The sequence below is a fragment of the Mobula birostris genome, chromosome 15 (assembly GCF_030028105.1).
Source record: "Mobula birostris isolate sMobBir1 chromosome 15, sMobBir1.hap1, whole genome shotgun sequence".
Taxonomy (NCBI): Eukaryota; Metazoa; Chordata; class Chondrichthyes; order Myliobatiformes; family Myliobatidae; genus Mobula; species Mobula birostris.
In genome coordinates this window covers 4,041,384-4,113,472 of record NC_092384.1, presented here as the reverse complement: position 1 = coordinate 4,113,472, position 72,089 = coordinate 4,041,384, and the positions used below count along the sequence as shown (strand labels likewise).

Here is a 72,089-nt window from a genome sequence, read left to right as displayed (position 1 = left end):
TGTGAACATATGAACAGACTCAATAACAAGGGCAGCAGGAAAGACCATTCCACAGATGTTGTACACGGTTAGGATTCTTAAACAAACCCTGAGTGAGTTTGATTGTGAAGCTGGATAGCTGCAGGAAAGCAGCTTTGGAGATGCTGTGTAGTCCTGGTGGTGATGGACTTGAAACACCTCCCTGATGGCAATTTGGTGACTAGACAATTGCTGGGGTGGGAGGAATCAGTAGTAATTTTTTCAGCTCTTTTCTTCACTTTGGCGATAAACGGGTTTCTCGATGTCGGTAGCTGACAGTCAATGATCTTCTCCACCGAGTGGACCACCTGGACTAGGGGAGGGAGGAGACAGCGGAAAACCAAACAGTGATAGGGGTGGTCACAACACTCTCAATGATGGTTCAGTACAAACTTATCAGGATATGCCTGAGATCTTAAGTTTCCTGAGTGGCGTAGGAAGAACGATTTCTTCTGAGCTTTCCTGGTGATGAGGGTTGTTGGTGGAAGTATCAGTTCCACTGTTTTGATAGTATTAACCTCCAAGTTGTTACAAGCACACCATGGTGCAAGATGGGCTACCTCTCTCTGATAGCAGGTCAATGAGACAAACTACAGTCGTGTCATCACTAACTTTGAGATTTTAATAGTTTGTCTGTGGAGGTACAGTCATTCGAATAATGTGAGAACAGGCGGTGTGCAGGAACACAGCCCTGGAGAGTGCCTGTGCTTCTAGACATTGGACCACACAAGTAGGAGCCCAGCCTTGTATACTGCTTCTTCCTATCAGGAAGGATATAATCCACTGACAGAGTATGACTAGCTGGATTAGCTCACTGTGGAAACAGAACAACTCCAGAACAATAGTGTTGAAGGTGGATCTAAAATCCACAAACAAGATTCTCACATTTGTGTTGGGGAGTGCAAATCTGAAGAATACAACTGAGGCAGAAGTTAACTGCATCCTCAATTGCATCCTGAACTGCATCCTTAGACAGGTATATGGAGGAATTTAAGGGGGGGGCTTATATGGGAGGCAGGGTTTGAGGGTTGGCACAACATTGTGGGCTGAGGGGCCTGTAATGTGCTGTACTATTCTATGTTCTATGTTCCACTGAACAATTTGCTCTATAAGCAAACTGTAGTAGGTCAAGAAGAGGATCAGAAATGGACATAACATAGAAACATAGAAAATAGGTGCAGGAGTAGGCCATTCGGCCCTTCGAATAAGGTGGACTAGATGTTCAAAGGATCACTTCCCTAAGCTAACCCTCAGGTTGATTAATATCCTAAAATCTGTTCTGAGTACTTGAGTAGTGACTGAACTTCCACAGCCCTCTGATATTGGAAATCCTAAAGATCCACTCCCCACGAGGTGAAGAAAGTTCTTCTTATTCCTATCCTTCTCTCAAGACGATGACTCTTAGTTCTGGAGACAGCAACCAAAGCAAACACCTCATCACCCTGCTAAGTCCCATAAACACAAGGAATTCTGCAGATGCTGGAAATTCAAGCAACACACATCAAAGTTGCTGGTGAACGCAGCAGGCCAGGCAGCATCTCTAGGAAGAGGTACAGTCGACGTTTCGGGTCAAGACCCTTCGTCAGGACTAACTGAAAGAAGAGCTAGTAAGATATTTGAAAGTGGGAGGGGGAGGGGGAGATCCAAAATGATAGGAGAAGACAGGAGGGGGATGGATGGAGCCAAGAGCTGGACAGTGATTGGCAAAAGGGATATGAGAGGATCATGGGACAGGAGGCCCAGGGAGAAGGAAAAGGGGGATGCGGGGAGAAATCCAGAGGATGGGCAAGGGGTATAGTGAGAGGGACAGAGGGAGAAAAAGGAGAGAGAGAGAATGAATGTCTGTATGTAAATAAATAATGGATGGGGTATGAGGGGGAGGTGGGGCATTAGCAGAAGTTTGAGAGGTCAATGTTCATGTCATCAGGTTGGAGGCTACCCAGATGGAATATAGGGTGTTGTTCCTCCAACCTGAGTGTGGCCTCATCTTTACAGTAGAGGAGGCCGTGGATAGACATATCAGAATGGGAATGGGATGTGGAATTAAAATGTGTGTCTACTGGGAGATCCACACATAAACCTTGTACATGTTTCACCTTTGAAATACAAGGGACTACAGAGCCAGTTTAATTTATCCTCACAGGATGAACAAGGCCGTCCTAGAAATCAACATTGGTTTCATTTCTTCTATCAGAATTGTCTGATCCTTTTAGTAGGAAGAACAGAGCAACATGTACACTATATTCCAGACAGTCTCACTATAATTGTAGCACCACATCTTTCCTTTTGCTTTGAAATTATTTTGCAATCTATATCGGACATATCATCACCCCCCTGGTGAACTTGCTCTAACTGCAGGTTAATTTCTATTAAATCACATACATTCTTTTATCTATGTTCGTTCAAAAGGCATGGGGGGCACTTGCTGAGCCAGCATTTAATTGCCTGTTTCTAGATGCTCTTGATTAGGTCGTAATGAGCTGCCTCTTGAACCACCTCAGCCCTTGGGGTATAGATGTACCCACAGTGCTGCTAGGGAGGGAGTTCCAGGGTTTTGACACAGTGATGCTGGTGAAAGAACGGTGATAAATTTCGAAGTTAGGATGGGGTGTGACTTGGAGGACAACTTCCAGCTGGTGGTGTTGCCAGTGGTTTTGCTGCCCTTGTCCTTCCAGCTGGTAGAAGTGATCATTTTGGGGTGATAGTGAGTTGCTGCCGTGCATCCTGTAGATGGTACACATTGCTGCCACCGTGTGTCGGTGGTGGAGTGAGTGAGTGGTTGTGAATGGGTTATCTGTCAAATGGGCTGCAATGTCCTGGATGGCATTGAGCTTCTTGAGTGGTGAAGCTGTGCTCATCCAGGCTAGTAGAGAGTGTTCCGTAACTCTTGTCTGGAACCTTGTTGGGAGTCAACTGGTTTTGATTTGGGAGTTAGAAGGTCATACTCAAAGTTGACTCTATATGCACAAATACGTTTATGTAGAGGTGTAATGAAAATTTACCTGCACCATCATTATAGGCAAACAGCAACATATAAGCAGAAGCAAGAGAAAATCTGCAGACACTGGAAATGCAAGCAACAGCATAGAAGTGGCATTCACAAGAAAAACAAACATATATAAAGCATAAATTATACACAATTTTTGCAAGAAAGAACACAATAAGAACAGAACAAAGTCCATTTTAGTGCAAACTGATCAAAGTGGTCATAGTTTTGCTAAGCTATAATGATTCGGGTTTTGCCTGTTGGTGCACAAAACAAAATGATTGAAGAGAAATTGTTGTTTTTGAAGCTGGTGATGTGGGACTTCAGGCTTCTGTACCTCCTAGCTGGAGGTAGTTGTAGAAGACTGCATGGCTCAGATAGTAGGGATCTTGGATGACAGACATTGCCTTTTTGAGGTATCACCTCCTGTAGATACCACCAGCGGTGGGGAGGGATGTTTGTGAAGGATTGGGCAGAGTTCAACACTCTCTGCACCTTTCATAAATTCCTGTGCATTCGAATTGCCATACCAGACCAGTGCAACAAGTGAGGATGCTTTCAGGAATACATCCGTAATGTTTGGTGAGAAGATGCATCTCCTTTATCTCATAAGAAAGCAAAGCTGTGTGCTGCAGGATTCCTAGTTTCTGACTTGATCTTGTCATCATTTGAGTATATTGTTCTGCTTCGAGAGTGATAGGGTCATAGAGTCACAGAGTACTACAGCATAGAAGCAGGTCCCTCAGCCCATCTGGTCCATGCTCCCATCAATCCACACTCCCATCACTCACACCTGGGCCATAGCCTTCTTTACCATTCCCATCCATGTACATTCAAATTTCTTTTAAATGTGGTGATTGAACTGGTATCTACTGCCTCTGCTGACAGCTTGTTCCTCACTCTCACCACCCTCTGAGTAAAGAAGTTCCCCATCAGGTTCTCCTTAAATATTCTGCTTTAAATGTTTATTTGTCTTTAACCCTAGCTTTCACAGTACGGTGTGCTGTACAACAGCTTTGATATCTGGTTCAAGTTGTGACAGCAAAAGCCTTAAGTGCCCACACGGAGCAATGTCCAAGCAGTTTCTGGTCTATGTGAGTCTGTGGTTCACTGCACTGAAGCCTCTTTCAGCAAGGTAGGAGGATGGAAATGCAATGAAGAGCAGTCTGGCTCTTCTCCAAAGATCAGGAAAATTCATATGACACCTACCACAAAAGTTGACATTTTTGAAAAGCATTTTTGCTGGTTAGTCATTCTGAATTTTGATAATTTCTCTCATGTTATTCACGTTTATTGGGTATTACATGAGGTGTGGATCAGGAATATTAAAATGACGCCATACCTAATGCTAAAATAGGTGAACATTTAGATTATGAGAACACTTAGTCCTCGTTTATTGTCATTTAGAAATGCATGCATGCATTAAGAAATCATACAATGTTCCTCCAGAGTGATATCACAGAAAAACAGTACAAACCAAAGACTAACACTGACAGAACCACATAATTATAACATATAGTCACAGCAGTGCAAAACAATACCATAATTTGATAAAGAACAGACCATGGGCACGGTAAAATAAAAAGCCTCGAAGTCCCGATCGACTCCTGAGTCCCCGATAGCAGGCGACAAAAGGGAGAAACTCTCTGCCATAAACCTCCAGGCACCGACAGCTGCCGATGCATTGGAAGCACCCGACCACAGCTGACACTGAGTCCGTCCGTCTGAAAACTTTGAGCATCCGACCAGCCCCTCCGATACAGCTTCCCGGGAACAGACATTACAGGTTAAGACTATATATCTCGCATCACTGTGAGTTACCAGCATGGAACTTACTGTGCAAGTACCTTGCCAGTTATAATCCATATCATAAGAGATTCTGCAAATGCCTTCAGTAGGAACAGTTCCACCGAGCTTAGTAGCTAAGCCATACATGAAGGCTAGGAGCTGGACTTGGTTGTCAGAATGTACTTCAGGCAGATGCCATGGAGCATTAAATAGTTAGTGGGAGTTCATCCCCACTACCAACCCTGGCTATAACAACCTTAAAGATCCAACCCCAATTAACCCAAACCTAATCACAAGACAATTTACAATGACCAATTAGCCTACTTGGTATGTTGCCATTCATTTCAAGAGGAATAATGTATAAGAGTAAGGAGGTGTTGATGAGGCTCTATGGGACACTGGTGAGACCTCATTTGGAATACTGTGTGCAGTTTTGGGCCCCCTATCTTAGAAGGGATATACTAATGTTGGAGAGAGTTCAGAGTAGATTTACGGGGATGATTCCTGTCATGCAGGGGCTACCATATGAGGAGCATTTGTTGGCTCTTGGACTGTATTCATTGGAGTATAGAAGAATGAGAGGGGATCTCATAGAAACATTTCGAATGTTGAAAGGGTTGGACAGAGTAGATGTGGAAAGGCTGTTTCCCTTGGTGGGTGAGTCCAGGACAAGAGGCCACAGTCTTCGAATTAGAGGGTACCCATTTAAAACAGAGATGAGGAGAAAGTTTTTTAGCCAGAGGGTCATGGATCTATGGAATTTGTTGCCACATACAGCTGTGGAGGCCCAGTCATTGAGGGTATTTAAGGAGGAGATTGACAGGTATCTAATTAGTCAGGGGATCAAGGGACATGGGGAAAAAGCCGGAAATTGGAATTAGATGGGAGCAGACCCGATGGGCCGAATGGCCTACTTCTCCTCTTTTGTCTTGTGATCTTGTGAAACCGGAGCACCCAGAGGAAGCCCATACACTCCACAGGGAGGACATGCAGAGAATCCTTACAGAACAGTGCTAGAATTGAATTCCAAACTCTGGAATGCCCCATGCTGTAATTGCATTGTACTAACTGCCATGCTACTGTAGTGCCCTTGTCTTGAGCAACTTTCACAAAATACCGGAGGAGCTCATAGACGAACAGCGTCTCCGCCCGAATTCTTTCATGCTGCCCGTTGAACTTCTTCAGGTTTTATGAGTATCCCTGCTACCTCCAGCTTATAATGCATGTTTTTAGATCACCAGACAGTACAAGCCCTGTAATCTTATGCACTCCGAATAGTTGCAGCACATTTCAGTGGCAGGTCTGAATGAACATTGGAGCTGCAGTGTGTTTTTCATTGAGGAAATAACAGATTTCCTGACCTCTAACCTCTTTTGAGGAGGAGATCTTCACAGTGTCGTAAATCACTGGAGAGCAAGCACTTACAGTGGGGGGGGGGATGCTTAACGGAGATATGGAAGGCATGTGTTTCTCACATGGAATGCTGGTGCCTGGAATACACTGTCAGTGGTGGTAGTGGAGGCAGATGTGACAGTGGCATTTAAGGGATGATGGATGGACACTGAAAATAATTAATTTATTTAAACATCATACTTGAGCAAACTCCGTGGGTTGAGTACGGGAGTTGGGAAGTTTGAATGATGGCGATGAGGCCGAATTTGGAATATTATGTGCAGATCTGGTCACCTACCTACAGGAAAGATTGAAACAGTACAGGGAATATTAACGAGGTTTGACTGGGATGTCAGGATCTGAGTTACAGGGAAAGGTTGAGTAGGTTGGGACAGTGATTCCCAAAGGGCTGCACTGCCCTCCAAGGGGACAGTTACATGTCCTGAGGGAGCATTAGTGGAAAAAGAAGTCATCGGGGGGCATTTAAGATTCTTTGGGGGGGGACAGTAAGTGACATCCTACCTTGAGACAATTTAGTAGAGCAGGCACTTCCAAAAACAAACGTTGAGACACCGGAACACAGGAAGATCCACAGCTCCGCAGGTGGTGAGCACTCACCATCACGATGTGTCTGAAAGCGGCAACTTTGTGCAACCTTATTGACCAAACAGACGTTATTGGGGATACATAAGTTAGCAACCACGGTGCCCAACAGTTCCTCTTGTCTCACGGCACGAAACAAACTCATGCAATTTAACATTTGGTATGTCAAGTACACCCTCTCAACTTTATCTACAGATCTACGGAAAAGAGGTCGTATAATGATACAGTGCTGGCTGGAACCAAACGGTGAAATAGAGCCAATCATTGAACCCGAGGATTGCTCTTGAGGTGGTCAAAGCGACCTTGGCTTCATATGTGCGGTCAAAAACCATCTTTGGAAATTATAAGACTTTATGTGACTGATCAATTGCACTAACTGAAATAGTATAAAGGTAGCTTACTGAACGCCAGCTTTATCCTGACTAACATATTCTAAACAGGATCTTAGTCAACATAATTTCCACTGTTGTGATCATCTTCATCTTCGCCTTGCGGTTCCTTTGCGCGCTGCGACCATCGTTCCATCCATCAACTTGCTTCTGTCATCAATATCTGATAGGCATTCCCAGTTTGTGTTATTTTTTTATTTTAATTTAGCCCAGTTAATGATGGATAAATACGTAGAGCGTGATCTCTGAGTCCGAAGGTAATGAAGCCTTGAATTTTAATCCTGCTAAGAAACAGAAACTATAGAAAGTGCATCAATACAATGTTACATACATGGAGTATGGTTTTATTCCATTCTCATCAGATCAGCGGCACCCCTTGTGTCTTATTTGTAGTACTGTACTGTCCAATGAAGCCATGAAAAACATCAGGATTGCAGGAACACCTGTCAAAGACACCCTGAAAAGGCTACTTACAGTATTACTCAGCTCCAGATGATGGAAGGAGCTTTTGAAAGGTGTTGCATACTTGGGACATTTGCCAAGAAAACTAAAAGTGACCTTGATAGTCGTCCCATTACTTCTTATAAGATTTCCAAAATGATAGCAAAGTGTGGAAAATCTCAAATACGTGGTGAAAGATTAATAATGCCTGCTATGTCGGAAGTGCTCACCACTGTCCTCAAAATGGATACCAGTATTTAAAAAACAATTCCTCTAGTAATTACTCTGGAGCTTGTCTTATTGATGAAATGAGTGAAGACATTCACTGGAGAGGATTGTCTGCAATAAGATATGTGCTGTACATCTGGAAAGATGGGCGTCTATTAGAGGTAGTCAGCATGGCTTTGTGCCTGGGGAATGACATCATATAAACTTCACTGAGAATTTCAGAGAGCTAATGAAGAAAGTTGACGAGGGCGGGACAACAGGAATGATATATATCAACTTCAATAATGCCTTTGATAAGTTGCCACATGATAGGCTGCCCTGGAAGGAGGGCTAGATAATTCTATACACAATTGGATTAATGGTAGAAAGCACAGGGTAATGGTGGAAGACTGTTTCTCAGAACTAGGCTTGTGAACAGTGGTGTGCCTCAGGTTGGTGCTGGGCCCGCTATTGTCATCTATAACAACAATTTGGATAAGAATATACAAGCTATGGTTGGTAACTTCTTAGATGACACTAGAATAGATGGTATGATGGATAATGAAGAAAATAAAAGTTACACAGGCATCTTGATCAGGTGAGTAAGTGGGCTGTGGAGTGGTAAAATGAATTTATTTTGCTTTTAAGTGCAATTCGCTACATTTTGTAAAGTCAAATCCGGGTAGGAGAGTCACAATGAATGTCAGGACCTGGAGATTTTTGTGGAACAGAGGGAGCTTGGAGTACAAGTACATTATTTACTGAAATTGGAATCATAGATGTACAGCGATGGTGATGAAAAAGGCATTTGGCTCACTGGCTTTCAAGTATAAAAGTTGATACATCATGATATGTTGTACAGGACACTGTTCAAAGTTCAAATATTTGAAGTAACTTTATATATCACCATATATTACCCTGAAATTCATTTCATTGTGGACATTCAGAATCAATAGAAAGAAACACAATAGAATCAATGAAAAACTGAACACAACAAGGACAAACGACCAGTGTACAAAAGACAGCAAACTGCAAATGCAAAAAAGGAAAAAAAAACAAAACAAAATAACATCAATAAATAAGTAAGCAAAAAATATTGAGAACATGAGTTGTAGAGTCCTTGAAAGTGAGTCCATAGATTGTGAATCAATTCAGTGTTGGAGTGAGTGAGGTTGAGTGTTGTTACCCCCTCTAATTCAAGAGCCTGATGGTTGAGACGTAATAACTGTTCCTGAACCTCGTGGCTTGGGACCTGAGGCTCCTGTACCTTCTTCCCAATTACAGCAGCAAGAAGAAAGCATGATCTGGGTGGTAGGGTCCTTGATGACGAATGTTGCTTTCCTGTAACAGCACTCATTATAGCTGTGCTGAATGTGGGGAGGGCTTTACCCATGATGAACAGCTGTATCCACTGCTTTTTGTAGACTTTTCCCTTCAAGGGTATTGGTGTTTCCATAGCAGGCCATACTGCAGCCAGTCAATATACTCTCCACTGCACATTTATAGAAGTATGTCAAAGGTTTAGATGATATACCAAGCCTTCACAAGCTTCTAAGAAATTGCAGCCACTGCCATGCTTTATTTGTAATGGCAGTTATCTGCTGGTCCCATGTGTCACAATCAACAGTGGTCATCTTTTTAAAAAAAGACTTTTTTTTTGCATGGGTATGCAGTGTTTCTTGGAATATTTACTTTTAATGTCTCTGGACGAGCTCTGGCATTTCACTTTGTTTACCAGGTGTCTCATTTTGTATCCTGCGGATTGTTCTGCTCCCCACGATGGTCACTGGCCAACTCAAATGCAGGAATAACAGAGACTTGTGCAATTGAAATAAAACTAAAGATTGATTGTCGAAATTAACCAGAGACGCTAACAAGAGCTCAGGTAAACTATCACTTTTATTCAATTTGGGGCATTTTAATTCGCATGATATTTTCAATGCCTTATATTGTAGTTGTTGACTTCATTACTTTGTCTGGGCACTTATGTTGTTTGATTGGTCCTGACTTTCTTCGTGCTCCAAAGTGTGTTTCGGGGGGGGCACACCAACCCCTCTTAGTTTGGTCATTGTGGTTCCTTGCCTGGTGAGACTCAGACTGAGATCTTCTGTGCATTGTGAGTGATTTCAGTTTATCTAGATTCTGTATAGTTTGCTTGCGCTCTATTGTTTCTGCTGGTTAATTTCTGTAATAAATCTTTAGTTTTGTTCGAATTCCCCAAGTCTGTGTGATTTCTGCATTTGAGTTTGCTCATGTTTGCTGGTGACCTGCACACCAGGATAGATGCCCTGAAATGATAAAAATGAGGAATTTGAAGTTGCTGACACTTTCCACCTCTGACCTTCTGATGAGGACTGGCTCATGGACCTCTGCTTACCTCCTCCTGTAGTCAATAATCAGCTCTTTGCTTTTGCTGACATTGAATGAGATGTTGTGGCACCACTCAGCCAGATTGAAAACGTTGGTTCTTCACCACTTCTGATTATGTCAGCAGTGGTGGTGTTGTCAAGAAACCTAAGTACAGCATTAAAGTTGTATTTAGCCTCACAGTCATAAGGTGGTTCAGCACATAGCTTTGTGGTACACCTGTGCTGATGGTGATTGCAGAGGAGATGCTGTTCCCAATCTGAACTGACTGGGGTCTGATAGTGAATAAATTAAGGGTCCATTTGTAGAAGGAGATACAGTATTGAGGACAAAATCTTGGAGCTACATTGATTAATTTTGAGATGGTGACAGTATTGAATGCAGAACTGTGGTCAATAAAGAGCATCTTGATATACATCTTCACTGTCTAGGTATTCCAGGGTTGAGTGAAGGGTCAATGAAATGACATCTGCTGTCCATTTGTTGAGCCTGCACTGAGTATTGTGTTCAGTTTTGTTCATCCTGCTACAGGAAAGATGTTTTTAAACTGCAAAAAATGCAGAAAAGCTTTGCAAGGATGCTGTTAGGACTTAAGAGACTGAGTTACAGTGACAAGTTAAATGGACTAGGACTTCATTCTTTTAGAGTGTAGGCAAGTGCGAGTTGATCTAACAGAGGTGTATAAAATCATTATGGCATAGATACAGTAAATGCACTCAGTCTTTTTCCCCCAGGATTATATCAAGAGCTAGAGGGCATAGGTTTAAAGTGAGAGGGAAAGATTTAAGATGAACTTGAGAGACAGTGTTTTCCCACAAGAGTAGTATTGATGTGGAATCAGCTGCTGGAGGAAGTAGTTGAGACAGGTACAATAATAACTTATAAAAATCAGTTGAAAAGTACATGGTTAGGAGAAGTTTAGGTGGTTGTGGGCCAATGGGACTAGCATGGTGTGAGAACCCTGATTGGCATTGTCCAGTTGGGCTGATGCATCTTGTTCTGTACTGCATGACTCTATGACTCTATTTATTTTGACAGGTCTGTGCTTAACTATTCCAGGATAGCATACAAGAAACGGGTGTCAGTCTCAAGAGTCCTCTGCTTCTAACAAATACCAGCCATTCTTCTCTTAGTTTCCCATCAAACAGATATTTTTCCCACTGTTATCCTAGAAATCTATAATTAATTCTAACTGTTAACCTATCTTTCTGGCACTGAACATTTCAGAGTGTACAGGGCAACTTGTCGGTGACATTTTAAGATTCAAGAATCAAGAATTATAATTGTTTAACGTCATTTCCATTACACGAGTGTAAAGGAGAATGAAATAATTGTTACTCCGCTCTCCAGTGAAATGATATTGTATCTGTTAAATAGGGGCCGTGGACAATTCTGATTTGATGGAGACAGACGTGCAAGCACAAAGGAATATCTGGAGAAATTCCTGAAATTCCGGTTCGCTGCCGCTGTTACTGCGCGATCGAGAATCTTCTGGAGGGAAGGCCCCAAAATCCCCAGCTTTGCTTGCTGCTGGCGACCGAGGCTGAGGTCAAAGCGTTCGGATAGAGATGCTGCTCGGTACTCGGTGTCGGAGGGCTGATCGGAGGCTCGAAGTTTTTGGACGACTCAGAGTCGGACTGTGGTCAGGCATGGCAGGAAGAGTTTTCTTCCTTCTCCCGTCTGCGTGAGACATGGGACATTCAATAGACTTTGAACTTTTTTACTGTGCTATGGCCTGTTCTTCATCAAGTTATGGTATTGTTGCACTGTTGTAACTATATGTTAATAATTATGTGGTTTTTGTTAGTTTTTCAGTCTTGGTCTGTCCTGTGTTTCTGTGACATCACACCGGAGGAATATTGTATCATTTCTTAATGTATGCATTACTAAATGACAATAAAAGAGGATTGTGTGTCCTCATAATCTATAATCTATTTCCGAAGCATATCTCAGTTTTTCCTCCCTTTTCTCCTCATTACATTGGAATTTTGTAAAGTAATCACTCACAGATCCGGTGTAGGGTTTGTTTTAAATGTTGATTGGTTTCTTTTTTAAATATCACAACACATATCCCCATATTCTGTTAAATCACACAACATTGAGGGCCAAATGGCCTGTACTGTGTTCTAATGTTCTATACTCTATGCTCTAAGTTTTATCATGTGATCATAGTTTTCCAGCATGTTAATTTTTAGTTTGACAACTGTGGCATTTTCTTATTCTCCTACCTTGGAATTTTCTCCTCCTTACTATTGCTGCTGTTTGTTTTCCAGCTGTTGCCACAGCCTTCTCTTCATCTACTGTATTAATTCTCCAAACACCTTCTTACCTAGAATCCACATCAATCACAATTCACTATTTTATGAACTATATCAGTGTGCTGCCCTATTTGCACGTGGACCCTTCCCTCACCAGCTGACAGCATGAGCAAACATACCCATACTGGGAGTTATAGGTGAAACCGCAGATATGTTCTGACCGTGACAACAGCACATGGGCCTTGTGATGAAAGCAATTTTGTAGGATTCTATCATTACAAAATCATTTTTAAAGAAAGGTATAAATACCAATCAAGCATCATAGGTTCATGTTGTGCCATTTATTTGTCAAAGATATACAGGCAATCTCTCTGTTTTGGTGCTGTTACTTGTCCAGCCACCAGGAGGTAGCAGAGATCATTGATAGGATAAACTTTAGTCTCACTATCTCTCTCTCTCTCTCTCTCTCTCTCACTTCCTCTTTTCTCTTCTCTCCTTTTCTTTTCCTTCACCATCTCTCCTCACTCTTTCCCCCACTCTCCTTTTCTTTTTCTGTCTCTTTTACCTCTCCTTTCTTTCTCCACTTTCTCTTTATCCACTTTCTTTTTCTTTATCTTTACTCCCCTTTCCCTTCCTCTGCCTCACTCTGTCTCTCTCTCTCTGTCATTCTCTGGTGAGTGTGCTGTTCTTATTTCCATTTGAATTGGGATGTTGTCTGTTATGTCTTAACCTGCAAGGAAGCTGAAGGCTGAGCGTCATTGCCGAAGAGATTTCATTTATCTTTTCTAGCCTGCAAACACAGACCTTACTGCACACACTGAACTGGTATCTTCCAAAGATCAAAACAGGATCAATCCCTGGATGGAATGTCTGTGAATTTGATACATTTAATTTTTATATGTCACCATGCAAATTCTACACTTTGGATCTGGAATAGGTCCAACATTCCCTCTACTGTTTTTACAACATTGTGAACCAGCAATTGCTCTAAGCAGGGAATTTTACATGGTCTGAAAATTGTGCTGTGCTTACTTCAATAAAAAAAAAATCAGAATCAGGTATATTATCACTGTATCTGTTGTGAAATTTGTTATCTTAACATCAACAGTACAATGCAACACATGATAATATAAAACATATAAGTAAAACAATTACAGTAAGTATATATACATATGGCATACCTACATTTAAAATTATGTAAAAACACAAATCATATCTAAAAAACAATGAGGAAATGTTTATGGATTCAATGTCCATTTAGGAATCGGATGGCAGAGGGGAAGAAGCTGTTCCTGAATCGCTGAGTGTGTGCCTTCAGGCTTCTGTACCTCCTTCCTGATGGTAACAGTGAGAAAAGGGCAAGTCCTGGGTGATGGAGATCTTTAATAATGGACACTGCCTTTCTGAGGCACTGCTGCTTGAAGATGCCTTTGATACTACGGAGGCTGGTACCCAAGATGGAGCTGACTAATTTTACAACCTTCTGCGGCTTCTTTCAATCCTGTGCAGACTACCAGACAGTGATGCAGCCTGTCAGAATGTTCTCCATGATACAACTGTAGGAATCTTTGGCTGTCTTATGTGACGAACCACACCTCCTATTGAAATATAGCCACTGTCTTGCCTTCTTTATAGCTGCATCGATATGTTGGGACCAGGTTAGATCCTCAGAGATCCTGATAGCCAGGAACTTAAAATTGCTCCCTCTCCCCATTTCTGATCCTTCGATGAGGATTGGTGCCTGTTCCCTCATTTTACCCCTCCTGAAGTTCACAATCAGCCCTTTCGTCTTACCGCCGTTGAGTGGAAATTTGCTGCAGTGACGCCAGTCAATTGCAGCTGCGTGGGAACACGTCGATGCACATCCATGCAGCTCAGAGGGAACAGTGTAAAGGATTTGGTTTAATATTGCCACATACACTAATGTAGTGTGAAAAGTTTGTGCAGCATACCATTCATACAGATCAAATCACTACACAGTGAGGTGAGGTAGAATAAGATAAAGTATTAACAGAATACAGAATAAAGTACAACAGCTCCAGAAAAAGTTCAGTTCAGATAGGCAACAAGGAGCAAGATCATATCAACGTAGATTTTGGGGTCAAAAGTCCATCTTCACACTGTTTTCATTCTGCGAGAGAATGCCTATGAGATGGCTGTTTGGAGCAGCTTGTGGTTGAGCCCACTAGAGGAAAGGCAATTCTGGATTAAGTGGTGTGTAATGAATCAGATTTAATTAGGGAACTGAAGACAAAGGAAACCTTAGGTGGCAGTGATCAGAATATGTAAAAATTCACCTTGCAGTTTGAGATGAAGAAGATGATGTATCAATATTGCAATGGGATAAAGGGAACTACAGAGGCATGAGTGGGAAGTTGGCCAAAGATGATTGAAAGGGAACACTGGGGGACAAAGAAATGGTGGGTGTAGTCAGTAAGTATTTTGTTTGCCTATTTCTGCTCCAATGTCTTATGGTCTTATTGGTAGAACTGGACCAATAGGGGATGTGGTCTTCATATGATTTATGTGTGCAGCCAGAAATGACATGTGGTTTTAGTTGGATGGACTAAACACCTGGCTGAATGAGACTCTGACCAAAGGTGGCTTACAGTTTCCCTGGAAGTCTGACTTATTAGGGGAAATAGAGTGAAAATATTCCCAAACTCATGCTAACGGAGGTGAGCGAAGCAATATGCTTGTCTTGTCTTAGCAGGAAGCCTTGCACAAATTATGGTCAATGACTACTCTGCTACCAGCCCTGTCTCACTGAGAACTGAGACATTTCCACTCCTGCTACTGTCATATGCCCAAAACAGACTCCTTCACCCTTCGGCCCTGCAGCAGCAGAGTGAGAGAGGCCATGTGATGGTGATGCAGTGAGTGAAGTGGCACCATGAATATCCCCGCTCTCCCGCTCTCTCATACACGCACTGCTTGCACCATGCAATCTCACATACAACCACATACACACACCCTCACCTGCGCACATGTACATACCTGTATGCACGCACACATACAGTGCTTGCACTATGCTCTCTTATGTACACACATGTAGACACGTGTACATACATACATACACACACAGACACACACCAGTGCTTACACACATGTACACATGTGTATGCATGCACACATATACTGCTTGCACTATACACTCTCATGTACACATACACGTACAAGCATCCATGCATACACACATGTACAGACGTAAACACACAAATGCACCAGCCACATTGATGTCAGTCTCCCATGAGTGTTCTAGCTTATATGGCCATGCTCTTTTTCTTCTGAATGAGAACATCAAGATTACATTTCAGACTTGCCAGAAACATTGCGTTCAATAGCTTCCCCGGCTCCTGCATTCTATGTAGCTTTCTTTCTTTATTAGTCTTTTTATTGATTTAAAAGAAACATAAATACAAACAAGAGGAGAATTATCTCAAATATATATATATATATATATATATATATACCGAGATTAAGATAGACATAATCAAAATCACACATATTGTTAAGCTAGTATAAAATATATAATAAAAATAAAGAAACCAGCGATTCTCCTTTTATCAGTTCATGAAAAGGAAAGAAAACAGATTGAATTTTAAATGAAGAGAAAAACCACTACACTATATAAAAAAAAAGAAACACACAAAAAAAAGGACTGGGCTCCATTTTGAGGATACGACCAAAAGAAAAGGAAGACTTTCTGATCAAATCTAAAACTTTGAAAAAAAAAAATTGGAAGAGTAATAAATCAATTTAAATGAAAATATTGGATAAAAGGTCACTAGATTTGCTCAAGTTTAAAGGATGTATCAAATGTCCGACTTCTTATTGTCTCTAAACTTAAACAGAACATAATGGAGGAGTGCCAATAAAAGACCATAGGTGGATTAGGATCTTTCCACTTCAATAAAATGGCTTTCCTAGCCAGTAAAGTCAAAAAGGCTATCATACGTTGAGTGGAAACAGGATTATTTCCTGCTTCTGATGGCATAATCCCAAAAATTGCCGTAAGCAAATTAGGTTGTAGATCCAGATCCAAGACTTTTGTTAGCATTTTAAAAACATCTGTCCAAAAGTTATCTAGCTTTATACAAGTCTAAGACACATGAGTTAAAGTGGCCACCTCAATATTACATCTATCACAAATAGGATTGATATTGGAAAAAATACGGGCTAGCTCTACCTTGAACTGTATCAAGGAATAACGTGTACAAATAAGTGAGTTATTAGCCAAATGAAAAATTTTACTTCATTGATTATCTGAAAACGACTCTTGAAATTCTAATTCCCAAGCACGTTTAATTTTATCATTAGGCATCATTCGTGATCTCAATAACCTTTTATAAATTACAGCTATCAACCCTCTTTGAAATGGTTTAAACTGAAAGAAAGCATCTGTCATATTAGGTGGATAAGCAGAAGGTAATTTGGCAACAAACCATGTAAAAAATTCCTAATTTGTAAATATCTAAAAAAGTGTACATTAGGTAAATCATATTTATCCACGAACTGAGAAAAGACATTAAACAGTCCCCTAAAAACAAATCTGAAAATGTTATCATTCCCTTAGTTTTCCAAGTTAAAAAGGCCTTATCCAAAATTGATGGTTTAAGAAAAATTGAGATGGATATTACTAGAAAAATAAAATTATTTAACTCAAAAAATCTACGAAATTGAAACCAAATTCTTAAAGTATGTTTAATAATGGGATTAAAATTTGTTAGTTTATATTTCAGATCCTAGGAAATCGACTCCTTCTATGTTATTTATATTTTCTGAATTTAGTAGTTTTTCTGGGTATAAATTAAATTTACATAAAAGTGAGTTATTTCCTATTAATAATTACTTGGATCCAAATCATCAAGTACCTTTTAGTATTGCTAAAAATTACTTTACCTACCTTGGTATTAAAATTATTAAACATTTTAAGGATCTCTAAAAATATAATTTTTTCCATTAATTGACTACACCGAACAAATGCTTTTTAAATGGTCACCTATGACAATATCATTAATAGGTTGAATTAATGCTTTTAAAATGATAGTTCTACCGAAATTCTTATATATATTTCGGGCAGTTCCTTCTTTTGTTCCTAAAAAGTTCTTTGACAGAATAGATTCTATAACCTTATCTTATATTTGGAACAATAAAAATCTAAAATTTTTATTATTGAGGAACCGTTATTGCGGAAATTAAAAAAAAAGGATGGTGGCATGGCTTTGCCTAATTTTAGAATGTACTATCGGGCAATTAATATTCAGTATATTACTTTTTGGATTCACTATTCAGGTATACATGAATGTCCTTCATGTTTGGAATTGGAGGAAAACTCGGTGAAAGGATTCTCTTTGGCCTCCTTACTGGGAGCTCCCCTTCCCTTTTTGTTTTCTAAGATTAGTGGCCAAGTTTCTATGTACCTTTCTACACCAGACGGAAATGTTCGGTACAGAATATAATTATCAAGTCAGTACTTTGAGATTTACAAAGTACACATCATATAATGTATGTGAAAGGCAAAAAATGGGGACATGAAATGCTCTGGCAAACAGAATTAGAAAGCATTAAAAAACTTCAATACATATTTTAGAAGCAAAAAGATAGATAAGGGAAGAGTAGGTCCAGTCAGGGACAAAAAGGGAAGTCTTTGAGTAGAAGCAGGGCATAATGTGTCATGTCCTGAGTGAATACTTTCTATCAGTATACACCAGCAAGAAGGATGAGGAGGATAGGGAGTTAGGGAGGTGTACACTGATAGTCTGCAACATGTGTGTCAGCAACAAAGAGATGTGAAAGTTATTGACGCATATTAAGCTAGACAAATCCCCATGATGTGATGAAATCTATCTCAGGATGTTGTGGAGGGCAAGGAAGGAGTTTGCTTCGGCTCAAAGTGAGGTTTTTGTCTCACATTTAGTCATTGATTTGGTACTGGAAGGCTGGAGGATATCGAACCTAGTCAAGAGGACATTAGGATTAGGTAAGAAAATTGCAGGCAGGTGAACGTTACATAAGCCAGAGAGAAACTACTGAAAAAAAAATCACTGGAATAAAATTTATGATCACTTGGAATGCCAGGGATGGATCAAGGGGTCAACATGATTTTATGCATGAGAAATCCCGCTAATTTAATTGAGCTTTTACAGGAAGTTGTGAAGAAATTTGATGCAGGCAAGGCTGTCTACATGTCTATGTGGGTCTTAGCAAGGCTTTAGACAGGGCCAGAAAATTTGCACACATACAATCCAGGGTATTTTCGGCAAATTGGATCCAAAACTCGCTAGGTGACAGCATGCAAATTGTAGTGAGGTTTGAGTTCCTGAAAGAACATCTGCAACCTGCAGTGTAGTGCAGGGATTGATAACAGGGCCTCTGTTGCTTGCAGTACACATAAATGACTTGAATAAGGATGACTCTAATCTTATAAGTAAATTTATTCATGTCTAGAAGATCGCTGGAATTGTACATGGTAAAAAATGGTTACCAAGGGAGGTAGAGAGACTATCAGCTGAAAAGTTGGGCAGAGCAGTGGCAGGTGGAAAAGTGTGAAATAACTTATTTTGGATCACATAGTACTGGGTGAATGTACACACTACTGACAGTGAGATTAGAAGCTTTGATTTACAGAGAGACCAGCACTGAACATAATCATATCCTCAGTTCTAATCAATAGGCTCCAAAACCAGGGTCTCTGTACCTCTCTCTGCAAATGGATCCTTGACTTTCTCACTGGGAAATCCACAGTCCATGTGGATCAGAACTAACATCTGTTCCTCACTGACAATCAACACGGACACACGTCAAGGATTTCTGCCTAGCCCACTGCTCTACTCTATCTTCATCAGCAGCCTCCCCTCCATGGGCTCTGTCAATACTTCTCACCATCGTGGTAAAGCAGTATCAAAGACCCCAACCACCCTGGACATTTTCTCCCCTCTCCTCTTCTATTGCACAGAAGATATAAAACCTTGAAACATGTACCAGCAGCCTCAAGGACCGTTGCTATCCTGCATTTTAAAAACAATTGAATAGGTCCCTATACAATGACATGAGGATCAACGATCATAGAAACCATAGAAAAACTACAGCACAGAAACAGGCCTTTTGGCCCTTCTTGGCTGTGCCGAACCATTTTCTGCCTAGTCCCACTGACCTGCACACGGACCATATCCCTCCATACACCTCCCAACCATATATCTGTCCAATTTATTCTTAAACGTTAAAAATGAACCCGCATTTACCATCTCGTCTGGCAGCTCATTCTACACTCCCACCACTCTATGTGAAGAAGCTACTCCCCTAATGTTCCCTTTAAACTTTTCCCGCTTCACCCTTAACCCATGTCCTCTGGTTTTTTTCTCCCCTTGCCTCAGTGGAAAAAGCCTGCTTGCATTCACTCTATCTATACCCATCATAATTTTATATACCTCTATCAAATCTCCCCTCATTCTTCTATGCTCCAGGGAATAAAGTCCTAACCTATTCAACCTTTCTCTGTAACTGAGTTTTTCATGTCCCAGCAACATCCTTGTAAACCTTCTCTGCACTCTTTCAAACTTATTAATATCCTTCCTGTAATTTGGTGACCAAAACTGAACACAATACTCCAGATTCAGCCTCAGCAATGCCTTATACAACCACATCATAACATTCCAGCTCTTATACTCAATACTTTGATTAATAAAGGCCAATGTACCAAAAGCTCTCTTTACGACCCTATCTACCTGTGACGCCACTTTTAGGGAATTTTGTATCTGTATTCCCAGATTCCTCTGTTCTACTGCACTTCTCAGTGCCTTACCATTTACCCTGTATGTTCTACCTTGGTTTGTCCTTCCAAAGTGCAATACCTCACACTTGTCTGTATAAACTCCATCTGCCATTTTTCAGCCCATTTTTCCAGCTGGTTCAAATCCCTCTGCAAGCTTTGAGAACTTCCCTCACTGTCCACTACACCTCCAATCTTTGAATCATCAGCAAATTTGCTGATCCAATTTACCACATTATCATCCAGATCATGATATAGATGACAAATAACAATGGACCCAGCACTGATCCTTGTGGCACACCATTAGTCACAGGCCTCCACTCTGAGAAGCAATCCTCTGCTACCACTCTTTGGCTTCTTCCATTGAGCCAATGTCTAGTCCAATTTACCACCTCTCCATGTATACCTAGCGACTGAATTTTCCTAACTAACCTCCCATGCGGGACCTTGTCAAAGGCTTTACTGAAGTCCATTTAGACAACATCCACTGCCTTCCCTTCATCCACTTTCCTGGTAACCTCCTCGAAAAACTCCAATAGATTGGTCAAACATGACCTACCACGCACAAAGCCATGTTGACTCTCCCTAATAAGTCCCTGTTTATCCAAATGCTTTTAAATTCTGTCTCTTAGTACTCCCTCCAATAACTTCCCACTACCAACGTCAAACTTACCGCCCTATAATTTCCCAGATTACTTTTCGATCCTTTTTTAAACAATGGAACAACATGAGCCATTCACCAATCCTCAGGCACCTCACCCGTAGACACCGACATTTTAAATATATCTGCCAGGGCCCTTGCAATTTCACACTAGTCTCCTTCAAGGTCCGAGGGAATGCCCTGTCAGGTCCTGGGGATTCATGCACTTTAATTTGCTTCAAGATAGCAAGCACCTCCTCCTTTTCAATCTGTACTGTTTCCATGATCTCACTAGTTGTTTCCCTTAAATCCATAGACTTGATGCCAGTTTCCTTAGTAAATACAGATGCAAAAAAAAAAAACATTTAAGATCTCCCCCATTTCTTTTGGTTCCACACACAGCTGACCACTCTGATCTTCAAGAGGTCCAATTTTATCCCTCACAGTCCTTTTGCTCTTAATATACCTGTAAAAGCTCTTTGGATTATCCTTCACTTTGACTGCCAAGGCAACCTCATGTCTTCTTTTAGCCCTCCTGATTGCCTTCTTAAGTATTTTCTTGCACTTTTTATACTCCTCATGCAGCTTATTTACTCCCTGTTTCTTATACATGACATACAACTCTCTCTTCTTCTTTATTTCTTTACTTTATTTTCTTTATTTCCTGTATTCATTTTCAAAATTGGTCCTCTGGATGATAAGGGTGGTTATTCAGTGTGTGAGCCAAAAGAAATGGGCGAGATCTCAAATGGATTTGATGTTAAATTGTACATCATGGAGTCAGGCTGTTTAGGGGCAAGGGGTGATGCTTCAAAAAGTACATTAATACCATTTGTCCCCATTCTATACCTCAGCAATTCAAGTACTTATTGACATGTTTTTTAAATGTTCTTTGCATTCCTTTATTTCATTTAATTGCCTTCAATTTCCTAACAGTTGAACAACTTTCATTAAGATGTCTATTTGAAACATCTTGTAACGTTATGATCCTAACATGACAGCCGATAGCTGCACCAACTTCCTATATTAAGTTGGTACTGTCTGTTTCACTGGTACTGTTCAAAAACCCAGACATCATGATTTTCCCGTTGTTTGGAACAAAGTTCCAAAGATGGAGTAAAGGTGGTTCCCCTGAAAGGAAAGTTTAACACATGAGGAGTGTTTCATATGTCTGTGAGCATTCTTGATGGAGGTTAGAAGGAAGTGAAGGGAGTTCAATGAAACCTGTTGGATTTGGATAAGCCTGGATAGACTGGATGTATGGAAAATGTTTCCATAAGAGGTAACGTTCGTAAGGGAAGGATGGGACCAGAAGATAGATGTCAGGATAAGTAATGAAAGGCAAAATTGAAATAACAGGTATAATTGGAAGTGAAAGAGAGGATGGAGATGAACAAATAATCACGGACAATATTACAGCTGCACTCAGTGGAGACATAATGGAAGGGTCAGAAACTGAGTCTATTTGTGTGGAACTCGGGAATAGGAAGGGTGCAATTACACTGATGGGACCCCCTAATAATCACCGGAAATTTGAGGAACAGATATGTAATCAGATTAAGGAAATGGGTAAACATAATCAGGCTGTTGTCATGGGGAATTTCAATTTCTCTAATATAAATCTCTAAGAGATTTAGATAGGCTGAGTTTGTTAAGTCATCCAGGAAGGTTTCTTCAGTCCAACAAGAGAAAGTGCCTTACTGGAACTTATGTTGGGTAACGAACCTAATCAGGTGACTGACCTTTCAGTGGGTGAACAGTTAGGGAATAGTGATCAGAACTCCGTAACTTTCAGGATAGCTATAGATAAAGTTGCCCTTCATATTCTCACGGCTGCGTGAACTCAGATCCAGCCCCTCTCCGCCTTTCAACATACGGAGAACAGAGGCAGTGGCCCGGAACCCGGAGCCCGGAGCACGCTGCTGACACCCGTAGTCTGCGCTCCTGATTCTTGTGGGCAGCTTTGTGTTCCCGGTTTCGGTGGGAGGGCGCGCACAAATTGTTCATCGCACGAAGGTGCATGCGGAAGTGGAGGAAACGTGTCTGCTGAAAGGTAAAGCCGAAAGTTGTTAAGGGATAGAAGCTTGACTTTAGACGACCTATCAATAGAAATCACAGTTTTAAAGAGGGTGAAGTAGCAGCGGTTACATATTCGTACTCGTTGAAAGCAGAGTGTGGTTAAAATATACGAAGTTCAAGGCTTCATAGACAGCAATGCAGAGTGCAAGAACAATAAAAAGATACTGCATGGCTTTCTAACCTCCCTTATTTGTGGCATCCAGAACTGTGGCCACCTTAAATGTGGTAGAGTCACTTTGATATAAAGCCATGCACTGTCTTTTTCACTCGGCATCGCTACCTATGAGCCCTTGAACTTCTTGTATTTTAACCACACTTTATTTTCAATGAACTATGCAAATACAGCCACTGTTGTCTTCCGTGCTCCTGACCACAATTTACATACCACCAGTGGCCGACTATAATGCAGCGCTTTCGATACGGCATGATGCCGTCTCCAAACAAGAAACACTTCATCCCGACGCATTTCAAACCATAGTCCAACACTTCAACCAGACATTTGAAGAAAATCCTGCCCAATTACTATCAGCATATCAATTTTAGCAACCGAGGTCCCAGCATACTTAACCACTGTTATACGAAGATAGGGGATGCCTACCGTCCCATGCCAGAACGGCACTTCGAGACATCTAATCACATGGCTGTCATTGTCCTACCTGCATACCGACAGAGGCTAAAGAGTAAAGCCTCAGAGATGGGGAAAACACATCTCTGGAGGCAGAGCCGTTCGCGGGAGGCAAAGGAGCGGCTGCGGAATTGCTTCGAGTTAGTGGACTGGGCCATATTCAAGGACTCATCTAGAGATCTGAATGAATACACCAATGGTTGTAACAGACTTTATTAGTGGCAGTCTTGAATACTATCATCTCTTATAAAGCTGAATCACGCGACCTAGGAGAGAGCCGGGCTTCACTTCCGGATCAGCTCAATGCGTTGTATGCTCGCTTTGACCATCAGAACCTGGAAGAAACATCACGGACTTCAACATTCCCGGATGATGCTATTATTTCAGTCTCTGAAGCCGATGTGTGAGCAGCCTTCGGGAAGGCGAACCCACGGAAAATATTCGGCCCACGTGCTGTACCTGGCCAAGTACTAAAGACGCCTGTTGTGATAGGCAGCTGGGGGAGGGGGCAGATTGACATAGGGATAGGGGAAGGGAGGTTCAACAGGGACAGAGTTCCCCTTGTCCTCACCTACCACCCCACCAGCCTCCGGATCCAGCACATTATCCTCTGCAACTTCCACCACCTTCAACAGGACCCCACAACTAAGCACATCTTTCCTTCTCCACCCCTCTCCGCTTTCCGCAGGGATCGGTCCCTCCGCGACTCCCTGGTCCACCTGTCCCTCCCCACGGATCTCCCACCTGGCACTTATTCCTGTAAGCCTAAGTGCTACACCGGTCCCTCCACCTCCTCTCCTGCCGCTATTCAGGGCCCTAAACAGTCCTTCCAAGTGAGGCAACACTTCACTCCTGAGTCTGATGGGGTCATCTATCGCATCCGGTGCTCCCGATGCGGCCTCCTCTATATCGGTGAAACCCGACGCAGATGGGGGGACCGCTTCGTCGAACACCTCCGCTCCGTCTGCCACAACAGACAGGATCTCCCGGTTGCCACCCACTTCCACTCTGCTTCACATTCCCATTTCGATATGTCCATACATGGCCTCCTCTACTGCCATGATGAGGCTAAACTCAGGTTGGAGGAGCAACACTCATATACCGTCTAGGTAGTCTCCAGCCCCTTGGTATGAACATAGAATTCTCCAACTTCCAGTAATTCCCTCCCCCTCCCTTCTCCTATCCCTATGTCACTCTGCCCCCTCCCCCAGCTGCCTATCACCTCCCTCATGGTCCTGCCTCCTTCTACTACCCATTGTGTTTTCCCCTACTCTTTCTTCACCTTTCCTGCCTATCACCTCCCTGCCTCCCCTCCCCCACCCCTTTGTCTTTCCCTTCACTGGTTTTTCAACTGGAACCTACCAGCCTTCTCCTTCCCACCCTCCCCCCACCATGTTTATAGGGCCTCTGTCCCTTCTCTCTACAGTGCTGACGAAGGGTTCCCGCCCGAAACGTCGACCGATCTTTTCCACGGATGCTGCCTGACCTGCTGAGTTCGATCAACTGGCTGGGGGGTTTATTGAGATCTGTAACCTCTCGCTTCAGCAGTGTGTGGTACAGCCCCACCCCCACGCTTCAAGCAGGCTTAAATTATACCGGTGCCGAAGAAGAGCGTGGTGACCGACCCCAATGACTGTCGCCCGGTAGCACTTACATCCACAGTGATGAGGTGTTTTGAGAGGTTGGTGATGAAATACAGCAACTCTTGCCTGAAAAGAGCCTTAGGTGGGCTTCAATATGTTTACCGGAGCAATAGTTCCAAAGCAGATGCCATCTCATTGGCTTTTCACTCAACCCTGGAACATTCGGACAGCAAAGACGCATAAATCAGGATGCTCTCTATTGAGTATTGCTCAGCATTTAATGCTATAATCCCCCCAAACCAATCAATTAGCTCCAAGACTTTGGCCTCAATACTTCCTTGTGCAATTAGGTCCTGAATTTCCTCACTTGTAGACCCCAGTCAGTTCGAATTAACAACAACATTTCCTGCACAATCCCCATCAGCACAGGTGCACCACAAGGCTGTGTGCTTAGTCCCCTGCTGGACTCGCTTTACTCTGATATCTGTGTGGCTAAGTACAGCTCCAGTGACGTATTCAAGTTTGCTGATGGCGCCACTGCTGTAGGACGAATCCAAGGTAGAAGATTGAACGTCTGGCTGAGTGGTGTCTTAACATCAACCTCCCATTCAATGTCAGCAGGATCAAGGAGCTGAGTATAGACCTCGGGAGAAGGAAACCAGAGTCCATGAGCCTGCCCTCATCGGTGGATCAGAGGCGGAGAGAGTCAGCAACTTTAAATTCCTAGATATTTTTATTTCTGAGGACCTGTCCTGGGTCCCGCATGTAGGTGCACTTACGACAAAAGCATGATAACGCCTCTGCTTCTTTGGAGACTGCGGAGATTCGGCCTAATATCTGGAACTCTGAGACACTTCTATAAATGTGTAGTGATGACTATACTGACTGGCTGCATCACAGCCTGGTATGGAAGCACCAATGCCCTTGAGTGAACAATCCTAGAAAAAGAAATGGATACGGCTCAGCCCTTCCAACCATTCAGCACATCTACAGGAAACAATGTCGCAGGAAGGCCCAGCCACCATCAGCGACCCCCACAACCCAGGACATGCTCTCTTCTCGCTGCCATCATTAGGAAGAAGGTACAAAAGCCTCGCATTATCAGGATAAGAAACAATTACTGTTCCTCAACCATCGGGTGGTGAACCAAAGGGGATAAGTTCACTTGCCTCATCGTTGAAACGTTCCCATAAGCAATCGATTCACTTTCAAGGACTCTTTATCTCATGTTCTCGATATTTATTTGCTTATTTATGTATTATTATTGTTTCTTTTTTGCCTTTGCAGTTTGCCGTCGCCTGCATATTAGTTGAACGTCCTAGTTGGGCGATCTTTCATTGATTCTGTTAGTTATTACTCTGTAAATTTGTTGAGTATGCCCAGAAGAAAATTAATCTCTGGGTTGTATATACTTTAATAATAAATTTACTTTGAAATTTTGTAATCTAGTGAAACATGCGCCACACGTTTAGACTATCCAAGCCTTTCCAAATCCGATAGCATTCACTGAACTTCCCTCACTTCCTCCTAAGCTCCATCGAGTACGTTAACAGATATCTCAAACGCTCCTCATTCCTGGGATCACTGTTGTTTCAGTTTAGGAACTTTCGTATAAACAGTGGTATAATCATAACGACTAGGCTTTTTTTTTAAACAAATTTAATATAGGAAAACGATGCATCTTTAGACTGTCTTGTTGGGATCGTAAAATTACAGGATTTTTCAAATAGGCGTGTTAATGAAAGATGCAGTCAATTTACAGTCAACTGCAAGGAAACGAAGGCAATTGAATGAATAAACAGAAAGAAAGAAATGTAATAACATTTTTATTGATTGATCTGCTGCACTGAGTAGGTCGCTGGGGCCCTCTGAGCCCAGCAACAAGCTAATTAACCATAGCCTAATCACGAGGCCGTCTCTGGACTCTGTGAGGACACTGGCACACCCAGAGGAAACCCATGAGGTTACTAGGAGAACAAGGAAACTCTCCACAGGCAGCGGCAGAAATGGAATCTGGGTCACTGGTACAGTAAAACATTGTGTCAACCATTATGCTTCCGTGCCGCCCATTTCTAGAGTAGTTGAATTGTCAAGGCAAAGAGTGAAGGGAAATTACGTTGATGTACTCTTTGAAAATTGAAAGTTTGGCCCGAATCGCCCGGCCTTGTCATGTACTATCTGACAACGACGAGGCTTCATGCGAATCGATGAGATGGAATTTAAGAACGTTTGTTCTTTAACGTTGAAGCCTCGTTAAAGACCCTTTGTGCCAACAGTTACAACATCGGAGAGAGAACGGGGAGCGAATGACAAGGTACTGTATTGCCCGAGAATGATAACGTGGAGTGGGTGAGATTGTGAAGGATCCTGCAGATCAGTGAAACCAGCTGCAGGTGCTGGAAATCTGAACTAAAATCGGAATATATTGCAAATGCTCAGCAACTCCGAAAAAGCCTAGTTCACGCAACCTATTCCCATAAGGCATGCTCCCTAATCCGGGCAACATCCTTGTAAATCTCCTCTGCACCCCTCCTATGGTTTCCATGTCTTTCCTGTAGTGAAGCGACCAGAACTTAGCACAGCACTCCAAGTGGGGTCTGACCAGAGTCCTAGATAGCTGCAACATTACCTCTCGGCTCCTGAACTTAATCCTACGATTGATGAAGGCCAATGCACCGTATGTCTTCTTAACCATAGAGTCAACCTGCGTAGCAGCTTTTAGTGTCCTATGGACACGGACCCCAAGATCCCTCTGATCCTCCACACTGCCAAGAGCCCTACCATTAATGATATATTCTGCTATCATATTTGACCTACCAAGATGAACCCACTCACACTTATCTGGGCTGAACTCCATCTGCCACTTCTCAGCCCAGTTTTGCATCCTATCAATGTCCTGCTGTAACGTCTGACAGCTCTCCACACTATTCACAACACCCCTAACCTTTGTGTCTTCAGCAAATTTACTAACCCATCCCTCGACTTCCTCGTCCAGGTCATTTATAAAAAAAAAACACAAAGAGAAGGGGTCCCAGAACAGATCCCTTAAGCACACCACTAGTCACTGGCTTTCATGAAGAATATGACCCTCTACAACCACTCTTTGCCTTCTGTGGGCAAGTCAGTTCTGGATCCATAAAACAATGTCCCCTTGGATCCCATGCTTCCTTACTTTCTCAATAAGCATTGCATGGTGTACCTTATCAAATGCCTTGCTAAAATCTATATAAACTACATCTACGGCTCTACCTTCATCAATGTGTTTAGTCACATGCTCAAAAATTAAATCAGGCTCGTAAGGCATGACCTACCTTCGACACAACCATGCTGAATATTCCTAATCATAATATGCTTTTCCAAATGTTGATAAATCCTGTTTCTCAGAATCTTCTCAATCAACTTGCCAACCACTGAAGTAAGACTCACTGGTCTATTACAAACGTATTTCCTGGGCTATCCGTACTCCCTTTCTTGAATAAGGGAACAACATCTGCAACCCTCCGATCCTCCGGAACCTCCCCCGGCCTCATTGATGATGCAAAGATCATCGCCAGGCAGTAAGCAATCTGTTCCCTCGCTTCCCACCGTAGCCTGGAGTACTTCCATCAGGACCCTGTGACTTATCCAACTTGATGCTTTCCAAAAGCTCCAGCACATCGCCTTCCTTAATATCTACATGGTCAAACTTTTCAGTTCACTACAAGTCATCCCTACAGTCACCAAGATCCTTTTCCGTAGTGAATACTGAAGCAACATATTCACTAACTACCTCTTAATTTCATCAGAGCTATTGAACATGGACCGAAGGAGTTTCTGCTATTGATGTGCTAAACCTGAGGCCATTCTCAGATAAGAAACTGTTTATTGCATAAAATGGCAGGTAGGTTCATCTGGGCCAGTGTATGGGTAATCGATTTGGCAGGTTTGACCTGTCAGAGTTGGGTATGACAATAGAACCCACCTATGGATGAAGTTGAACGCAAAGGGCATAAAACGATACTGCTTGGCAGCCCTGGGCTACATCCTATGGGTACTGAGACAGCTCAGTCAGAAGATGTTGAGCAAACGAACATAAACCGTCAGAGATTGATTTCATATTGGAAGGAGTAAGAATGAATGTTTTTGGGAGCACAGGCAGATCAGCTCTCCAGAGACAAACCATCGTGGTGTTAGACCTGGACCATGAGGGGCATCTAGCTAGAGTAGACCTTCTTCCCAGGGTACCGTTTCTATTCTTTGACGGATCATGAAGGGTCAGGGAAATCTGGTGAGTTTGCACACCTTAGCTAGTTAGTGAACCCACGTGCTTTTAGTTGCAGCAATAAACGTTCTTGTCGGTAAATACAGATCCTCTCTATGTCCGACTGATTATTAGAAAGGGGCAATCCTTGTAAGACCTCGACCACTGCACCACTACGCTCCTTTTATAATCAGCTCTTTTATAAATCTGGACATATTTAAAGCAAGCGTAATTTCTCCGCAAGAAGAACAGAACCAAGTGAGTCCCTCTTATCCACCTTTATTAGAGATGGTTTGCCAATGTTCTTTACGTCCAGCGTGAAATACAGAGAATTAAACAGTGTGAATAAATGCACTTCCAGTCCTCACCAGAGCAACAACCAAATATAACCATGTCCGCTCCGGGTTATAAGCATGGCTAACGTGTACCATACTTCTTTGAAGACAAGCACAATTTGACAAGCAACATGTCATCTGTGAAATTCTCATATTGGAACCCATATCTTTGTCCACGCGTCAATATACTTCAGCTGCAAGGCGGCTGAATTCATGTGGTTTTCCATCTGAATTTGAATAAGAGAAATAGATGTTTGAACACATTTCCCGACTAATCGTCATTTGAATGGTATATCAGGCCTCATTGCTCCAGTAAGATGTTGTGTATAACCATCCCTTTATCACTTTAGCATCTCAGGAGTTTGCTGCGGTGTGGCCGATACTTTCTTTCACTTGGAATTGCTTGTTCGGATGAACTGTTAAAAAGCGATTGATCTGGAACTTAGAAGAAGTCAACCCTTGTAAGCAAAATAAATAATCATAGCCCATACTTGAAATACAAGCGCACCCAGGGAACCACGCACGATCCAATCAACGGCAATCGCAGAGAAGACAGCTGTGAAATGAATATGATATCGGTATTAGGAAGTGACACAGAGAACGAACAAACATACGAGATCGGTTTCTATCGATAAAGTTGTTCACTGATTATTTTAGGACCCGGCACAACCCTCCGCCTCGATCATTTTTTTTTTGTTTTATTCCTTTCTTTCACGATTTGGCGATCGTTCGAGAGACCAGCATTTAATTGCCTACCCTCCAGCTGCTCCGAGATGGAATACAGAAAGCAGGGTCACTTCGAATGTGGGAAATATTTCAATGAACGATTGAAGTATATTTTGTTAATGGTGTACACTGCAACCCAGTGGAGGGCATACATGTTTTAGTTTAGGTTAGAAAATAAATTGCCCCATTACCAAAGTCGCTTTTGGAATGTCGCAAGATTCAGGACCACCAAGAGTAAACTCACACTGTCAGTGAATGTGCAAATTGCATAAACCCTCCCGCGCGCGCGCGCACACACACACACACACACACGTACACACACACACGCACACACACACACACACACACACACTCACACCCACACACACTCACACACACTCAAACACACACACACACACACACACACACACTCAAACACACACACACACACACACACACACACACACACACACGTACACACACGCACACACACACACACACACACACACACACACACACAGAACAAAGAGAGTGAGAGAGAGAGAGAGACTAGGCATCATATTTGAACTAGAACATTGAATGTTAAGCTTGAACCACGATAGGCTCCATGCCTGGTATTGAAAGATAAGAATAGCTGGATCCCCCCTTGTTATCGTATGACACTTTTACAGCGCAAGTCCCTTATCACACCAGGGGATGTTGTTCAGTTCCAGCTGACTGAAGATGCTGAGGAAGCATAAATAGAGTTGAATATAATTTAACTTTTTCAGTACGTCCTCTTCATACCGTGTGATGGAAGTGTGATCATTGGTGAAGCAGCTGCCAGAACACTGATGCGGCTCCTAACCTGCCCTGAGGAACTTCTTCACTGATGTCATGGGGCTGGGATAATTGAGCTCCAAAACCCTCCAGGGAGGCTAATATTAAGATACATGGGGTCCACGGCAAATTGGCTGCTTGGATTCTGAACTAGCTTGCGCAGTAACGATAGAGGGCAGTGGTTGAAAGGATTTTTTTTTCGAACTGGAGGTCTGTAAGAGTGGTGTTCCACAGGGATCTGTGCTGGGGATTCTACGGTTTGTGATGTGTAGAAATGACGTGGATGGGTGGATGAATAAGTTTACAATGGTACCAAGAGTGGTAGAGTTGTGGATAGCGTCGGGGAGTGGCAAGGAACACAGCGTGACATGGATCAGTTGCAGTTATAGGTAGATAAATGATATCTTGGTAGGGCAATTGCAACGAGACAGTACATTGTAAAGGGAAAGATCCTTAACTGTGTTGCTGAGCAGAACGATCTTGGGGATCCAATTTTATAGCTCCGTGACAGTGGCCACACAGGCCAAACGGTGGTTAAGAAGGCTTATGGAATGCCTCCTTTTATTAGTCGAGGTACTGAATTCAAAAGTCAAGAGATTATGTTGCAACTTCATGTTGCAAAGCCACACCTAGAGTATTTCACGCAGTTCTGGTCACCCCAATATAGGAAGAATGTTGAGGCTTTGCCAAGGGGGCAGAAGAGTTTGGAGGGAATGTGCTATCACGAGAGGCTGGACAACCTTGGTTGTTTTTTTTTGAGCGGCGGAGGTGGACGGGAGATCTGATAGGGGTTTGTAAGATAGAGGCATAGTAAGAGTAGACAGTAAGTATATTATTCCGAGGTAGAAACGTCTAATACCAGAGGTTATCCATTGAAGATGAGAGGGGGTAGTTTCAAAGTGAATGTAAGTTGTAAGTGTTTTTACTCAGAGAGTGGTGAATTCTTGGAATGCGCTGCTAAGTATGATGGTTGAGTCACCTACATTAGAGGCTTTTAAGGGACGTTTAGAAAGGCATATGAACGCAATGAAGATGAACGGATATAGCATTGTGGAGGCAGGAGGAATCAGCTTATGGGTTTTTTTTGATTTACTCTTTGGGGGTTCGGCACAACTCCGTGGGCCGAAAGGCCAGCTTCTCTGCTGTACTATGTTCTATGTACCTTGCGTAGTGCACCAAACGATTCTAGCCACTGGGGAACTTTCATCACTAGTCACTGATACCTCGCCTATGGAATTCGATATTTTGACCCACGTTTATACAAATGCTACGTTAAGATCTGAATCAGAGACTTCTTGGCAAAGCTAGGCACAACTGAGCAGGTCATTAGAGCGCAAGGACCACTTGGTAACTCCATAAACGATACCTTTCATCACGTTGAGTAGTGCGATTTGGCTAAATTGTATTTGCAACATTTTATGTAAACAGGATAATCAAGATGTTCCACTTGCTACATAGAACATAGAACATAGAATAGTACAGCACAGTACAGGCCCTTCGGCCCACAACGTTGTGCCGACCCTCAAACCCTGTCTGCCATATAAGCCCCCACCTTAGATTCCTCCATATACCTGTCTAGTAGTCTCTTAAACTTCACTAGTGTATCTGCCTCCACCACTGACTCAGGCAGTGCATTCCACGCATCAACCACTCTCTGAGTATAAAACCTTCCTCTAATATCCCCCTTGAACTTCCCACCCCTTACCTTAAAGCCAGGTCCTCTTGTATTGAGCAGTGGTGCCCTGGGGAAGAGGCGCTGGCTATCCACTCTATCTATTCCTCTTATTATCTTGTACACCTCTATCACGTCTCCTCTCATCCTCCTTCTCTACAAAGAGTAAAGCCCTAGCTCCCTTAATTTCTGATCATAATGCATACTTTCTAAACCAGGCAGCATCCTGGTAAATCTCCTCTGTACCCTTTCCAATGCTTCCACATCCTTCCTATAGTGAGGTGACCAGAACTGGACACAATACTCCAAGTGTGGCGTAACCAGAGTTTTATAGAGCTGCATCATTACATCGCGACTCTTAAACTCTATCCCTCGACTTATGAAAGCTAACACCCCATAAGCTTTCTTAACTACCCTATCCACCTGTGAGGCAACTTTCAGGGATCTGTGGACATGTACCCCGAGATTCCTCTGCTCCTCCACACTACCAAGTATCCTGCCATTTATTTTGTACTCTGCCTTGGAGTTTGTCCTTCCAAAGTGTACCACCTCACATTTCTCCGGGTTGAACTCCATCTGCCACTTCTCAGCCCACTTCTGCATCCTATCAATGTCTCTCTGCAATCTTTGACAATCCTCTACACTATCTACAACACCACCAACCTTTGTGTCATCTGCAAACTTGCCAACCCACCCTTCTACCCCCACATCCAGGTCGTTAATAAAAATCACGAAAAGTAGAGGTGCCAAAACAGATCCTTATGGGACACCACCAGTCACAATCCTCCAATCTGAATGTACTCCCTCCACCACCACCCTCTGCCTTCTGCAGGCAAGCCAATTCTGAATCCACCTGGCCAAACTTCCCTGGATCCCATGCCTTCTAACTTTCTGAATAAGCTTACCGTGTGGAACCTTGTCAAATGCCTTACTAAAATCCATATAGATCACATCCATTGCACTGTCCTCATCTATATGTCTGGTCACCTCCTCAAAGAACTCTACCAGGCAACACAAAATTCGGCCCAAATGGACCATTGTGACCAGTGGGCACTCTTCCATATTAATCACATTGCACAAATGTTCCTAAGAGATTCAAGTGTTCACTTATATAAATATTTTCAGCAATGAGAAGTTTAAGGAGAACTTGAGGGGAAACCTTCATTCAGATGGCTGTGAGAGTGTGGAGCCACCTGCCAGCACAGGTGGTGCATGCAAGCTACATCTCAATGTTTAAGAAAAGTTTGGATAAGCACATAGATAGAAGGGGCACAATGGGCTATGAACCCAGTGCAGGTCGATAGGAGTAGGTGGTTTAAATGTTTCGGTACGGACTAGATAGACCGAAGGGCCTGTTTCTGTTCTGTACTTTTCTACATTTCTATGGTTCTAATCCAGCTTCAAGAATCCTCTCTGGGCACCATTCTCTGGATGAGGAAAGTGTCCCTCAAATTCCTTTTAAATGTCTTTTCTCTTGTCTGAAACCCGTGTCCTCTGTGTCGCAAATCAATAAGTCACGTTCAATTCTATCTGCAATTTCTCAGCAAATAATTTGAATTCGCAGACCCTGCTGGGTAAATGTTATTGTTATCACTGCATCAGAATGGTTTGACTAATGATGGATCTAGTTTTGCAGCGCAGGGCTTCAGTGTTACAGCTGGGATGTTATCTGACCTGAAGGTCTCTGTTTTATCCAGTATATTTCTTGACATTATGCAGAATGGATGGGATCAGCTAAAGACCGCAGCATCCGTCGAGGCAGAAGGGTTGGTCGATATTTTAGATCACGTTTCAACGTTGGAATCTCTTGTGTCTCTGGCTGCTGACAAGCTTCAGTTATAATGGAAATCTTGGGGTGTAGCCTCACCCATCACTTATGACTGAAGTTGGGACCAAATGCCTCAGCGCTATTGTTATCACTCAGGGCTCTGCTATTGATGTGGGTGGTATGAGATTGGAACTTCCTCTTTCCATTGGCTATTTAATTGTCCAAACCCATTGAACCCTACATGTTACAAAAATGCAGACATGTGATCATCCCCGTGGTTGATTTAATCTCTTAAAATTACATATCCTGTCTTTCTTTGCTTTCTTGCACCTCTCCTTAAGTCTGTCTCTCTTAATTGTCCGAGTACAGCGCACAGTCCTACCAGCCCTACTTATGCATCTTGTCCCAGACCCGACACTTGGGTTTCCTCCACGTGCTCCGATTTCCTACATCCCAAAATATATGCGGTTAGTAGGCAACATGGCCAAGGTGAATTGCCCTCGGTTAGGCGAGTGGTTGAATCTGCGGGCAGTAGACGGGATGAATTATACGAGATTATTGTGGGATTAATATCAATGTGTGGATGGTGGCGAGCAACGACTTGACAGCGGAAGGGCTAGACTCTGTGCTTTACTTCTCTGTGACTCTGGCATCACGTTTGCAACATCAGTTCCAATTCTCTAAGATGGAACCATCACCGCTGTGCATTCCACTCCTCACCTCAGCAGCACACAGGTATCTGGTTACGGCTGCTGATTCTCGAGATGTTTATTGTAGACATTAGTGGGACTGGGTTGAAGGAGTTGAAGAAGCTCAGTGCTCCAGGGTTCCGTTGTTTTTTGACGTGATGGAGAAGAAGTGATTGAAAGAGGAGTGTCATTACTAGTCAGGGGAAATGTCCCAGTTGTGCTCAAACTAGACAAACTGGAGAGCTCGTCTAATGAGTCTGCATAGTGGAACTGAGGAATAAGAAAGGATTCATCATGTTAACGTGGTTATAGACAACCAAATAGTCAGAAACATAAAATTGTGATAGAAGGTGACTTTTGTTACACACATTTTGATTGCGACTGTCATACTGTCAGGGGACTGGATGGCATCACGTTTGTCAAATGTGTTCAACTAGGGAGACTGCGATACTGGATATCCTATTAGGAAATGAGACAGGGCAAGTGGCAGATATGTGTGTAGCGGGACCCGCCAGATAGTGATCATAGTTCCATTAGTTTTAAGATAATTATGGAGAAGGATATGTCTGGTCCTCAGATTCAGATTCTAAATTGGAGAAAGACCGACGTTCAAGGAATCGGAAGCGATATGGCACTGTCGATTGGAATAGGATGATTTACCTTGGTAAGTGGGTGTCCTTCACACGTGAAATTTTGAGAATACAACGTTTATATGTTACTGTCAGAATATTAAGTAAGGGTACCACGTTTAGGTAACATTGGTTTTTGAGAGATATTGAAGCACTAATTCTGAAAAATAAGGAGGTGCAAAACAGGTATAGGCATCAAAGAACAGGTAAGGTACCTGGAGAATGTAAGAAATGCAAACAAACACTTACAGAATTCAAGAGGGTTAAAGGTAGACATGAACTTGCTCTAGCAGAGAAAGTGAAGGCGAATCCCAAAGGATTCGACAGATATATTAAGAGCAAAAGGGTAGCAAGGGACAAAATTGGCCGTCTTGAAGACCAACATTGCATTCTATGCATGGAGCCGCTTTAATGAAATTTTGCATCTCTATTTGCTCAGAAGATGGACTTGCATTCTATAGAACGGCATCATGGAAGGTATAAGAGTTACAGAGGAGCAGGAGGAGGTGCTTGCTATCTTGCAGCAAATTATGGTGGATAATTCCCCAGGGCCAGACAAGGTGTTCCTTCGGATCTCCTGTGAGTCTAGTGCAGAAATTGCCAGGGATTTAGCTGAGGTATTTAAAAATCCTTAGGAGAATTGCTGGATAGCTAATACTGTTTCGTTGTACAACATATCATTTTAAAGCTGTCAGAATAAGCGGTGAAATTATAGGCCGATGAGCTTGACATCAGTAGTGGGAAGTTATTGGAAGGTATTGTAAGGTACCGGATATGTAAGTATTTCAATAGCCAAGGCCTGATTAGGGGATGTTACCATGGCTTTTGTACGTGAAAGGTCTTGTCTAACCAATTTTTTAGAGTTTTTCCGAGACTTTTACCAGGTAGGTTGATGAAGAGGAATGTAGCGGATGTTGTCGTCATGGACTTTGACAAGATTCCTCAAAGGAGGTTGCTCTAGTAAGTTCATTCGCTTGGCATTCAGGATTAGGTGAAACTGGATTCACCATCGGCTTTGCAGGAGAAGCCAAAGAGTGTAGATTGTTACCTCCCTGACTGGAGGTCTGGGACTAGCGGGCTGCTGCAGGGATCGGTGCTGGGTCATTGTTTGTTTGTCATCTCTATCAACGTCCTGAATTAGAGTGTAGTAAACGGGGTCAATAAATTTGCTGATGACACCCAGATTAGGCTCGTGGTGAACAGCAAGAAGTTTATCCAAGGTTACAGCAGAATTTGGATCAGCTCAAAACATGTGCTGAAAATGGCAGCTAGAGTCTACTGCAGACAATCATGAGGTTGGGAGGACAATCTCCTTACTTTTACATTCTATCCACCATGCGACTTACACAGTGAAGACTATGGGACTGAGCAATGAGGTAGAACAGAGGGTTCTGGGAATACAAATCCATTATTCCTTGAAAATTCTGTCACAGATAGATAAGGTGGGAAAGAGAGCTTATGGCACATTGGCCTTCATAAATGAGAGTACAGAATACAGGAGTTGGGATGTTATGATAAAGTTATGTAAGTCGTTACTGAGGCCAAATATGGAACATTAAAATTATAATACCATAATATATTGGAACAGAACTAGACCATTTGGCCCATCGAGTCTGTTCTGGTATTTCATCATGGCTGATTTATTACCCTCTCAACCCCAGTCTTCTGCTTTTTTCTCTATTCCCATCATGCTTTGACTAATCAAGAATTTGTCAACCTCTGCCTTAAATATACCCAATGTCTCGGATTCCACAGCCACCTGTGGCAACGAATTCCAGAAATACACCACTCCCTATCTGAATAAATTCTTTCACATCTTCCTTCTAGATAGGTGCGCCTCTATTCAAAGGTATTGTCCTATTGTGTTAGTATCCACCAACATAGAAAAGATCATCTCCACGTCCATTCTGTCAAGGCCTTTCAATTTTCAGTATGCTTCAATGAGATCCCCCCTCATACTATCTCTGTTGATCAGAGATAGTGTCATGGCTTTAGAAAAGGAGGAAGACCTGGAGGGGTTGCTGTCTAGAGAGTCTCTGTGAGTGGAAGTTAGGAATAGGAAGGGTTCATAAACTCTACTGGGTGTTTTTTGTAGACCACCCAATAGTAACAGGGACAGCGAGGAGCAAAGAGGGAGACAGATTCTGGAAAGCAGTAATAATAACAGGGTTGTGGCGCTGCGAGATCTGAATTTCCCAAGTATTGATTGGCTTCTCCCTAGAGTGAGGAGTTTAGATGGGGTGGAGTTTGTTAGGTGTGTTCAGGAAGGTTTCTTGGCACAATATGTAGATAAGCCTATAAGAGGAGAGGCTGTTTTTGATCTGGTATTGGGAAATGAACCTGGTCAGGTGTCAGGTCCCTCAGTGGGAGAGCATTTTGGAGATAGTGATCATAATTCTATCTCCCTTACCATAGCATTGGAGAGGGATAGGAACAGACAAGTTAGGGAACCGTTTAATTGGAGTAAGTGGAAATATGAGGCTATCAGGCAGGAACTTGCAAGCATAAGTTTGACACAGATGTTCTCAGGGAAACCTACGGAAGAAATGTGGAAAATGTTCGGGGGATATTTGCGTGAGGTTCTGCGCAGATTCGTTCCAATGGTACAGGGAAAGGATGGTAGAGGACAGCAACTGTGGTGTACAAAGGCTGTCGTAAATCTAGTCAAGAAGAAAAGAAGAGCTTACAAAAGGTTCAAAATACTAGGAAACGATAGAGATCTAGAGGACTATACGACGAGCAGGAAGGTGCTTAAGAAAGAAATTAGGAGAGCCAGAAGGGGTCATGAGAAGGCCTTGGCAGGTAGGATTGAGGAAAACCCCAAGGCATTCTACAAGTATGTGAAACGCAAGAGGAAGAGATGTGAGAGAATAGGACCAATCAAGTGTGACAGTGGAAAAGTGTGCATGGACCCGGAGGAGATAGCGGAGGTACTTAATAAAGACTTTGCTTCAGTATTCTCTACGGAAAAGGATCTTGGCGACTGTAGGGATGACTTGCAGCAGACTTAAAGATTGAGTATGTTGATATTAAGGAATAAGATGTGCTGGAGATTTTGGAAAGGGTCATGTTGTGTAAGTCACCGGATCCGGATGGAATGTACCCCAGGCTACTGTGGGAAACATAGTAACATAGAAACATAGAAAATAGGTGCAGGAGCAGGCCATTCGGCCCATCGAGACTGCACCGCCATTCAGTATGATCATGGCTGATCATCCAACTCAGAACCCTGCACCAGCCTTCCCTCCCTACCCCCTGATCTCTTTAGCCACAAGGGCCATATCTAACTCTCTCTTAAATATAGCCAATGAACTGGCCTCAACTGTTTCCTGTGGCAGAGAATTCCACAGATTCACCACTCTCTGTGTGAAGAAGTTTTTCCTAATCTCAGTCCTAAAAGGATTCCCCTTTATCCTCAAACTGTGACCCCTCGTTCTGGACGAGAATGGGAGTAGGGATAGCCCAGGAAATTATAGATCAGCGAGTCTTACTTCAGTGGTTGTTCAGTTGATGGAGAAGATCCTGAGAGATAAGAATTATGAACATTTGGAGAAGCATAATATGGTTCCGATTAGTCAGCATGGCTTTGTCAAAGACAAGTCGTGCCTTACAAGCTTGATTGAATTTTTTGAGGATGTGACTAAACATATTGATGAAGGTAGAGCAGCAGATGTAGTGTGTATGCATTTTAGCAAGGCATTTCATAAGCCGCCCCATGCAAGGCTTATTGAGAAAGTAAGAAGGCATGGGATCTAAGGGGACCTTGCTTTGTGGATCCGGAACTGGCTTGCCCACAGACAGCAAAGAGTGTTTGCAGACCGGTCATATTCTGCATGGGGGCCGGTGACCAGTGATGTGCCTCAGGGATCTGTTCTGGGTTCCCTACACTTTGTGATTTTTAAAAATGACCTGGATGAGAAAGTGAAAGGATGGGTTAGTAAATTTGCTGATGACACAAAGGTTGGAGATGTTCTGGATAGTGTGGAGGGCTGTCAGAGGTTACAGCGTATGTTGATAGGATACAAAACTGGACTGAGAAGTCGCCAATGGAGTTCAACCCATTTAATTGTTAGGTGGTTCATTTTGGTAGGTTAAATATGATGGCAGAATATAAGATTAATGGCAAGACACTTGGCAGTGTGGAGGATCAGAGGGATCTTGGGGTCCGAGTCCATCAGGCACTCAAAGCTGCTACGCAGGTTGTCTCTGTGGTTAAGAAGACATACGGTGCATTAGCCTTCATCAGTCAGGGGATTGAGTTTAAGAGTCGAGACGTAATGTTGCAGTTACATACATAGGACCCTGGTCAGATCCCCCTTGGAGTAATGTACTCAGTTCTGGTCGCTTCACTACAGGAAGGACGTGGCAACCATTGAAAGTGTGCAGAGGAGATTTACAATGATGTTGTCCGGATTGGGAAGCATGCTTTATGAGAATAGGTTGAGTGAACTTGGCCCTTTCTCCTTGGAGTGGCGGGGTATGAGAAGCGACCTGATGGAGGTGTTCAAGATGATGAGAGCCATTGATCGTGTGGATAGTCGGAGTCATTTTCCCAGGGCTGAAATGGCTAGTACTAAAGGGCATAGATTTAAGGTGCTTGGAAGTAGGGAGAGAGGAGATATCAGGAGTAAGTTTTTTTACACAGAGAGTGGTGAGTGCGTGGAATGGGCTGCCGGCAGTGGTGGTGGAGGCGGAAACGATAGGGTCTTTTAAGAGACTCCTGGATGGATACATGGAGCTTAGAAAAATAGAGGGCTAAGGGTAAGCCTACGTAGTTCTTAGGTAAGCACATGTTCGGCACAGCTTTGTGGCCAAAGGGCCAGTATTGTGCTGTAGGAATTCTACTTTTCTGTGTTTCATACTTCCGGATTTTAGTGAGTAAAGTCCCAGATCCATCAAACGTCTGCTTATATGATTAGCTTTTCAGTCCTGAATTGTCCGGAAACTTGACAATAAAGCCATCAATTCCTACATCAAACTTATTGACATGTAATGTAAAAAGAAGAGGTCCCAACTCTCACTCCTATGGAACACCTTAGTCACGGCAGCTGACCAAAAATGCTCCCTCCATAAGACCATAAGATCAGAAGACATAGTAGCAGAATTAGGCCACTTAGCCCATCAGGTCTGCTCTGCCATTCCATCATGGCTGATCCTGGATCCCACTCAACCCATACACCTGCTTTCTCATCATATCCTTATTTCCCGCTCGATCAGGAAACGGTTAACATCTGCCTTAAATATATGCACGGACTTGGCCTCCACCGCAGTCTGTGGCATAGAATTCCAGAAATTTACTACTGTCTGGCAAAAACATCTTACCTCTGTTCTAAAGAGTTGCCACTAAATTTTGAAGTTTTGCCCTCTAGTTCTGGCTACCCCCACCACAGGAAACATCCTCTCAACATCCACCCTATCTTGTCCCTTCAATATTCGGTAGGTTTCAATGAGATTCCGTGCCTCCCACCCCCCGCCCCCCCACCCTGCCAACATCCTTCTAAGTTCCAATGAGTACAGGCCCAAAGCTGCCAAACTCTTTTCATTTGTTAACCTCCTCATTTCTGGTATCTTCTTCGTGGATCTCCTCTGGACTCTCCCCAATGATAGCACATCCTTTCTGATTTATGCGGCCCAACACTATTGACAGTATTCTATGTGTGGCCTGACCAGTGTCTTATAACGGCACAGCATTTTCTCCTTGTTTTTATATTCTATCCCCTTGAATTAACTGCTAACATTGCACTTGCCTTCACCACAGACTCAGCCTGTAAATTTAACCTGCTGGGAGTCTTGCATGAGGACTCCTAAGTCCCTCTGCACTTCTGATGTTTGAATCTTCTCCCCAATTAGATAACAGTCTGCACTATTGTTCCTTTAACCTAAATGTATTATAATACATTTTCCAACACTGTATTCCATCTACCACTTTTTTACCCGTTCTTTCAACTTGTCTAAGTCCTGTTGCAATTGCATTTCTTCCGCAGCACTACCAACACCTCCACATATCTTCATATCATCAGCAAATTTGCCAAAAAGCCATCAATTCCATTATACAAATCACCAACAAACAATGTGAAAAGTAGTGGTTCCAATACTGACCCCTAAGGAACACCACTAGTCACCGACAGCAAACTAGAAAAGGCCCCTTTTATTCCCACATGCTGCCTCCTGCCTATCAGCCATTCCTCTATCCATGCCAGTATCTTTCTTGTAACACCATAGGATTGTATCTTGTTAAGCAGCCTCACATGTGACACCTTATCAAATGCCTTCTGAAGATCGAAGTGAATGACATCCATCGCCTCCCCTCCGTCCACCCTGCTTGTTACTTCCTTGAAGAACTCTAACAGATTTGGCAGGCAAGATGTCCTTTGACAGAAGCCATGCTGATTTTGACTTATTTTGTCATCAGTCTCTAAGTACCTTGAAACCTCATCCTTAACAACTGACACCAATACCTTCCCAACCACCGAGGTTAGGCTAACCGGCCTCTCTTTTTAAAGAGTGGAGTAACATTTGCAACTAAGTCCTCCGGGACCATCCCAGAATCAAATGATTCTTGAAAAATCATGACCAATATATCCGTTATCTCTGTAGCAACCTCTCTCAGGACTCTGGGATGTAGTCTATCTGGCCCAGGTGACTTATCAACCTTAAGACCTTTGAGTTTGCCTAGCATTTGTTCCTCTGTAATAACAGAGGCACTCATGAACCTCCTGGCACACTGCTAGTGTTTTCACAGTGAAGACAGATACAATGTACCCATTCAGTTCACCTGTCATTTCTTTGTCCCCCATTACTACCTCACCAGCATCATCCCTCAGTCTTCCAACATCAACTCCCACCTTCCTTTTGCTCTTTATATAACTGAAAAAAAAAACACTTTTGGTATCCTTCCTAATATTACTGGCTAGTCTGCCTTCATATTTCATATTCCTATTCTTATAGCTTTTATCCTTGACTTTTGTTGGATGTTAAAAGGATACCAATCATCCACTCATTTGTACTACATTATGTGGCCTTTTCTTGGCTTTTATGCAGTACTTAATTTCCTTTGTCAGCCACGATTTCCTGCCCCTGTTATTTGAGAACTTTTTCCTTTGTGCAACATATCTATCCTGGGCCTTGTGAAAACCCCCCAGGAACTACAGCCATCGCTGCTCTGCCATCATTCCCACCAGCGGTCTCTTCCAATCCACTTGTGAAAGCTCCTCTCCCATGCCTCTGTAATTCCCTTTATTCCATTGCGATACAGATACTTAGGAGTTATATTTCTCCCTCTCCAATTGCAGTACGAAATCAAACATATTATAATCACTGCTTCCTAAGGGTTCGTTCACGTTAAGCTCCCTAATAAGATCTAGGTTATTCCACAACACTCAGTCTGAGATAGTCTTTCCCCAAGTAGGCTCAAAGAGAAGCTGCTCTAAAAATCCATCTGGTATGGATTCAAGAATTTTCCTTTCTTGCGATCCAAGACCTACCTGATATTCCCAATCCCCTTGCATATTGAAGTCCCCCATTATTATTGTGCTATTACCCTTGTTTCATGCCTTTTCAACTCCCTTTACAATCTCAGCCCCACATCTTTACTACTATTCCGAGGCTATATATGATTCCCCTAGTGATTTTTACCCTTGCAATTTTGTAACTACACCCACAAAGATCCAATATTCTCTGACCCTATGTCACCCCTTTATAAAGATATAATTTCATATCTTACCAACAGAGCTACATCACCGTCTATGCCTTCCCGCCTGTCCTTTTGATACAAAACATATCTTTCGTTGCTAAGCTCCCAACCGTGGCCTTCCTTCATCCTCGGCTCAGTAATGTCCACAACGTCATTCAGACCAATCTCAAATACGCCACAGACTCGTCCACTTTTTTCCCACTCTTTGCTTCCTGCCAATCAGCCAATGCTTTATCCATGCTAGTATCTTTTCTGTAATTCTATGGGTTCCTAATTTTTGTTAATCACCCTCATGTGTAGCACCTTGACAAAGGCCTTCTGAAAAGCTAAGTATACAGCATGCAAAGATTCTCCTTTGTCTATCCTGCTTGTTATTTCTTCAAGGAATGCCGATAGATGTGTCATGCAAGATTTTCCCTTGAGGAAACCATGCTGACTATGGCTAATGTTATCATGTGCCTCCATGTACCCTGGAAGCACACCCTCAAAAAATCGACTCCAGCATCCATTCAGCCACCGAGGTCAGACTAACTGGTGTGTAGTTTCCTTTCTTCTGCTTCTTTTCCTTATTGAAGTGTGGAGTGGCATTTGCAATTTTTCAGTCCTTTGGAATTATTCCAGAATCCATTGATTCTCGAAATATCATTAGAAAAACCTCTACGATCTTTTTGGGCATCTCCTTCTGAGAGCAGGGGTGTACATCAGCTGGTCCAGGTAACCTATCTAACTTCTGACCTTTCAGTTACACAAACACCTTCTCCCCTGTATTGGCAACTTCACTCACGTCTTCCCCTAAGAAACTTCCAGCACACTGCTGGTGTCTTCCCCAGAGAATAATGATACAAAATATGTGTCTAGTTCGTCCACTATTTCCTCGACCCCATTACTACCTCTTCAGGGGTTTTTTTTTCCAGTGGTCCAATATCTACCCTCACATCTCTTTTATATACTTATGTCTAAGGAAACTTTTGTATCTGCTTTCATATGGTTGGCTAGCTTACACTCATATACCATCCTTTCTTTCTTTATTACTTCTTTGGTTGCATTCTGTTGGTATTTAAAAGATTTCCAATCCTCTAACGTTCCACTAAATGTTGCTGTATTATACGCCCTCTTTTTGGCATATATGTTGGCTTTGACTTCTCTTGTCAGCCTCATTTGTGTCATCCTGCCTTTAGAATACTTCTTTGATGGGATGTAGCTATCCTGCCCCTTATGATTTGCTCCTAGGTACTCTAGCCATTGGTACTCTGCTGTCACCTCTGCTTCTGTTCCCTTCCAAGCAGTTTTGGTTAGCTCCTCTCTCATGTTTCTGTAATTCTTTTTACTCCACTGTAATAGGAATATATTAGAATATGAGGACACTCAGTCCTCGTTTATTGTTATTTAGAAATGCATGCATGCACTAAGAAATGATATATCTGGCTTCAGTTTCTCCTTCTCACAGTTCCTTTACCTTAACCACTCTGATCAATTTGTCGTACAACACTAAATCTAGAATAGCTGATGCCGGGTGGGCTCAAACAAGAGCAGCTCTAAAAAGCCATCGCATAGGCATTCTACAACACCCCTTCCCTTCCTGTGATCCACTACCAATTTCAATATGCAGGTAGATCTTTCCAATCGACCTGCATATTGAAATACCCCATGACTATTGCAATATTGTTTTTTTTATAAAATGTATTTTCTCTCTCCCTTTGTAATTTGTAGATCAAATTCTTGCTACTGATTGGGTATATGTATGTAATTCCCATCAGAGTGGTTTTATTTTTGTAGTTTCTTAGCTCGACCCTTCTGATTCTACACCTTCTGATCCAAGTTACATGAAACTAGAATTTCAATAGCATTGGAGTGAGATAGGAACAGACAAGTTAGAAAAGCATTTAGGTGAAGTGAAGGGTGAAGGGAATTATGGGTCTATTAGGCAGGGACTTGCAATCCTAAACTGGGAACAGATATTCTCAGGGAAGGGTACGGAAGAAATGTGCCGAATTTTCAGGGGATATTTGTGTGGAGTTCTGCATAGGCACGTTCCAACAAGATAGGGAGGTTATGGTAGGGTATAGGAAATGTGGTGTACAAAGGCTGAAGTAAACCTCGTCAAAAAGAAAAGAAAAGCTTACGAAAGGTTAAGAGAGCTAGGTAATGTTAGAGATCTAGAACATTCTAATGCTAACATGAAGGAGCTTAAGAAGAAAATTAGCAGAGCCAGAAATGGCGATGAAAAGGCCTTGGCGGGCAGGAGTAAAGAAAACTCCAAGGCATTCTACAAGTATGTGAAGAGCAACAGGATAAGACATGAAAGAATACAAATTATCAAATGTGACAGTGAGAAAGTGCATATGGAACCAGAGGAAATAGCAGAGGTACTTAATGAATACTTTACTACAGTATTCACTATGGAAAGGGTTCTTGGTGATTGTAGGCATGACTTGCAGCGGACTGAAATGCCTGAGCATGTAGATATTAAGAAAAAGGATGTGCTGGAGCTTTTGGAAAGCATTAAGTCGAATAAGTCAACGGGACCGGATGAGATGTACGCCAGGTTACTGTGGGAGGTGCGGAGAAGATTGCTGGGACTCCAGCGATCATCTTTGCATCATCAATGGGGACGGGAGAGGTTCCGGAGGATTGGAGGGTTGCCAATGTTGTTCCCTTATTCAAGAAAGGGAGTTGGGATAGCCCAGGACATTATAGACCAGTGAGTCTTACTTCAGTGTTTGGTAAATTGATGGAGAAGATACTAAGAAGCAGGATTTATGAACATTTGGAGAGGTATATATGATTAGGAATAGTCAGCATAGCTTTGTCAAGGGCAGGTTGTGTCTTACGAGCCTGATTGAATTTTTTGAGGATGTGACTAAACACATTGATGAAAGTAGAGCAGTAGATGTAGTATATATGGATTTCAGCAAGGCATTTGATAAGGTACCCCATGCAAGGATTATTGAGAAAGTAAGGAGGCATGGGATCCAAGGGGACATTGCTTTATGGCTCCACAACTGACTTGCCCAGAGAAGGCAAAGAGTGGTTGTGGACCAGTCATATTCTGTATGGAGGTCGGTGACCAGTGGTGTGCCTCAGGGATCTGTTCTGGGACCCTTACTCTTCATGGTTTTTATAAATGACCTGGATGATGATGATGAGGGATGGCTTAGTAAGTTTGTTGATGACACAGAAGTTGGGGGGTGTTGCGGATAGTGTGGAGGGCTGTCAGTGGTTACAGCAGGACAGTGATAGGATGCAAAACTGAGCTGAGAAGTGGCAGATGGAGTTCAACCCAGATAAGTGTGAAATTGTTCATTTTGGGAGGTCAAATATGATGGCAGAATATAGTATTAATGGTAAAACTCTTGGTGGTGTGGATGACCAGTGGGATCTTGGGGTCCGAGTCCATAGTACGCTCAAAGTAACTGGGCAGGTTGACTCTGTGGTTAACAAGACAGAAGATATTGAGGATGCTGTGCTGGATACTGAGTGTTGTGGGGCAGTAGATACGGGCAATGAGAATAACCCTAGATTATAGACAGGACAATTGGATCTGAGTCGATGTACGGTTAAGGGAGCAGATATTGCTTGTCCATTTATCCTTCCCCATTCATTTCTCTCATGACATCCATTCCTGCAAGCATTACAAGTGTCATGCCTGCCACTACACGCCCAAGTCAGACCTTCCAGGTGAAACGACGCTTAATCTGTGGTGAGACCCGCCACAGATTGGGGGACCAATCGTTGAGCACCTTCGATACGTCCAATGCAAGAAGTAGGATCTCCTGCTGGCTTCTTATTTCAATTGGACTTCCAGTTTATATTCTGATATCTCTGAACCTCCTTGTACTGCAATGATGAGGTCATGTCAGGTTGGAGGAGCAACACCTCACATTTCATGTAGATAGCCTCCAACTTGATGACATAAACATCAATTTTTCTAACCTGCTAATTTCTCCCCCTTCTTTCATTCTTTCTTGTCTATTCCCCATTCTGTTTTCCCTCTCATCCCTTCGCCTTACCTGCCCACTGTCTCCCTATAGCACCTCTTCCCTTCTTCCAAGGTTCACTGTCCACTCCTGTTAGATTCCATCTTCTTCAACCCTTTGCTTCTTCCACCTTTCACATCTCAGGTTCTTACCCACCCATCTTCGCTCTCACCTAGTCTCAACTATCTGCCAGCTTACAACAGGCCCCCACCACCCGCCCGTCAATTTTCCTATGCTGGCTTATGCCCTCTTCCTGACCACTCCCAATAAAAGGTCTCTATTTATTCAAAATGTCGTCTGTTTATAACCCTCCACATAGAACATAGAACAGCACAGCACAGGACAGGCCATTCGGCCCGCAGTGTTGTACCGAATCAGATAAAAGAGCTAATCCAAAACAACCTATCACTTATCCCTCCTACCTACATTATGACCTTATCCTTTCATCTTCCTTATAACCACGTGCCTATCCAAACACTTCTTAAACGCCTCTAATGTATTTGCCTCTACCAGCATACCAAGCAGTGCATTCCAGGAATCCTACCACTCTCAGAGTAAAAATAAATGACCCTCAGATCCCTTGAAACTACCCGCTCTCACGTTCAATGCATGCCCACTGGTATTAGACATTTGATCACTTGAAAGCAGATATACTCTGCCCACTCTATCTATGCTTCTCATAACCTTGTAAATCTCTGGCAGATTTCCCCTCAGCCTCTGATGCTCTAGAGAAGAAGAAACAAGTTTACCAGCCTCCCGTGATAGCACTTGCCCTCTAAACGAGGCTGAATTCTGCTAAACCTTTAATACCCCGTCTCCAAAGTCTCGACATCCTTCCGATAGTGGGACTGTATGAAATGCAGGCCTAACCATTGTTTTATAAAGTTGCAACATAACCTCCTGATTTTTGAACTCACTGTTTCAACTAATAAGGGCAAGCATCCCATAAGCCTTCCTAACTACCGTATCGACCTGTGTAGCTTATTTAAAGGAGCTATGAACTTGGATCCTAAGATCTCTCAGTTCAGCAGCACTCTTAAGGATCTTGCTCTTAACAGTGTGCTGTTTGCTTGCATTTGCTCCTCTGAAGTGCAGCACCTCACATTTATCTGGGTTAAACTCCATTTGCCATTTATCTGCCCATATCTGCCACTGATAAAAATTGGGCTGAATTCATTGCCAGTTTTCTACACTATCTACAACTCCAGCAACCTTGGTATCATCAGCAAATTTATTAACCCACCCATGTACACTTTCATCCATATCTAGGTTATTTATTTACATCACAAACAGCAGATGTCCCAGTACAGTTTCCTGCGGAATTTCTCTAATTGCAGACCTTCAGATTGAATATGTCCCTTCTATGCACAAGCCAGTTCAGAATCCAAACAACCATGTTGCCATGGACCCTATGTTGCTTCATAATCTTCGGGATTAGCCTCCCATCTGGGACTGTCAAATATCTCACCAAAATCCATGTAGACAACATCAACTGTCCTATCCTCACTAATCTCTCTCATCACCTTGGCACGAAACGCAGTCAAGTTGGTAATTATGACTTGACACGCAAATAGCAATGCTGCCTCTCCCTAATTAGGCCACGGGTTTCCAAATGCTCATATCCTAACTGTAAGAATTTTCTCCAGCAATTTCCCTACATCTGATGTGAGACTCACCAGTATATAGCTTCCAGGATTTTCCCCTGTTCCCTTCTTCAATAGAGGTACAACTTTAGCCATTCGCCAGTCATCTGGAGCCCCTCTTGTGGCTAGAGAGGACACAACGATACTGGGCAAAGGCCCAGTAATCTTATCTCTTGCCCCCTTCAATAACCTTGGGACAAATCCCAGTATGCTCAGGAAACTTTAATGCTCATAAGGAGGCCCAACACTCCCTCTTCCTCGACCACCAAAACCCCTAACTTAACAGTCAGCTAACTAATCTCCTGGTCCTCTATACCCTTTTCCTTGGTAAATTCTGAAACAAAGTACTCATTAAGTACCTCACTAGCACTCCCTGCATCCAAGAAAGTGTTCCCCGTTTTATCGTAGAGTGGTCCAACCCTCTCTATAATTATCCTCTTTGTCTTGATGTATGCATACAATGACTTGGGATTCATCTTAATCCTACTTCCCACAACCTTTTCATGGCTTATTCTGGCTTTCCTAATTCCGTTCTTCAGTTCTTTTCTAGTTTCCTTAGATAATTCGTGTTCTTTGTTTAATTCTAACTTCTGAAGATTTACATATTTTTCCATTTTCCTCGTGACTAAAATCACCACCTCTTTGAACATCCAAGGTTCTCTTATCTTTCCATCCCCGTCATTCCTTCTAACAGAAACATCCCTTTCTTGTACTCTGTGCAATTGACCTTTAAACTCCATCTGTGTCTGATGTGACACGCACATCAGAGAATAGGTGGTCCCAATTAATGCTTTTTAGTTCCTGCCTAATGTCCTCATAATTTTCCCTACTCCAATTTATAATTCTACCACAAGGACCATACCTATCCTTATCTGTAGCTATCCTGAAAGTTAAGGAGTTGACGTCACTGTTTCCTGACTGTTCACCTACTGAAAGGTCAGTCACCTGACCAGGGTCATTAGCCAACACCAGGTCCAGTCGTTCCCCTTCTCTCGTTGGACCATCCACATACTGATTCAATAAATCTTCCTGGATACACTTAACAAATTCAGCCTTATCTAAACCCCTTGCCCTCAGAAGTTTCCAGCTTATATTACGGAAGTTGAAATCCCCCATGACAAGAATCCTATTATTTTTGCACATTTCCTTATCTGATTACATAATTTTCCCGGTGGCAATTATGGGGTCTGAAGTACAATCCGGCCTGTGCAATTGCACCCTTCCAGTTTGTGAGTTCCACGCAAATGGACTCAGTGTCTCACTCATCCATTACGCCTTCACGTGATTGCAGTTGTGATATTGTCCCTGATCAGTAGTGCAACTCAGTCCCCCCCTTTTACCTCCTCTGATGTCTTTTCTAATACTTCGAAAACTTGATACATTAGTCATCCATCCCTGCCCCTCTCTCAACTGTTTCAATGATCCACACTCATCACTCTTACCCATAATAGTCATAGCGTTAAAATACTTCCCATCATTCATACCTGTTATTTCCATTTTTCCCCTCTCAGTACTTTCCCTGACAACTTTCTTCTGGTCCGATCCTTCCCTTACTGACCAGGAGCTCTGGTTCACTGCCCTCTACAAAACTAGCTAAACTCATCTGAGTAGCAAGAGTGAACCACCCGGCTAGGATGTTGGTTCCCTTCCAGTTCAGGGGAAACCCGTCCATTTTGCACATCACCCCTTCCCCAAAAAAGGTTCCAATCCGTAGATTGCAACTTCGAATGTCTTTTTCTTCAGCCTACTTCCTAACTCTATATACTTACTGCCTAGGACCTCTTTCCCTTTTCTGCCTATGCCATCTGGCTGTTCTTGCACCCACTCCAATACATCATGGAGCATAGCACCCAGGAGACAGCACAGCATCCTGCTCTTTTTACTGCCAAAGAATCTCCTTTCTGTCCCCATAACTATCGAATCCCCTATAACTACCACACTGTTTTACTTTGCCCTTCCCTGTTGAGCTTCAGATCCGCCCACAGTGCCACCAGCCTGGCAGCTGTTGCCGTGATCTCATGGGTCACCCCCTCTCCCCAACCCAGCAGTATCCAAAGAGGTATACTTTTTTTTTTGCTCTGGGAAATGCTGCACACGATCTTCAACGCTGAGTTCCTTCAGCAGTCAGCGTTTGTGCGCATGACTGGTGGAAAGATGCCTCCTGGCCTCTGGGAGCGGGACTAACATATGCAACCGGCTGCTTGAAAAACGGCTTACATTTGCCTGAAACATTTCAACGTATTTCCATCAATTAAAATGTCCACTGTAAGGCATTACCTTCTTTAGAAACCGTGAAGTTGGCAGTTGCTGGAACTGATGTCGAAATATGGTGAACTTGACATGCATAAACCGTGCCTTTCTTGACTGGCTGTGACTCTTCCAAAGAGCTGATAACTTCATATAATCCCCCTACAGTTGGATATTGTTCATGTTTGATTCCATGCTGGACCTCTGTACCATTTTTATGCCAGGTGAGGTTAAATTCTTTTGGATAAAAAGCAGCTGTTCTGCATTGGAGTATCAGGAAAGCAGATGAAGATTTTGCCGATCGCATAGATACGATCTTCAGAGGAGAGGGAACAGCTGAAAGAAGGGGAAAATTAAAATAAAACAAAACCCTTTTCGTTTTGAAATTTTCTAATCAATTAGCACATGGTTGGATGCATAACAGGTCTATAATAAACTGTAAATTGTGAACCAATTTAAAGCTGTTTTGCACTATAATTATGTAACCTTCCCTCATATTTCCCTATATATATTTAATAACCTGGATTCCGTTTGCGGATTGTTTCTGCTGGTGTTAAAGCGTCCGAATGATACAGTTTCCAGCAATTTTTGAGCAGAGAGCTGGTGTTACGTCAAGAACAACTCTCGTCCCAACATCATCGATTTCCAGACATTGACTTGACAACGAACAACACAGACACATTGCTGGAGGAACTCAGCAGACCATGGAAAAGAGTACAGTCGAAGTTTCATGCCGAGACCGTTCATATCTTTTCCATAGATGCTGCCTGGCCTATTGAGTTCCTTCACCATTTTTTGTGCTGCTTTCGTTTCTAGCATCTGCAGATTTTCTCTTGTTTGTGTCTAACAACGGTGGTGGTTTTGTCTTTTCCGCAAATTATAGAGTTTTAATTCGGTTTAGAGAATTAATCTGATGTGGATTAGGTTTAATTATTTAAATTACAGAGCTTAGCGACCCGTGTCCTAGCCTCGTTGTTCAGTTTTCAAATTGAAGGCGCGATTTAATTGGCAGCCATACGTTCACTATCCGTGACATAGATCACATCAAATATCGTAGATGATATTACCTTCTGTCAGCATTTGTTAGTCTCCTGCATTTACGAGCAAATGCTCTTCAAATCAAATTACAATGTTTTACACAACTCTACTCTGCATTCTTTGTGAATCAAAATTCGAGTCTGGATCATAACTAAAGACCTCGTTTATAATTGTAACTCCGCTCACCATGTACGACAACCTGCTGTCCTGGTCCCCTTCCGATCGTTTGTTCCGCTTGTTTAACGGCACAATAATATGTTCCGGCGTCCGAGACGGTGACATTCAGGAGGTGAAGGTAGGCGCCTCCTGTCTTTATGCTGATCAATTTTCTGCTATCTTCCTTTATAAAAGTCTTATTTTCACCTCTCCACCAGTAAACTCTGAGATTTGACTGATTAAGATCGAAGCGGAAGGAGCATCGGCAAGTAAAGTTTGTACCGCTGAGGACTATATTCGGAAAAGTATCCGGAGCTGCCTTGCCCGGCACATCCACAGCATCTGTCAATAAACGATACACACTCGGATTTAGTCATTGGTAGGATTTTTTTTTAACAACTGACCGCGATACTCAAAATTCGAATAGCACAAATATTATTCTGTGGCCGTTTCACCATCCTCACTGAGGTCCGGTAAATCACAGAAAAAATAACTATCTCATCAACACTATATCACGTGTGGGGTTTTGTAAAGAACCTTAACTAAGGAATAATAGAAATTACTGTATACCCGCATTCACAATGGCAAGTAAATAGATGGTCCAAAATGACCGCTTCAGAAACATATCAGCGTCGACAACAGAGCAGAAGAAAGTGAGTATCTGGTGGGTAGGCGTCAATACATTTCGATATCTTATTACACTAATACTTAATCAGGTCAATTGCCCGCAGGACATTGCTGAGAAATGCATGCCCTTTAATATAGGGTTTGACTGATTAGCTTTGGTCGGAAGCAAGGACAGGAAATAAAGGGCTGTATTATGTCAAGAAATAATAAGGTCAAAAATCCACAGCTTCTCAATTTTTGTCGGCGGGACAGGAAATAACAAGTAAGAACAGAACAAGTGGTGAAGGTTTCGGTTAACAGGCACCTTGAGATTTCACAAGATCATTGGCCTCTACACTTATTTTCATTTTCCTGGAAATCTCGTTTGTTTGCTGTTCTCCACTTCTTATATATTTGTTGGCTACGCCCCATTGCCTGGAAACGACACGTCTTTTTTTAAAAAAAGGCAGTTTGAGAAGACAGCTTTGAGATCGAAGTTAAAGTGCGGCATTTGGTGAAGGACGGCTTTGATGAGGATGCCTAGCAAGATCAAGTAAGGCAGGGGAAGGATACGTTTTCCCTTTTCTTTCTCTCGTGTCAAGTTCTTGGGAGTCAACATTTCGGGAGAAGCATCCTAGGCCCAGCAAATTAACACAATCACCAATATGGGATGTCAGCGGCTCTGCTTTGATTGAAGTTGGAGCAGATTTGGTATATCATTAGAGACTTTGCAGATTTGTACAAATGCGCTGTGGAAAACATTCTGACAGGGTGCATTACACACCGGCATGGATATTCCAAAGCACTAGATTACAGGAGGCTGCAGAGGACTGTAGGCGTAGCCAGCACCATCACAGACACAACCTGCCGCATCTCTGAGGGTACTATCTTTAAGAGGTAGTGCCTCAAGAGAGTGACATTTATTACTTAAGACCCCCCACCATCCAGGACATAATGCCTCCTCAGGAAATGAAGAGCCAGATTCAACGAAATAGGAACAGCTTTTTCCCACCTAGTCAGATTTTGAATGGATTACGAACCCATAAATACTAATCTATTGTTCAATTTGGGCCATTTATTTACAATAGTAACTTTCTGTCTTTGCACTGTACTGCTGGCACAGAATAACCAATTTCACATCATAGAAGTCAGTTATAATAAACCTGATTGTAATGCTACTTGTAGTTAAAAGGGTTAATGACGGTTGTCAGTAGAGTGGTTTACTGCTCCTGCGAGATGTGGGAGATGAGGAAGTGTCCAGCTGTCCATGATAACTATATGTGTCGGAAGTGAGTCATGCTGCTGCTGCCCTCAGACCCTTTAGATCCATTGTAGCGGTAGATGGCGTCACTAAGGACCAGACAGAAAACAGATAGTATTATAGATAGCAGTTTCAACGACATGCTTACACCAAAGGTCAAGTCAGAGCAATAAATGCTCGCCCGGAGGGGCACGCTGTTAGTGTCTGAATCTTCTGTAGCTGGTCCACCTCAAATAGGTATACTGTTTTGGATACATTTGCAGCTCGAGCTTCTCAGGCGAAAAGATCACTGCAGCCAGACCAGTGATACCATGAGCAAGCGAGTTCTACAGCAGGGCAGATTGAGGTCTAGGTGTCCAATTCATATGAGATTCTCTCGTTAGGGACATAAATGACTATTTCTTTGGCTGCAAGGAGATCTCAGGAAGGTGTCTTGACATGGGCGTTTCTGAATGCAGAAAGCAGAATTTGTGAGGTGTATTCAGCCACGTTTCTTGACGCATCATGCAGATGACTCAACGGAAGGGGCCAAACTAGACATTAAATGGGTCTTGTTCTTGGAGATTCAATTTGAGAACATTTTTGGAACAGTGATCACAACCCTGAAGGCTAACCTACAGCTATGAATAAGAATATGGCTGGCCTTGGGTTTAAAGTGTGAAATTGGGGCAGGCTAATTTTTAGATTCAGGTTTAACTCGCCTACTACGAGCAGAGGGTTGTAGTTGGCAGCGAGTTATTCCGCCTGGATGTCCTTGACTACTGGTGTTGCACAGTTGTGGAGTCACTACTATTTTTGAGATACGTACATGGTTTGGGTGAAAAGGTAGGTGCATAGGTTAGTATATCTGCAGACAACGCAAAAGTTGATATAATTTGTAGGGCCATTACACGACATAGTAGAATATAACTAATTTACAAGTACGATCAAAGAAATGACAGATGAACATTAATCTGAACAGGTGTAAGGCGTTACGCTTTACGAGGTTAAATGTAAAGGAAAAGTATACAACTATTGACAGGACAGTTAACAGTTTTGGGATCCAAGTCCATAGTTCACTGAAATTAGGTAGACAGGTCGGTAAAGAAAGTATTAGTCAAGTTTACCATTACTGGACGGGATTTAATTAATTAATTACGTTAAAGTACCGTTAATTTTGGTGGCCACTTTGCAAAAGAATATGAGGGCATTGGAGAGGGTAAAATGAGTATGAGCAAACTAGTGCCTGGATTAGAAAGTACGAAGTCCAAGAAAATCATAAGCAGGCATTCATTGCTTTCTCTAGAGGATAGATAGAGTAGGCAGTAAGAATCACCCCCACCCCCACCCAAAATACGGAATCCCTAATACAAGAGGACACACGTTTAATGTAAAAAATTGTTAAATTCGGGGAAGGATATGTGCAGGGCAAATTTTCTTTTACACGGGAGATGCTTAGAACGGGCTCCCTGTTGCAGTGATGGAATCATTTACCGTGATAATTAAGAGCTTGTTAGATAGAAACAAGAATAATGAAGGAATGGAGGAATATAGATCACTTGCAGACAAAAGAGATTACGTTCAATTCAGCATCACCATCAGTACACTCATCGTGTCTGCTCTGCCTTTCCACCATGGCTGATTTATTTCCCTCTCTTCGCCAATCACGTTCTCTCCGTAACCTGTGATGCCTTCAATAATCAAGAACCCATCAACATCTACTTTAAATATACCAAATAAGCCGACTATGGCAATGGATTCGACAGATTCCCCACTTTCTAGCGTAATACATTCCTCCTCATCTTTGTTCTAAAGGAACATCCTTGTATTCTGAGACTGTGCCATCTGGTCCCTGACTCCCTGACTATTGCAAGTACACTCTCCACGTCCACTCTACCTGGGCCTTTCGACATTCAACAGGTTTCCACGTGGTTCCTCCCCCCCCCCCCACCAATATTGTAAATTCCAGTAAGTAAGGTCTACAACCATCAAATACACTTCGTGCGTTAACCCTTTCAATCCGGTAACATCTTCGTGAACCTCCTATGACTCTTTCCAATACCAGCGAGGATGCAGAAGCCAGGGTTCTTCCACAAAGAGCCCAAGTGTGCTCACAGTGTTTCGCCTAAGTTTTGCTTCAGTACCCGTGAAACTCAGTCGCTCCGTGTCTAGATAGGTTCTGCCTATCTCCTGCCTTCCTGCACTCTCTCCTGTTTGCCGTTCAACGCTCACGCCCGCGTTTGCATCCTAACGCATCCTCCGTGCCTATGTCCTGCGCTTGGGGTCGTCTCATTCGTTGCAACATGGTCAGTAATCCCGAGATTACTACCTTTGAGGTTCTGTTTCTCAACTTCCTTCCTAACTCCTTGTAGTCTGTTTTCAGGACCTCTTCCCTTTTCCTATCTATGTTGTTGGTACCAATGTTTACCACGAGCTCTGGCTGTTCTCCTTCCCACTTGAGGATATCGTGGATGCGATCGGAAACAGCCCGCAGCCTGGCACCTGGGAGAAAAACTACCATCCGTGTTTCTTTCCTGCGTCCATAGAATCGCTTGTCTGACCCCTTAACTATAGAGTCCCCTATCACTGCTGCTATCCTCTTCCTTCCCCTGCCCTTTTGAACCACAGGGCCGGTCTCTGTGCCAGAGGCGTGGCCAGTGTTGCTTCGTCCAGGTAGACCGTCCCCCCAACAGTACTCAAACAGGAGTACTTATTGTTAAGGGGTACAGCCACAGGAATACTCTCTAGCATCTGACCCTTGCTCTTCCCTCTCTTGACTGTTACCTACTTATCTGTCTTCCGGCCTATAGCTCCTCTCCATCACCTCCTCACTTTCCCTGACCAGACGAAGGTCATCGAGCAGCATCTCCAGTCCCCTACGCCATCCCTAAAGAGCTGAGTTCGACGCAGCTGGCGTAGATGTGGCCGTCAGAAAGGCTAGGAGTATCCCGGTCTCCCACATCTGGCACCGATCACATAACACCGGCCTCACACACATACTTCCTGTCTGTATTCTTCACTGATAACCTACCTCGCATCGACCTGTTATTGCCGAAGCCCCATTTAGCCAAAGCCTTCCTACTCTCTCTCCCTCTACTCCCACACCCTCTCCTGAGACGCCCACTCTATAAAGCTGTCTCCTTTTAAACTCTTCTCGCTGTTATATCTCGAGTGTTATTTTCTAGCAATCCGACATCCACTCTCGCCTCCCTTTTACTCTTTATGTAGCTGAACAAAGTCTTTTGATATTCTCTTTTGTGTAATTGATTTCCTTTCCTTCATATTTCGTTTTTCTTTCATTATTGATTTTTACTTACCCTCTCTTGGTTTTTAAAAGTTTCCCTATTCTCTAATTCCCACTAGTTTTTCCTATATTACATGCCATCCTTTTAACTTTTATGCTGTCTTGACTTCCCTTATCTGCCATGGTTGCCTCATCCTCCTCTTGGAAGACAGTTTGTTTCTTGTGATGTATCTATCCAACGCTTCCTGAATTTGACCTTCAGACCGTATGACATAGGAACAGAATTAGGCTATGCAGCCCATCGAGTCTGGTCCGATTTGTCATGGTTGATCCCGGATCCCACTTAGCTCCATACACCTGCCTTCTTGTCATTTCCTTTGATGCCCTGACTGATCAGGAAATGATCAACTTCCACCTTAAATATACCCACAGACTTAGCCTCCACCACAGTCTATGGCAGAGTATTCCAGAGATTCATTACACTCTGGCTAAAGCAATCCCTTTTTACCTCTGTTCTAAAAGATCGGTCCTCAATTTTGAGGCAGTGCCCTGTAGTTCTGGATCCTTCCACCATAGGAAACATCCTCTTGACATCCACTTTATTTGATCCTTCCAACATCTGGTAGGTTTTAATGACATCACGCCTCCTCCCTTGCATTCTTCTAAATTCCTGCGAGTACAGGCCCAAAGCTGCAAAAATCTCCTTATATGTTAACCGCTTTGTTCCGGTATCATCTTTGTGAACCTCTTCTGGACTCTCCACAATGACAACACATTGTTTCAGAGATATGGGGCCAAAGCTGTTGACAATAGTCCAAGTGTGGCCTGACTAAAGTCTTACAAAATCTTAGCACTATCTCTTTTCTTTTATATTCCATTGTCCTCGAAGTAAATGCTAACTGTGCATTTACCTCCTTTGCCACAGACTTAACCTGTAAATTAATCTTCTGGGAGTTTTGGACGAGGCCTACTAGGTCCCTCTACACTTTTGATGTTTGAACCTTCTCCCCATTTCGATAATAGTCCACAATATTTCTTTTAATAAAATGCATCATTACACATTTCCCAACATTGTGTTCAATCTGCCAATTTTTTTTGCCCCGGCTCAGTATTCTGTGTCCTGTTTCTAAGTCAAGTCTGAGCCTAGTCTAAGTCAAGAGTTAAGTTCCAAATTCAAGTCAAGAGTCAAGTCCCAAGTCCAAGTCGAGAGCCAAGTTCCAAGTCCAAGTCCGAGTTAAGTCCAAGCCAAGGCCGGGTCAAGTCCAAGCCAATTCCGAATCCAGTCCAAGCCAAGGCCGGGTCAAGTCCAAGCCAATTCCGAAACCAGTCCAAGCCAAGCCAAGTCCTAGTTCTAGTCGAGTAGCGAATCCCTGCCAAGTCCCGAGTCCCAAGTCATGACCTGAGTTCGCTGTCAAGTTCAAGTCGCAACTCCAAGTCCAGGTTTTCCGATTTGTCACTCTTCGTCTACCTTCGTGTTATCAGTTTTTCCTCGCTCCATGGCTTCCCCAGCATTTTTAATAAACGTAGTCCAGTTCCTAGTACTTCAGAGTCTGTGTCTCGAATTTGGGTCCGCTTCCATTGCTCCCTTATGACCGAACAGCCCAGTCAAACATGGACCCAGCGACACAGACACTGTCGTTAAACTCTCGCCATCCAGGGTTCCCTCTTATTAAAAACCCGACACCCGCCCGGGTCGTCGATAATCTGGGCAAGCCTGTTAGATCATCAGGAGGCTCCCATGGGGTGGGAGGTGAGGGATATTGTCACGGTCCGGTACGTGAAGTCCGCATTCTAGTTCACGGTCTTGTCCGTAGATTCCATATTCCTGCTATACCCTTTTCCCCTTCTACCGTTGGGCGCCTTAATTGAAGCACCTGATTCTCGTTTCGCTCTGGCAACATAAATAGCTCTGGGGTCCAGTGATACCTTGCTTGACCGTCCTCGTCAGTAATGTCGTCAGAATCCCCATCAAGTTAACCCGCTGGTCTGAGACTAGAGCCGCCGTTTGTAGCTCCTGGGCCGCGTCCAGGGCTTGCAGCTACTTCGAGACTTTTTGTGTCAAGATAAAGAACAGTCTATCATTGTGTCATTTTGTCTCTCCGTGTTCTCTCCTCCGCTGGGTAGGTCCGACCGATTGTCGCTACCCTGAGGGGGGAACGGTCTCCATGTTTTGCGCCCTGTGTCTAATGAAGGGTTCCGGTTGTATGTCTGTGTCCAAGGAGGAGCCCCGGCTCAGTGTTCCGTGTCCTGTGTCTAAGTCAAGTCTGAGCCTAGTCCAAGCCAAGAGACAAGTTCGAAGTCCAAGTGAAGAGTCAAGTAGCAAGTCCAAGTCGAGAGTCAAGTTCTAAGTCCCAGTCCGAGTTATGTCCAAGCCAACTCCGAGTCCAGTCCAAGCCAAATCCGAGTTCATTCTAAGCGAAGTCCTAGTTCAAGTCAAGAGCCAAATCTAGACCCAGGTACCGAGTCCCTGCCAAGACCCGAGTCCCGAGTCATGACCTGAGTTCCCTGTCAAGTTGAAGTCCCAAGTCAAAGCCAGGTTTTTCCGTTTGTCACTCTTCGTCTACCATCGTGTTATCATTTTTGTCCTCGCTCCTTGGTTTCTCCGGCATTTTTTAATTAAAATAGTCTAGTTCATAGTACTTCAGTGTACTGTGCCTTGCATCTGAGTCCGTTTCCATCGCCACCTTATGACACTTCCAGTCCTCCGAGACCATGCCAGAATCAAGTGCTTCTTGAAAGATCATGTCCAATACATCTAATATCTCTTCAGTAACCTCTGTTAGGTCTCTGAGATATAGTCTATCTGGTCCAGGTGACTTATCCACCTTAAGACCTTTGAGTTTGCCTAGCACCTTTTCCTTTGTCATAGCAAAGGAACACACTCCTGTTCCCTGGCACGCATGGACCTCTGGCGCACTGCTAGTGTCTTCAACAGTGAAGACAGATACAAAGAATATTATGAGTTGCCATAATGACTATCGTCAGTAGTACTCATATTTACAGTTATGAAATGCTTTGAGAGGTTGGTCATGACTAGACTGAACTCCTGTCTCAGCAAAGACCTGGAACACTGCAATTTGCATATCGCCATAATAGGTCAACGCAGACAGAATCTTAATGGCTCTTCACACGGCCTTAGCCCACCTGAACAATCCAAATACCTATGTCAGGATGCTATTGATCGACTATAGCTCTGCATTTAATGCTATCGTTACCACAATCCTGATTAATAAGTTACGAACAACAGTGGGACACTTCGGGGTGTGGGCTTAGCTTACTGCTCTACTCTCTCTATATCCATGACTGTGTTACTAGGCATAGCTCAAATACCATCTATGAATTTGCTGATGATACAACATTACTGGTACAGTCTTGGATGGAAATAAGAGGGTGTGCAGGAGCGAGATATACCAACTAGAGGAGTGGTGTTGCAGCAACAACCTTGCAGTCAGAGTCACTAAGGCGAAATACCTGATTGCGGACGTCAGGAAGGGTAAAATGAAGGAACAAATATCAATCCTCATAGAGGGATCAGAAGTAGAGAGAACACGCAGAGTCAAGTTCCTGGGTGTCAAGATCTCCGAGGACCTAACCTGATCCCAACGTATCGATGCAACTATAAAGAAGGCAAACCAGTGACTATATTTTATTAGAAGATTGAAGAGATTTGGAATGTCAATAAAAACATTCCAAAAAATTATAGATGTACCGTGGAGAATATTCTGACAGTCTGCATCACTATCTCGTATGGGGCGATGGGCGATAGAGCTACTACACAAGATGGAAAGAAACTGCAGATGGTCGTAAAAGTAGTTGTATCCAACTTGGGTCCTAGCCTACAAAGTACCCAATACATCTTTAAAGAGCGGTGCCTCAGAAAGGCAGCATACATTATTAAGGACCCCCAGCACCCGGGGTACGCCTTTTCTCATTGTTACTATCAGGTAGGAGGTACAGAGGCTAAAGGCACACATTCAGCGATTCAGGAACAGCTTCTTCCCCTCTGTCATCTAATTCCTAAATGGATATTGAACAAGTGAACATTACCTCACTTTTTCAAAATATATTATTTATGTTTTTGCACTATTTTTAATCTCCAATATATATACTGTAATTTATTTATTTCTTCTATAATACGTATTGCATTGAACTGCTGCTACTGAATTTACACATTTCACAACACTTGCCGGTAATTACCAACCTGAGTCTAATTCTGATTCTGAAGTTCATCTGCCATTCCTTTTTCCCCTATTACCACCTCACCAGCATCATTTTCCAGTGGTCCAACATCAACTATCACTTCCCTTTTACACTTTATATAACCGAAATCCGTTGGTATCCTGCTTTATATTATTGTCCAGTCTCCCCTCCCATTTCATCCTTTCCCCTCCGATAGCCTGTTTTAGCTGTCTTTTGTAGGACTTTAAAAGCTTATCAATTATCCAAATTCTCACTCACTCTTGCTAAATAATAAGTACTTTTCTTGGCATTTATGCAGTTCTTACTTTCTCTTGTCAGGTACAGTTTCCTATCTCTGCCATTTGAGGACTTCTTCGACTGGGGGAAATACTTATCCTGCACCTTGTGAGCTACTCCTAGAAACTTCAGCCATCCCTGCTCTGCCGTCATCCCTGACAGTGTCTTCCTCCAGTTGACCTGGGCAAGCTCCTCTCTCATGCTCCTGTAATTCCCTGTATTCCATTGTGATACTGATACATTAGATTAGATTATTAAATTATGAGGACACTCAGTCCTCGTTTATTGTCATTTAGAAATGCATGCATTAAAAATGATACAACGTTCCTCCAGAATGATATCACAAACAAACACAGGACAAACTCTGACTAAAACTGACAAAACCACATAATTATAACATATAGTTACAACAGTGCAAAGCAATACTGTGATTTGATAAAGAGCAGATCACGGGCACGGTGAAAAGAGTCTCAAAGTCCTGATAGACTCATCATCATCTCACGCAGGCGGCAGAAGGGAGAAACTCTCCCCGCCATAAACCTTCAAGCACCACCATAGTATGTCTATGAGGTAGAGTTTTAGTAGCTGAACTCACTTAAGACACACAGTTCTCACTAAGCCCCTTTGATTTTTTTTCATATTCCATCAAGGGATTTGGGCCGTGGCATCATAGAGGTTGGTGTAATAGTTAGCAGCAGTTGTAAGATCGCACTGCTGTCTGTCTAGAGTTTTCAACAGGCTCCCCATTTCCTCTGGGTGCTCCTTTATTCCAAAGACATATGAATGAAGGTTAGTACATTGTTGGCACCGGAAGCATGGAGACTCATGGGACGTCCACAGAACATCTTGGACTGCGTTGATCTTTGATGCAAATAATACTTTTCATTGCATGTTTCAGTACTTTGATGTACATTGACAAATATAGCTAATCTAATCTTTATCTTCAAACTGAGGCAGTATTCAATTGCCCAGTGCAAGCTGCCCTTGAGAAGGCAGTGGTGAGCCACCTTCTTGAACCACTGCAGCCCTACAGGTGTTGGTAGACCCACAGTGCTGTTAGGGAGAGAGGTCCAGGGTGTTGACCCAGCAGAGATGAGAGATGAACACCAGGGTCTTGGGAGACTCTACTGGGTGTTTTTTATGGACCACCCAATAGCAACAGCGTCATCAAGGAGCAGATAGGGAAGCAGTATCTGGAATGGTGCAGTAATAACAGGGTTGTCGTGATGGGGGATTTTAATTTCCCCAATATTGATTGGCATCTCCCTAGAGTGAGGGGTTTAGATGGGGTGACGTTTGTTTGGTGTGTTCAGGAAGGGCAAGAGTCAGATACTAGAGAGTACCTTTGTAGCTGTCCCCCTTAACAATAAGTACTCCTGTTTGAGTACTGTTGGGGGAAACAATCTACCTGGGGGAAGCAACAGTGGCTGTGCCTCTGGCACAGAGTCTGGTCCTGTGGCTCAGTAGGGTAGGGAAAGGAAGAAGGCAGCAGTGAGAGGGAACTCTTTAGTTAGGGGATCAGACAGGCAATTCTGTGGATGCAGGAAAGAAACTCGGATGGTAGTTTGCCTCCAGGAGCCAGGGTCCGGGATGTTTCTGATCACGCCCATGATATCCTGCAGTGGGAATGTGAACAGCCAGGGGTCGTGGAACATATTGGCACCAGCGACATAGGTAGGAAAAAGGAGGAGGTCCTCAAAACAGAATACAGGGAGTTAGGAAGGAAGTTGCGAAGCAGAACCTTAAAGGTAGCAATCTCGGGATTACTGCCTGTGCCACGTGACAGTGAGTATCGGAATAGAGTGATATGGAGGATAAATGCGTGGCTGAGAGATTACAACGGGGGCATGGATTCAGATTTCTGGATCATAGGGACCTCTTTTGGGGTAGGCGTGACCTGTACAAAAAGGAGGGATTGCACTTGAATCCGATGGAGATCAATATCCTGGTGTGGAGATTTGCTAAGGGTACTGGGGAGAGTTTAAACTAGAATTGCTAGGGGGTGGGAACTGAACTGAAGAGACGGGGGAAGGAGCTGTTGGCTCACAAATAGAGAAAGCTTGTAGGCAGTGCGAGAGGGAGGATAGGCAGGTGATAGAGAAGGGATGCTGTCAGACTGATGTTTTAAGATGTGTCTATTTTAACGCAAGGAGTATCATGAACAAAGCGGATGAGCTTAGAGCGTGGATCAGTACTTGGAGTTATGATGTTGTGGCCATTCCAGGGACTTGGATGGTACAAGGGCAGGAATGTTTCCTTAGAGTGCCAGGCTTTAGATGTTTCAGAAAGGACATGGGGGAAAGCAAAAGAGGTGGGGCATGGCACTGTTGATCAGAGATAGTGTCACGGCTGCAGAAAAGGAGTAAGTCACGGAGGGATTGTTTACTGAGTCTCTGTGGGTGGAAGTTAGAAACAGGAAGGGTTCAATAACTCTACTGGGTGTTTTTTATAGACCACCCAATAGCAACAGGGTCATCAAGGAGCAGATAGGGAAGCAGTATCTGGAATGGTGCAGTAATAACAGGGTTGTCATAATGGGGGATTTTAATTTCCCCAATATTGATTGGCATCTCCCTAGAGTGAGGGGTTTAGATGGGGTGAAGTTTGTTTGGTGTGTTCAGGAAGGTTTCCTGACACAATTTGTAGATAAGCCTAACATATTGCCTGTTAGAGGTAAGTTTTTTTTAACGCAGAGAGTGGTGAGTGCATAGAATGAGCTACTGGCGATGGTTGTGGAGGTGGATACAAAAGGATCTTTTAAGAGACTCCTGGATAGGTACATGGATCTTAGAAAAATAGAGGGCTCTGGGTAACTCAAGGTAATTTCTAAAGTAAGTATATGTTTGTCACAGCATTGGAGGCCAAAGGGCCTGTATTGGGCTATAGGTTTCCTATGTTTCTACGTTCCTATGAAAGAACGGTTATATATTTCCATGCCAGGATGGTGTGTGACTTGGAGAACAACTTCCAGCCGGAGGTGTTCCCTGTGCTTTGCTGCCCTTGTCCTTCCAGCTGGTAGAGGTGGTGGGTTTGGAAGGTGCTGTATAAGGAGTCTGGGGGAGTTGCTGCAGTGCATCTGTAGATGGACAGTGGTGGAGTGAGTGAATGGAGTGCCTATCAAGCAGAAAGTATGTTTTTAGGCTAACTCTGTTTCTCTTCCCGTAGAGGCTGTCTGATATATTGAGTGTTTCCAGCATTCTGTTGCTATTTTAAATGTCCATTTCCAGCATCTGCAGTTTTTTTGATGTTAAGGCAAACCTATCCCTTACTGAGGTGAACAATTTCAGTTGAACTGAAATTTAGTGGCTGGGGTTTGGGGGGGGGGGGAAGGTTGGATGGATATTAGTCCAGAGCAGAAGAGGGAGGAAGATAAGGTGAACCACATCAGTCTTTCTCCCCACAAGGGATCTCATTACATTTGTTGGAGGAGGATGATAAGTGACTGTGACTACCAATTGTTTCTTTTCTCTCTGGACTCTAACTGCACATGTAAGTTTCTGGCTTTGTTGCAGCAGGCTTCCAGAAGCAAAATCTTCCTCACCATTCCAACTGTTAAGGAGAATCAAAGGAGAAAAAAGAGCAATAAAAAAGTCAGGTCCTCATAGGCATGAAACAGCTCATAACGTGGAGGCTGTTGTAGAACACAGATTTTCAGGAGAAGCATACGCTGCACAAATGGGTTCTCCCAATATGACAAGGTCCCAGCTCGCTGTAGATCATACTGGCTCAACAAAGGATGAGTTAGGTACATGACAGATTGGACAGGCTATCAACGTTTGCAAACCATGGTAAGGGATATGAAAGAGTCTATCCTGTGTTTGATACGGAATGTGGGACACATCTGAATATCCACAATGATTCACTGATCAAAAATCCTCAGTAAAAAACTTTTACAGATGGAAAGATGAAAGAGGGCTGCAGGAATTTGTTCCAGTTTTCCTCTTAAATTACTCTTTTTGAACTATTTTTGCTGCAATCTGCAGCACGTAAATCTATGCTTCACTATGGACTACGAAATTACATCAGTGATCTTCAGATCTCACGCTCGGCCATTAAATGCAGAGCAGCTAAGCACAGCACCTTTAAATGTCAACACCACGGCCGTGACCGAAAACGTGCCAGGAGAAGCGGAATTCAACCAGGCTGAAGTGCGGGGGATGAGGTTTCCTCTAACCATCATTCTGTCAGTGAATGTACAGTCACTTGAAAATAAGATCGACGATCTCAGGGCAAGGCTGCTGTATCAGAGACAGATGAGGCAGATCTCAATTGTCTGTTGCATTGAGACTTGGTTAACAGTGAACGCGTCGTACATAGCTGTCCGACCAGAAGGTTTTACTACTTTCAGAATGGATCGAACCTCAAATTCTGGTTCGTATGCTTTTTCATCAATTGCTTTTGTTGCACAGATGTGGGGTTATGTTGAGTTCTTGTTCTCCTGACTTAGAATGACTCACAATTAAATGTAGACCATTCTACTTGCCTCAGGGGTTCTGATTTGTGACCCTGACCGCAGGTAACATACCACCAGCGGCTGATTATAAGCAAGCACTTGCAAAACTGCACAATGCTGTCTTAAACAAGAAATGGCCCATCCCGATGCATTTTAAATTATAGTCAGCAACTTTAGCCAGGCTTGTTTGAAAAAAACCCTGTTCAATTATCACCAGCACATAACGTGTTGCATCAGAGGTCCCAACAGACTACACCACTGCTACACTATGATAAGGAATGGCTGTTGTACCTTCCTGTGACCATATTTTGGCAAGTCAGATCATTTGGCTGTACTCCTGCTCCCTGCATACAGACAAACCCTAAAGAGAAAGCCTCCAGAGAGCAAGTCAACCAAGAGATGGTCGCAGGAGGCTGAGGACCAGTTACAGGATTCCCTCGAATTGGTGGATTGGGTTGTGTTCGAGAACTCATCTGAGTATTTGAAGGACTGCACCAGGGTTCTCACAGACTTTATTAAAACAGCTGTGGATGAGAGTGTCCCCATGAAATCATTCAGGGTTTTCCTCAATCTGAAGCCTTGGATGAACAATGAAATCTGGAATCTACTGAGAGCCAGATCACAGGTATTTCAGTCTGGAGATCAAGAATGCTACAAGTTGTACAGGTATGATCTCCAGAAAGCCATCTGAAGGGTAAAGTGGAGATTCTGGACTAGACAGGAATCAATGAGGGATGTTCAACAGCTGTGGCCATGTTGGAATGCCATAACCACTTGCAAAGCTAAATGTTACAACATAGGGGACAGCAGAGCTTCACTTCCAGATGAGCTCAATGCCTTCTATGCTCACTTTGACCACCAGAACGGAGTAGAACCATTGCGCATCCCTACGTCTCCTGATAATCCTTTGGTGTCGGTATCTGAAGATGATGTGTGGGCTACCTTCAAGAGAGTGAATTCAAGGAAACCATCTGGTCCAGACAAAGTCCCTGGCTGAGCACTGAAGACCTGTGCTGACAAACTGGCTGGTGTATTCACAGATATCTTCAACCTTTTCATCAGCAGTGTGTGGTACCCACCTGCTTCAATCATACCGATGCCCATGAAGAGTGTGATAACCTCTTGCCAAGTGGCACTTACATCCACAGTGAAGTGTTTTGAAAGGCTGGTGTTGAAGCATATCAGCTCTTGTCTAAATGGTGACTTGGATCCAGTCCAATTTGCCTACCGAAGTAACAGGTCTACAGCAGATGCTAGTTCATTGTCTCTTCACATAACCTTGGATCATCTGGACAGCAAAGATGCATACATCAGGATGCTCTCTATCAATTACAGCTCAGCATTTAATACCATCTTCCCCTCAAAACTGACCAGTACCTCCAAGAACTGTGTGTCAAAATCCCCTTGCACAATTGGATCCTGGATTTCCTCACTTGCTGACCCCATTCAGTTCGGATTGGCAAAAACATCTCCTCCACAATCTCCATCAGCACAGGAGCACCACAGGGATGTGTACGTAGCCCCCTGCTCTGCTCAGTTTACACCTACGACTGTGTGGCTAAGTTCAGCTCCAACACCATATCCAAGTTTGCTGACAGGAGATTGAAAATTAGGCTGAGGGGTGTCATAATTACAACCTCTCACTCAATGTCAGCAAGACCAAGGAAACAATTGTAGACTTTAGGAGAAGGAAACCAGGAGGTCCATGAGCCAGTGATCATCAGAGGAGCAGAGGTGAAGAGGGTCAGTAACTTCCAGTTCCTGGGTGTCACCATCGCAGAGAACCCGATCTGGGCCCATCATATACTATAAATATTATTGTGAAGAAAGCATAACAATACCTTTAGGTCCTCAGGAGTCTGCAAAGGTTCAGCGTGTCATTGAAAACCTTGACAAACTTCTATAGATGTGTGGTGGAAAGTGTGCAGACATTATGGCTTGGTATGGAACACCAATGCCTTTGAGTGGAAAATCCTCCGAAAGGTCGTGAATTCGGCCCAGTACATCACAGGTAAAACCCTTCCAACTATTGAGCACATCTACATGAAATGTTGCGTAGAAAAGCAGCATCCATCATCAAAGATCTCACCACCCAGGCCATGCTCTTTTCTCACTGCTGCCATTAGGTAGAAGGTGCAAGTGCCTCAGGATTCACACTACCAGGTTTAAAAATAGTTACTACCCCTCAGCCATCATGCTCTTGAATAAAAGGCGATAGCTAGGCTCATTTAAGGACTGTTATATTGTTCTTTCATGCTCATTATTATTTGCTATCTATTTACATCTGCATTTGCACAGTTTGTTTAAAGATTACAGTTCCTGATGTTTACAGTTACTGTACTATAGATTTGCTAAGTATGCCCACAGAAAAAGAATCTCAGTGTTTTATGCGGTGACGTGTATGTACTCTGATAATAAATTTTCCTTTGAACTTTGTACATTGTTCTCTCGGGAGTCAGCTTACTGGAGAAAGACAGGGCCTGCTCGAATAGTGCTTCAACAACAGCCTCCCACCCAGTGTCAGCAAAACCAGATAGCTGATTGCTGACTTGAGGAAGGGGAAGGATGGTGAGCATACACCGGTCTACAATGGAGGATTGCAGTGGAGAGGGTCAGCAACTGTAAATTCATGGGTATTACCATATCAGATGACCTGCCTTGGACGCAGCTCGTTCTAAGCTCTCACTGCCCTCCATGTGAAGAAGATCCCCCTCATGTTCCCATTACATACTTCACCTTTCACCCTTAACCTGTGAATTCTAGTCTCACCCGACTTCAGTGAAAAAGCCTGCTTGCATTGACTTTGTTTACATTCCATGGCCACTCTATTAGGTACTTCCTCTACCTACGTAATAAAGTACCAGAGAGCGTATGTTCATGCTCTCCTGGGGTTGCATCCCATTCACTTCAAGGTTCGACATGTTGCACATTCAGAGATGTTCTTCTGCACACCGCTGTTGCAAAACGTAGTTATTTGAGTTACTGTCACCTTCCGGTCAGATTGAACCAGTCTGGCCATTCTCCTCTGACCTCTGTCATTAACAAGACACTTTCTCCCACAGAACTGCCACTCACTAGATGCTTTCACACCATTCTCTGTTAACTCGAGAGATGGTTGTCCGTGAAAATCCCAGGAGATCAGCAGTTTATGGAATATTTAAACCATCCCATCAGGCACCAGCAATCATTCCAATGCCAGAGTCACTTAGATCACATTTCTTTACCATTCTGATGTTTGGTCTGAAGAACAACTGAACCTTGTCTGCATGCTTCTAGGCATCGAAGTGTTTCCACATGATTGGCTGATTAGATATTTCCATTAACAAGCAGGAATACAGATCTACCTAAAAAAGAATAGTGCCTATAAAAAGCATTCACCCCCTTGGAAGTTATGTTCTTATGTTCTTTTCATATTTTATTGTTTTACAACATTGAATCATAGTTGATTTAATTTGGTTTTTTAACACTGATCAACAGAAAAAGACTTTTTTGCGTCAAAGTGAAAACCAATCTCTACAAAGTGATCTAAATTAATTGCAGATATAAAACACAAAATAATTGATTACATAAGTATTCACCCCACTTTAATATGACACGCCAATTGGTTTTACAAGTCACAAAATTAGTTAAATGGAGATCATGTGTTTGCAGTGTTACGCACCCCGTAACTGGGTTGCCAAACCAGCAGAAATGGATCACTCAGTTGGAGTCTGGATTACTGGAACTAAGAAAGTTTTATTAAAGAAATAAGCAACACAGTACTCTGATCGAAAGAATAATAAATGCAACAGTTCAGTAATGATAAACACACGTGTCCACAGAACTAGGATAATAGGATCAATCAAGCTCTATCGTCGTCTAGGGGTAAATGACCAGTTTGAAAGTGACGCAAAGTTCAGTTCAATTGAGTTCAGTACAGTTCACAGTAATCCCTGCCGTGCCGGTGGACGGGGGGGGGGGGGTGGTGGGAAGGAGAGAGAGAGAGCAAAAATGAATATTCAGAACGGCTTCCACACAGACCTTCGATATTCCTCGCAGTCAGCTTTCGGGCGAGCCCTTTGTAATGTCTTCTGAGGTCACCGACTGTGACCCCTCCGTTTCAGATACGATTGTTCCTCTGCAGTGAACCTGGCACCCAGGCAAGGGCGGACACACACCAGGTTCACGCTGATCGTACCTTTCCACCCTGTGCGTCTATGGCTTGGTCCCGCGACCAGCCTTCTAAAACTTCCCACCGACTTGTGGGAGACGCACCGCTTCCAGGGTCTCGTTACCTCGTGGTGTTGTGTGTGTCGCCTTAGCGAACCTGTCCCTTTTTATCCCCCTGCTGGGGTATCACCTGTCCATCACACTTCAAACAGTTCAGGGTTCAAAAAGGAGCCGATCTTGACAGCTCTCAGACTGTGTCTCCTTCCGTTAAACTCTCCCGTCTCTTCATTAACATTTCCAAATGCTGCTCCATTGTCTTCCTTATCTCTCTTTCTCCTGAAGACAGGTGGCAGATCAACTGCTGATCCTACTGGTGCCAGCACAGGACAGTTAACATCTTAATCTATGTGTACTCTTTGTAACCCTCTTTCGTTACACCCCTCACCTTTAAGGATTTTTACCGGGGTAAAAATTATAAGCATGAATACATTATTAGATACACACAAATATACATCTTCATCGGCTATTTGGCTAATACAGAGAATTTTAAGTTGTCAACACCTGACCGACAGTCAGCAATCACATTTTCTGTTCCTTTTATATGTGTTATTAATAATCCCCTAAACCAGGCTCCAATTTAGCAAACTTCATAGTGGCCGAAAACACTGATGAATTGCGATCAGTGTAACCTCTCATTGGGTTTCATCCTGGACCACGATAACAAGGGTCGTCCCATCCCGACTTAGGTTTCTCTCGCAAGGGCTTAGTAGGAGGGGGAGGGGTAGTAACCACAGAGTTATTGCAAAACTTCCTACAGTACCCCACCATCTCCAAGAGCCTTCTGAGGGCCCTCTTGTCTGTCGGGGTTGGGATGTCAGAGATAGCCCGCACCTTAGCTTGCATTGCTGCCAGCTGCCCCTGTGTTACCACAATTCCCAGATAAGTGACCTTCGTGTGGCCGAACTCATTTTTTTCAAGGTTCACTATCAAGCTGGCTTCAGACAGCCGTATTACATCGCCAATGTTCGTTAGCCCTTTCGTCACTGGATTACTCGTTCTATAGGAGTGTTGCTCACTAGGCTGACCTAGTGTGACAAACACCACCCAACGTCCCAGTTCTTTGCATCGCCTCGGGACAATCAAACACACGTGTGCGAGCCGTT

At 43.1% G+C, this 72,089-nt stretch overlaps 1 long non-coding RNA gene across 1 annotated transcript; it reads right to left on the bottom strand.

Moving 5' to 3' along the window:
• Positions 1–29,615: 29,615 nt before the first annotated feature.
• LOC140210225 (uncharacterized) lies at positions 29,616–53,537 on the bottom strand. The gene is made up of 4 exons (XR_011889179.1): positions 53,329–53,537; positions 52,789–53,100; positions 51,595–51,900; positions 29,616–30,278 (listed from the first exon to the last, which is right to left on the bottom strand). It is a non-coding gene; the product is annotated as an uncharacterized lncRNA (long non-coding RNA).
• Between the last annotated feature and the right edge of the window lie 18,552 nt (positions 53,538–72,089).